The 72,089-nt window shown below is 36.0% G+C and overlaps 3 protein-coding genes and 2 pseudogenes across 3 annotated transcripts in view; 1 reads left to right on the top strand and 4 right to left on the bottom strand.

Annotated features, from left to right (window-relative positions):
- Positions 1-20,982: 20,982 nt before the first annotated feature.
- LOC133880400 (receptor-like protein 2) lies at positions 20,983-23,202 on the bottom strand (annotated as a pseudogene).
- Positions 23,203-35,195: 11,993 nt separating this feature from the next.
- On the bottom strand, positions 35,196-37,405 carry LOC133879196 (receptor-like protein 2). The gene has a single exon (XM_062317732.1). The coding sequence runs from the start codon at positions 37,374-37,376 to the stop codon at positions 35,196-35,198; it is 2,181 nt and encodes a 726-aa protein (XP_062173716.1). The 5' UTR covers positions 37,377-37,405.
- Positions 37,406-58,509: 21,104 nt separating this feature from the next.
- LOC133880115 (serine/threonine-protein kinase D6PKL2-like) lies at positions 58,510-60,187 on the top strand (annotated as a pseudogene).
- A 7,056-nt stretch (positions 60,188-67,243) lies between these two features.
- On the bottom strand, positions 67,244-69,452 carry LOC133879195 (receptor-like protein 2). Its single transcript, XM_062317730.1, has one exon. The coding sequence runs from the start codon at positions 69,419-69,421 to the stop codon at positions 67,244-67,246; it is 2,178 nt and encodes a 725-aa protein (XP_062173714.1). The 5' UTR covers positions 69,422-69,452.
- Positions 69,453-71,510: 2,058 nt separating this feature from the next.
- Positions 71,511-72,089, bottom strand: part of LOC133879194 (uncharacterized) — an 882-nt gene continuing 303 nt past the window's right edge. The window contains exon 1 of the mRNA XM_062317729.1: positions 71,511-72,089. This exon is cut by the window's right edge and continues 303 nt beyond it. Within this exon, the coding sequence (XP_062173713.1) occupies positions 71,511-72,089 (579 nt within the window).

The raw sequence follows: 72,089 nt of genomic DNA, 5'->3' as shown, positions 1-72,089 counted from the left end.
AATACATTTTACCAAAAATCAAATGTATCATGAGAGAACCAAGCACATTGATGTCAGATATCATTTTCTTCGAGAGGTTGTGACACAAGGTGACATCATAGTGAAGAAAATTGGTACAACAGAAAATCCAGCAAACATGTTGACTAAGCCAGTTCTAGTTCTCAAGTTCAAGCATTGTTTGGACTTGATTGGTGTTTGTAACTAGTAATTGCCCTTCGGGGTATTGGAGGAGACGTCATGAGGAGATTTGTGTTGAGGACTTGATGAAATTCAAGTCAAGGTGGAGATTTGTAGTGTATTTCACAAGCCTTACTGTGGGACCCACACATTTGACTTATTTTTTGTACACGCACATGTGCATGTCTCTAGAAGGATCAACCTTCTTCCAGAAGCTTGATATAGCTTCCTTACGAAGCTTTGTGAAAAGAAGAAGAAGAAGAAGAAGAAGAAGAAGAAGAAATGAGGCTTCATTAGGTTCCTGTGGGTGTGAGGTGCGAAAAAGAAAAAAGAAAAAAAAGAAGAAGAAGAAAGGCTCCTACAGAGAAGGCATTTCTGGTAGTGCACTTGGAGAGAGATAAGTCCACTTTTGTCTCATTTGTATTCTCATTTAATCTATTTTATATGAGCATGAGATAAGGGTGTATTGGGATTTTTTGGGTTTGAATGGTTGCTCCTTGTATTGCACTTTGTACTCCATTTTTATAGTGGATTTCTCCTGGATCGTCTCCGTCAGTGGATGTAGGCTTGTTAAGCCGAACCACTTAAATCTTGGTGTCTCTTGTGTGATTGTGTTGTTATTTGCTATTCTATAATTTTTGTGCTTCTTTTGGTGATCCTGGAATATTAATTTTGTCACAACACTACCAATCACCTCACTAATGATCTGGCGAAACTGAATGTCTGATCTGATGAGTACATCGGCAATGAGGTGATTTGTGTAAGAAATGGCCAAGGTTTGAAAATATTACACACGGGTTTGGCAAATTTACCTACTCCTTCTCGCAATTTTCAATTATCCTCATTGTTACATGTTCCTGAAATTCAAAAAAATCTTATTTCTGTTTATCAATTTACACATGATAACAATGTGTTTATTGAATTTTATCCTTCCTGTTTTCGTGTCAAGGATATCCGAACAAGGAGATTGCTCCTTCATGGCCCGAGTAGAGGTGGCCTATATCCGTGGCCAATAAATAATCCCATGTCCTCCAATCTTACTGCTCTTGTTGGTGAGCGAGTTTTGGTGGATCAATGGCATCATCGTCTTGGTCATCCTACACTTAGAATCGTTCGTCGTGTTATCTCCAATCATCATCTTCCAGTCTTCCAATAAGCCGTCAGCAGTGTGTTCCTCGTGTCAACAAGGCAAATCTCATCGCCTTCACTCTGGTCCTTCACCATATGTGTCTCATGGTCCTTTGGAACTTCTATTTCTTGATGTATGGGGCCCCACCCCCTTGTTATCTAATGCCAATAAACGATTCTATTTATGTGTGGTTGATGATTTTAGTCGTTACTCTTGGTTGTTTCACTTAACAAATAAATATGATGTTGCCTCTGTATTTTCTCGTTTTAAACTTCTTGTTGAAAATTACTTCACTTGTAGAATCAAAAGTGTCCAAACTGATGGCGGTGAAGAGTTTATTCCTCTCCAACGTATCCTTGCTACATATGGCATTTCCTACCGTCAAAATGGGAGTGTTGAACGGAAGCACCGTCACATTGTTGACACCAATTTGTCTCTTCTTTCTCATTCTCATGTGCCCTTTCAATTTTGGGATGATGCTTTTGACACCGCATGTTATTTAATTAATAGGCTTCCATCTTCCAACAATCCCTCTAAATCTCCTTTTGAAATTCTTTTCCAAAAGAGCCCCAACTACAACATTCTTAAGACTTTTGGTTGTGAGTGTTGGCCTCTCTTAAGGCCTTACAATTCTCACAAATTTTATTTTCGCTCTCAATCATGTGTTTTTCTTGGCTACAGCAAGCCACATTCAGAGTACAAATGTCTCAACATCTCGACTGGTCGTGTCTATATAGCCATACATGTTATTTTTAATGAATCTGTTTTTCCTTTTCAGCACCAAGTCACAAATTCTCCAGCCCTCCCGCACCACATAGCCAGCCTTCTACCTCATGAAATTCGGCTTACACAATCCACATCTACTCTGCATTCTCTTGAGGCCTCTCTAGCACACCCTTAACATTTAGTCAGCTCTCTGACACAGTCTCTCTGCCACTCCACCTGCTGATGCCACTCCTCCTGCTGGTTCCTCTACAACTCCTAATATTTTGAATCCCTCAGATTTGCCCCATCCATTACCATCCCCTGTCCTAGAGTCACCTGCTTCCACAACAGATCACTGACGTAATGATCTATCTTCAACAACTGCACTTGCACAACCCAACATCCCATCCCTACCACCTCGTACTCATACCATGCAAACCTGGTCTCAGCATCATATTTCCAAACCCAAAGTGTTCACCGATGGCACAGTTCGCTATCCATTACCCAGAACTCTTACCACTGAACTCTCTTGCTCAAAAAAAGAACCCACCTCCTTCACTTCAGTTGTCAAGGATGCTATTTGGCAACAAGCCATGTCAGAGGAATTTAATGCTCTCTTTAACAATGGTACATGGTCCTTGGTTCCCTATCATCCCTCAATGAATGTGGTTGGCTCTAAATGGATATTCAGAATTAAAAGAAAAGGCTGATAGCAGTGTGGAATGATATAAGGCTCATCTTGTTGCCAAGGGCTTCCATCAACAATCTGGCATTGATTTTGAAGAAACATTTAGTCCGGTAGTTAAACCCATCACTATTCAAACTGTGCTCTCTTTGGCGGTTTCATTCGGTTGGCCACTTCGCCAATTCGATGTAAGTAATGCCTTACTCCACGATCACTTATCTGAAACAGTTTACACGGCCCAACCACCAGGCTTCTCTCATCCCCAGCATCCTCATGCAGTCTGCAAGCTTCAAAAGGCCATCTATGGCCTAAAGCTCACCTCGCGCTTGGTTCTCTTGATTGAGTACAAGACTTCTTTAACTGGTTTTCATGGGTCCAAAATAGACAGTTCGTTATTCATTTTTAATTCTGCTAGCATTCGGATTTTTTCTGTCATTTATGTTGATGACATTATACTTACTGGCTCGAGCAATAATGTATTATCTCAGCTTATTGCCACATTGTCCCATGATTTTCCTATCAAAGATTTGGGAAACTTGAACTTCTTTCTTGGTGTTGAGGTCATTCGTACAGCTAAGGGTCTACTTCTCTCACAACCGAGATACATTTCTGATCTTTTGCACTGCACAAAAATGACTCACGCCAAACCTATCCACTCTTCAATGTCTTCATCCACTTCTCTTAGTAAATTCATGGGATCTTCATTTTATGATAAAACCTTGTACAGAAGCACAGTGGAAGCTCTTCAGTATCTCTCTTTCATAAGACCAGACATTGCCTTTGCTGTCAATAAAGTGGCTCAATTCATGCATGACCCTCGGAATGATCATTGGTCTGCGGTAAAATGAATTCTTCGATACTTAAAACACACAGTCACTCATGGGTTATTCATTTCCAAATGCTCCTCCATGCACCTTAGTGCTTTTTCTGATGCTAATTGGGCTGGTTGCCCTAATGACAGAAAGTCTACCTCTGGTTATTGCATCTATCTTGGCAGCAATTTAATCTCTTGGAGCTCAAAAAAACAACCAATGGTCTCTCGATCTAGTACTGAATTCGAGTACAAAGCCTTGACTAATGCCTCTGCTGAACCATTGTGGGTACAATATCTTCTTCATGACCTTGGAGTTTTTCTGCCTTCAACTCCCACTCTTTACTATGATAATATTGGTGCCACCTATTTGTCCTCTAACCCAGTTTATCATGCTTGTACAAAGCATATTGAAATTGATTACCATTTTTTTCGTGATCGTGTTGCCAAGAAAACTCTTCAAGTTAGATTTTTGTCCAGCAAAGACCAAATTGCCGATATACTAACCAAGCCTCTCCCAACAGTGCACTTCTACTTATTACAGAACAATCTCACCGTTGTACCTCCATCGTTGCGATTGCCAGGGGCTATTGAAGCATCAATGCAAGACATGTCTGTCGAAAATGAAAAGTTGAATGTGAACAGTCATCAGCCAAATGAAATGTACCCACCTCGCCAAATGAAAGTCATCAACCAGGTGCTATGCATCTGCCTCAACATCCAAAATAGCCAACCATCTTCAGTTCTTGGTTCTCTAAGTTTTCAATGTTTTCAATTTTTGTATTTAATTCTTTCTTCTTCCAATATTCTGTAATGTAATTATAAATAAGAGTAGCCAACACCCAAAAGATTATTGAGGTGATTTATCCCATTCAATCCATTGTCATTTTAATTAGATTTCTTGCAAAGCTTCCCTTCAACTTTTGAGAGATGAAATATAAAGTTTTTTATATTAAAATAATTCTTAGGAGAACCACTTTTACTTCTCTAGATGTAAGGTGGGGGTCCGAACCTAAATCTATATAGTCCCTCTATTTGTGCGTGGGTGTCATTACAAAAAAAATCGGGTTTTTGAGCCTTTTTTTTTTTTAGTCGCTTTAAGGCCTAAAAATGGCTCAAAAAGTTTTGAGCTGTTTATTTTTGTTTAGCCGTTTTCAAAACGGCTCAACCTATGGAGTATTAAAACCCAATTTGAGTCATTTTAACCAAAATGGCTCAAACGGGTTTGAGCAGTTTTGGTCCAAAATGACTCCAAATAATTGGAGTCGTTTTAACCAAAATGGCTCAAACATGTTTGAGCAGGCTAAAAAACACCTCGAAATGGCCTTTTGGGAAAAATTAATATATATATATATATATATATTGGAGATGTTTTAGGGTCCCTAAAACGGCTAAAAAAAAATCATTAATTTTTTTTTTTTGGTCTCATCCCTTTAAGCTATTTGCTGCCTTAGAATAAAGATAGATCCTAGTTTTCCAGTTAAATGCAGAACAGAAACAAAGTATACCTCTATGTGCATAATTTTAACATCTAATTATAAATTATACCTCTATAGTGTCATCTTCATACCTGCACCAACCGTATTCACCAAATGATTAAACCCCTACTACACAACAATGAATAATACAGAAAAACCTTTCCACCAAAGAATTATAAATCCTTCTACTCATATGAAAGATACTCGATCGGTGTATCTGTTATGCAATATACAACAAGAGTCAACTAACGGTTCCACCATCAGGAGTGGTTGAGCTGAACTATCACCAACTCTTTAATTTCCATTTCCATTGCCACATTTTCATCATCCTCAACTTTTTCAACCTTCAATTTCTGCTAGAAAAAACAAAAGAAAATGATAGTGAATGTTGTGAATAATCCACAAGACTACTTAGCGAATCACAGCTAGCCACAAGACTAACTTAAGGGATCACAGCCAGCATAGCCCAAGAAAAATGACAAATAAAGAAATTCGTTCATCAAAATGAAAAATTCAAAACCATTAGCCACTAAGAATAGTTGCAAAGTGGAGTTGCTTTAAATGTTTCCTAAACAGTGAACGTGGTAATGTGATTGTAGTTGTGGGGATAATGTATTAGTGATAGTTAAATAAAAAAGTTAAAACTTTATTAGCCACTAAGAATCATGCATAGCAATTCAGCAACTGGGAAAAATATTCAAGTTCCATCAGCAAACACATCTTTTATCTCACTTTAACTTTCTTAGCTAGCCTTCTTTTAGTACTCCCATGATGCAAGCCAAACATTGCACAATGATTAGAAAACTTTTGATCACCAATGCCTTATTTGAAGAAGACTATTGTCAACCTAATGATTCAAACATTTTGAATTGCCTGACTTCTGGGATCAAATTCATTGAATCGGATCTTAATGGCCACATTTTGTACAAACAACACCGGCAAAGACCAGCCCATGTTGCTTTAATTTGCTTATCAATTTTCATGTCATCCATAATCTCTTTTGTACATCTCCTTTAATTGTTAATTCTTCCACCAGTACATATGCTTAGTTCTCTCTATTAGATTGTCCTACCATTTAATGATAATTTTATGAAAAATTCAAAAAGATGGGAATCTCTCATTGTTAAATCTGTACAATTTGATTAAAATGAATGTTGCCTTCAAAAAGTCTAACACTTCAACCTCATAGACTACGTTTGGAGATGGTGGAATTACAACAAGATCTAGCCTTACTTAACTGATCAAAGTCCAAAATCAGGATTTATTGTCAATATCGCCCGCTCTCCCTTCTTCATTGTTGCCACTGCTCGGTCTAAACCAGCAATTACTTGTTCTAAAGATTGCAAGGCAAAATCTAGTCAAAGCTACTTTTTAACAATCTAACAAACAAAATGTATAGGATAAAGAATATCAATCTAGCCTAGCCACATAGCTAACTGCAAAGTGAGAATTGATACTTTAACCTCCACTCTAAAAAATAAGCATGATTTGACACATTAGAAACCCAAAAAGATTCATATATTAGAGAAATTCATAGAAACAAGGTTACTGATCACCCATGAGAAGCAACGATGGTAGATCCCTATCTGCGACCTACAATTAGATACCAAAATTCAATCAAGCCACAATGATGCCAATCATCAGTTAAATGAGTACAAGTAGTGACCCATCTAGCTTCCATGATAATATCAATATATGGACATTTACAAAGGCCTTGTTTGGTAAGGAAGTGTGAGTTGGGCGGGGATAGTTGCAGGGGCTGAGCCAGCTTTTAGGTTTTGGGGGGGCCAAATTGAAAAAAAATAATTTGGGGGGGGGGGGGGGGCAAAACTATAAATTTTTTAAAAAATAGGGGTAAAAATTAATTTTTTTTTTTTTCATTTTTTTTTTTTGGGGAGAGACCTTTGGCTTGGGGGGGCTTAGAAAAGTGTGGCTCCACCCCTTAGTAGTTGTAAGAAGTGATAGATGTGATATAAAGTAAAAGGAATTTATATGGAAAAGTAAAAAAGTTTTGTATTATAGTGAATTTTTTTTTTAAATAGTTATAAAAAATTATTGATGTGATATAAAGTTTGAATGTTTTGAAGTTGATTGTTTTTTAAAAAAGTGAAGAGGGGGAGGGAGAATTTTCTCTCCCTTGAAGGTGGCCCCGCCCTTGCATGTAGGGAATTGAAGAAAATGAGATTTAGAAAAACTGTTGCTAATGCTTTTATTGTTTGTAATACGGTTTAATTAATATGTTGATCAACCGCTTATGCTCTCTCTCTTCTCTTTCATATTATTTTATTTTATATTATATGTATTTTTCGGACCATTTTACTACCTCTAAATACATTAACCGGATAAATGAAATGGAGAGGATCTTCTCCTACCCTCTGCCTTTCCTGTAATATGACCCATGTTTGGTCAAAATTGTATAAAACAATATATCGACTACACATTCACAAATTTATTTTATTTTATTATTATTATTTTTTTCTGAATTGATCTAATAAGAATATGTAAGAATTGAATTGAATACAAAAGCAAATAAATTAAACTACAATTTGCATGTCCGAATGGAACTTAACATTAAGGCTCAACTCGGATGGAAATGGGAATTCTTTGTGTATATATAACTAATTTAACTATTTATTAAATATTAATTTCTTTTGAAATGTTTTTAGTTGATCAAATTTCATGTGATCCTTAAAAAAAAAAAAAAAAAAACATTCATGTGGTTGATTGTAGTATCCATGAGCACGTACAGTGCTGAGGAGCTTTAATTACAACTTCTTTGCTGCAATGTAATTAACAATTGCTTCCCCTTGCCTGATCATGGGAGGTTCTCTTCATCGATCCTCCCAAGTCCCACCCAACCACCTGTAATGGAGTGAATATGTAATGGGTTTATTAGGTTAGTGACTCCTTTAAATTGTATGGTACTGTTGCGTTTTATTTGTAATTATTATGTGTTTTGATTGTGATGCGGGCAAGTTTTTGTATTTGTCTAACGTTTGCTAGGCAAAAGTTGTCGTTTTGTATTATTTGTACAACAAGTGTTTTTATTTCATTTTTTAGGGTTTAGAATTTAGGCTCTAACTATATATATAAAGCCTATTAAGAGTATTCATAGTGGGTTATGTAAAACCCGTTGTGAATCTATAATAGGTAACAAAACAACAAAAAGCCAACTCCAACGGATTATGTATCCCAATGCTAGAATAGAGGGATGCTACATTTGTGAACAGCATCACGCCACATGTGGCGTGATACTGTTGTGGCGTGATACTGTTCACAAACCTATAATTTTTTTTTCTCACTTTCTCTCTCTCTCTCTCTCTCTCTCTCTCTCTCTCTCTCTCTCTCTCTCTCTCTCTCTCTCTCTCTACCCCTCTATCCCTCCGAGTCTCTCGAAACTTCTACCTTCCTTTTCAACTCTTCTCCTGCCTTTTTTCTCTCCCAATCAAACCTCAAACGATGCAGCTTCTCCCTACCTCGCCGTGATGGAGCCCCAGATCCTCAGGGTTCTGAGGCCAGCGATTTGGGGCGGGATGGGGCCGAAGAGAAAGTTGTGAGAGAGATCAAGAGAGAGGAGTCCAACAGCGTTGAAGAGACAGGAAGGCACGCGCTTCAAATTTCCAGGCCGAAAATCGCCGCGTGGCTCGCCGGTGCATGTAGTTCTGGCAGTCTTGTGGAGCTTGACCTCTCGTCCAATGCGCTCTCCAATACGGTCCTGAGCTGTTTGAGAGCTTGTGCGTTTGGTGCCTATGCGCTCGCCACAGGTTCGCCTTTAACATCGTGAACCTGGGCTCGTGCTCCTCCTGCGAGCTGTATGACTTGCCATAGAATTCCAGAGGCTATCGGCATACTTTGGTCCAATTATGAAGGTGTTGAACGGAGTGATGTGTTTTTGGTGGAGATGTATTTTTAATTAAAATTGTTAGTTTGTAATTGGCCACATTCTGTTGGACAAAATCACTTCGTTGTAAAGATGCTTTTTAACAGTGATTCCACTATTCAGAGTACTTCAAGAAGATTCTGCGTAGATTACAAGTCAGAATCGATTCCCTCAGCCGTCCGGACAACGTGTCATCCCGTCTGGACGCCCAGCTGTCCAAAGCTTCAGCACTTCGGACGACGTGTCATACCATCCAGACGCTCATCAGACTAAAGCATCATCCGTCTGGACGACGTGGATTCCCGTCCGGACCTTCCTCTATGTCGAGAAGCTTTGAACTGCTCCAGCCTGCATCCGTCCGGACGTTTCAGCAGCCCGTCTGGACGACTCTCAGTATTCAACCAAGCTTCAAATTTTCTTTCCAAAATCAAATATGGGAAGATTGCTGCAACCATCCGGACGACGTGGATTCCCGTCCGGATGCGCTACTCCTTAAGGCAAGTTTGCAATTCAAACTCAACCATCCGGACACCAGCCTACCGTGGTCTGGACGCGTGTATGACAGATATGGAAATTGCGTGCAGCAGATCACCCGTCCGGACGTCCATCCTCCTGGTCCGAACGCGCGAAGCCTTTATAAGGAAATTACTTGCAGCAGACGTGCGACCGTCAGGACGACAATGCCTCACCGTTCGGACACGGGTCTTAAACAGGAAAGATCTTCAGCAAAATTTTCAAAATTTCAGTCGCACAGTTGTCCGTCCGGACGGCCTATGACCACTGTCTGGACGGCGCCCAGCTTTATCAAGCCAGACGCTCATTTGAGCCCTTAGCCTATAAATAGAGACCCCTATTCTTGAGAATTGCAAGAATTCGGTATTGAATTCCACTATTGCTTAGAGAGTTATTTTGTAAGGTTATTGAGCTGATTTGTTCTCTTTGAAGCCGTTGTTGTGTGTGTTGTTGCTGCGCTTAAACTGAAGTCTATCTTAGGGGTCGGCCCTAAGGTAAAGGATTCCATTGAAGACCCCTTCAGGTAGGAGACCTGGTTGGGAGGCGTTCGTGTTAGGCTATACGTTAGAGTACAAGGTACGACCACTGCATCAGGGGTATGTGAGTGCTACTATCTTGTAACTAGTCTTGTCTTCTGAATAGTGGATATCTTGGGTTTGGCTGCCTTGGAGTGGTTTTTCTCATCTTGAGTTTCCACTTCGTTAACAAAAATTCTTGTGTTATTTATTTTTCCGCATTGTTAATTTTTGTTAACACTTTGTGCACACACTTGCCTTTATTTTAGAAGTCAATTTCATTTTTCAATTGGTATCAGAGCTTGGTACACTCTGAGAAGATTTATTTCTTGAGTGTTATTTTTGACTTCTAAATTTTGATATGTCTCAAACTCTTAATTATGTTCCTGCCTTTGATAGCTCGAACTATGGCTATTAGAAAGCTCGCATGCGGTTTTTTTAAAATCGATTAACTACTGGAGTATTGTTGAAACTGGTTGGACTAAACCAAAGGATACAACACTTGAACTAGTCCCTCAAAAAAACGCACGACTTTCTAATGACAAAGCCCTCCATGCTCTGTGTCAAGCACTTTCATCGTCTGAATTTGCAAAAATTTCAAACTGTGAATCTGCTCAAGAAGCGTAGCAAATTTTGGAAACAACATATGAAGGCACTAAGCTTGTAAAATCTGCCAAACTTCAAATGTTGATTTCCAAATTTGAAGAAATTAAGATGTTGGAAGAAGAGACATTTGAAGAGTTTTACTCCAAGATGAGTGACCTAAGAAACTCCATGGTGAGTCTTGAGAAGCCTGTCTCGGATGTAAAACTCATCTGAAAGATTCTAAGATCTTTGCCTGAGCATTTCAGGATCAAGGTGACCACCATTGAAGAGAACAAAGATCTTGAAGAAATGAAGATTGAAGAGTTAGTGGGATCTCTTCAAACTTATGAGCTGTCTCTGCCCCCGGTGAAGAAGTTGAAGACCATTGCCCTGAAGGCTTCCAAGAAAAAGGTAGAAGCTTCATCTGAAGATGACTCTAAGGAGGAAGAAAAGGCTGTGGCTATGTTAGCAAAGAATTTCAGAAGACTAATGAGAGATGACTGATTCAAAAAGAAGTTTTCTAAAATTGTGAAGAAAGCTCCCAGAGAAGCTGAACCTGAGGAAAAAGAAACGAAGGATCCTAGAGGGCCCAAATGTTATGAATGTTCAGGTTTTGGGCATATCTGAGCCGATTGCGGGAATCTTAAGAAGGGCAAGGGGAAAGCTTACAATGTGACTCTTAGCGATGAGTCAGAAGAAGAAGCTCCAGAGTCCGAGAAATTTCTGCCCTTTGTTACTCCACTTGTTGAGGAGGAAGACTCTTATTACTCGGAGCATAGTGATAATGGGGAAGAGCTTAAGGAGGCTTACAAGACATTCTACATAGAGTATGAGAAGCTAAGGGAAGGTCGTAAGCAGCACCTTTATGATCTGAACAGTCTACAGATTGAGAAGAGTTCATTGCTGCTCAGAATACAAGAGCTCGAGGAAAAGCTACTAGAGACGCAGCTCCAGTTAGAAAGAGTCGCTGATGAGAAGCTGACTCGTATGATGTCTATCAAGAAGAGCCCAACTGACAAGACCGGTCTCGGGTATGTAGCTCCCTCTTCTGATGCTCCCTCTACTTCAAAGACTGTTTTTGTGAAACCTGCAGTCCCAGAGCCTCCTCCCACTGCTGAAGATAAAGGGAAGAACAAGATCAATGATGATGGTCCAGGCACTCAGAAGCCTCATTCCATTAGAAGATCTCCTATATGCCATCACTGCGGTCTAAGTGAGAATGTTCGTCCTCAGTGCTCCCTCCTGAAAGCTCAGAAAGCTAAGGCCAAGAAAGAAGTGCCCCGACAAGCTAATCATGGCACCAAACCTACGGCCTAGTATCAGACTCCATGGTATCAGACTCCTTTTCATCAAGCACCAAGATATCAAGCTCCTTGGTCTTATGCACCACGATACCATGCATCTCAGCATCAACGACTTCAACAGCGATTTGTACTAGCCAATCATAGTGGAACCTCAAAGATCAAATCTAAGTGATTTAGAAGGCCTCAGAAGGTGGAAGAGGATCTACACCACAATGAACCACCTAGCTGGATACATAGCATGATGGAGTGGATGATGAAGTCCTACCAGCAACCACCCACAGGAAGGCAGGCTTGGGTCAAGAAGGACAGTCACCCCATAAGAGGGAATAGACGCACCTAGCTGGTTCAGGTGTTCATGCCTAGGATTTGGTTCCTAATCCTACGGCATCAGGTTTGATTGCTCATCTTACTTGCTATATTTTGTATGCAATCTAGGAACCAGTTGTGTTTTGCCCCCTATTTCTCTTAAGAGAACTTTGTAGGTACTTATTGGGGAAGACAGAAAAAGCAGGTCGAGCAACTGTTTTTCTGTATTGGCATCATCGAGCTTACACAGGTTTGATCTTGCTTTGCATATGATGTCATATCCATATTGCATTTTTTAAAAAAAAAGAAAAGGAAAAAAAAATTTGGGGAGAATTTGCAGGATTTCTCTTTTTCTTGGCATATCAGATATTGCATGTGTTTTCACCTGATATCTCAATTCTTTGTGTATTAATTTTCCTTGCTTAGATATAATTGAGAGTTTATGACTATAATCTGCCAAGTGTTTTCCTGTATATGCAATAATAGGATAGCTTCTTTCCTCATACGATGAAAATGTGCACTATCCACGACTCCCCTAAAGGTACATCTTTCCTTCTCTGACTTTGTGTTTCTAGAATTTTTGGATAAGAGAAGAGGTATTTGATAAGATGGCCAAATTGACCACTTGCTAGTTGAACCTAGAACCTAAAAACTCTGGCATTCTCTCTAGGTTGCAGCACCATAAGAATCAAGCAGTAAATCTTATGAATTCTGCGCTGTAAATTATATATTCACTACTTATGTGCTAAATTTGCAATATGCCTTGCCCTCTACGTGCAAGTAAAAAAATTTACCTTGTCCTTCATGGTACAAGTAAAACAATTGTGTGCTGCATCTTAGGGGGAGTATATCAGATGAGGGTGACTAGGCCCTAGTAAGTTATAAGGTTTGTGGTAGCGGGCTAACCGGCTACGTGGGTTTTAAATTTATAAGTTTACCACTCACAATAGTACGTATCGATTGTACTATAGTAAGGGTGATCGAACCACAAAGATTATTGGTTGTTTTGCGTAATAGGATATTTAAAGGAACGTATCTAACTTAACTTAAGAGTAAAAATAAAAGTAAATATTGTAGAATTGAAGCTACAACAATAAGGTGGAGAAATGAAAGCGGAAATTGAAAACAACTTAAAGAAAACTTAGGGTATTGATCTTGTCCACTCCTCAACCGATAAAATGGTTAAAGTCTATATGGATCTTCCTTACATGCATGATATGAGCGCGTAATGGGCGTCAACCATTATGACAACCTCGACATGAAAACACTTTAGTTAAGACGTAATCATAAAGCACCTAGTTTTACATTAAACAACTCCACGTAAAGATTTAAACTACAATTGAAAAACATTTACTCTACCAAAGGTGTGGAGTGATTAATGCTCCCTAGCTTACTACTCTATAACACATCCTAATAAGCATACACAATATATGAAAACCCTAGTTAGGCCACAATGATAAGGTATCTAGTTTCACACCGAACACATCACGTAAAAGTTACACTATAATTGAAAAATGGTTTAAACTACAAAAGGTGTGAAACGACCGGTATTCCCTAGTATACCCTATAAGGTGACTCTAATAGGTAAACATAAATAATGTCAAATTAGAACCATTGCAAAAGACATCGTCCTTGTTTCCAAGAACATTGGTTTTACTCAAGAAATCTAAGAAAACTTATAGACAAGTTTAACTCTTTTTCATGAATAATTAAATTAGAATCTTGAAAACAAAACCTTTTAGCATGGGTTTTGAGATCCTCTAGCCCTTCACAATCATCAAACACATCTAGAAAATCTTAAGAACCTCAAGAACACTTCATGGTTTTTGGATAGGATTTTGATCAAACCCTAAGAACTAAATTAGCTAGACATAATTGAATTTAATCTAAGAATGAAAATTAATGAAAACAGTAAAGGAAATGAACAATAACATCTATATTTAACTTCTAAAATTTGGATACAAGAAAAGGAAGAAAAAGAAAAGCAAACTAAGCTAGCAAATTTAAGAACAAGGAAGAAAATACTCTGGATTTAGGTTTAGAGAGTTGCATCAAAGAAACTTAAAAGCAAGAAAATTAATTTGATACACCTGAGCAAATCTGAAATCCCCAAAAGATGCATGTCTAAACCTAAATCCCTAATCTCATATATATAGAGAATTGGATTTACAAAAGACCATCAACAATTAATTCTAGCCGCACAAACAGAGCTGGTCGGCGTCCATTTCTTTCCACAAAATCCAACTTATGATTTGAATTACATAAAGAATTCAAAAGATCTAGAAATATCTAATTTTCTGGAAGACGGAAAAATCGATCGATCGATTATAAAGTCGATCGATCTCATTTCGCTCGATCACAGTCGAGCTTGTCCTGGTTCAATCGATCGACTTTTCTTCGACTGATGAACTTCGATCGATCGATTATAAAGTCGATTGATCGAATTGCCTTAGCCAATTCTTAACTCGCAAGAACAATCTCGAACTCTGAAAATGACTAAAATACCCTTGATGTATTTTCAGGTCTAATTCAAGTGTTTTAAATTAGATTTCAATTAAGACCTGAAAATAAGACATAAAACAAAACTACAACAAAACGTTATATATACAATACGAACTAGGTCTAACAAATGTAAATTAAGGGGTCTTGAATCGAACAATTCAAGATTTATCAGTTTGACTTTTGACTAATCTTTCACTGATTTTCTCTCTTGTCTAGAAAATATGGTTGCCATTTGTCATATCATTAAAAGTCATTCTTGTGGGTTAAGTCTTCACACACACACGCATTGCATGAGTTGAGTCGTCTATTTAAATTTTCTATGTCTAGGAAAATATTTGTGCTGATTGAAATCTCAACTCTCTTTTATATCTCTGCTTAGTTTTTGAGATGCTCTCTGATTGTGTTATCAGTGGATTATACATGCGTGTTCTGAAACTGACTTAAGAAAAATTAAATTTTGCAAATTTTTCTTCAGTTTTTTGTTTTTCAGTGTGAAGCGTCTGGGCGGTCTCTCTTGGTGTCTGGACGGGGGTAGTTCAGTCAGCCGGACGATTCTGATCAAGTCCGGAAGCGCGTAGTACCAAACGGCCGGACGGTAAGGTTACTCGTCCTGACTCGCGCGACCTGACCGCATATTTCTGAGGCAGTGCGCGTCCGGATGGCATTAATACATCGTCCGAACAGGGACCCCACAGGCTCTATATATACCCTGGTCGCCGCATTTCCACCCTACCCCACCAAAAAGTCATCTTTTGGCCTCTTGTGAGTAATTTCTTGCGAGCTTTTGGGATTATCTTGCTCTTTCTTGTCTTTTTGTGCATTACTCTCACATTCCAGGTATTCTTCTAGTCTTTTTCTCTTCAGTTTATTTTTAACTGTTAGAATATTGATTCTTTTGGAATGTTGTTGAGAATATGAGATGCATGTGTGTGATATCTGCTGTGTTGAGACTATTTATGGTAGTATTTTTAGGGACTACAGTGTGACATTTTATGTCTGTACTTTTAGAAAAGTCTTGTTTACTGCCGTTATAATGCTCAAATTTTTGTGACCTAACAAGAATATTTTTGGATTATTTGTCTTGGCAAATCTTGTTGGTCTCTTTTGCATAATCATGTCTGCTGGCAATCCACAACGCAGATTTCGCCAGAGGACAGAGGGAGACAGGGCAGCTATCAGAATCAAAATCATGGACCGCCCAGTCATTGCCGAGCGGAATGTGGTCCGCTCTGACATTATGGTGGCACCTCTAGATAGTATCCATGACACTATCCAGACATATCATTGGGGATATCTGCACAGCTGCGCCTGTGTTGTGTACACTAGGCTTGTGAGACTTTTCTATGCCAACCTAGAGGTGGTGCAGGATGATGACAGCGGGTTGGTGCTTCAGTCCACTGTTCTTGGGCATATTATCATTGTTGATCCCCAGATCATCAACCAGGTCATAGGAGTACTTGTTCTCGAGATGCCTGGCAGCCCTTACAATGAGGTAGTGCTTCCTCTTTCTATGGAAGATCTCCGAGAATTCTTCCACGCAGCTCCACATGGAGAGGAGTGCGCCACTACCATCAGGATTGGTGCACTTTCAGCTCCTCATCGCATGTTGGCCAAGATCGTTCAGCACAACCTATGGCCAGTCGTCAGGCGCAATGACCTGATTTTGAAGAGGGCCCAGTTCGTCTATGCCATTCATCTTCGCTTGCCCTTCTGCCTGTGCAAGCATATTTTGGGCGTCATTTTGGAGGCTCGTGATGAGAGCAATATCGGTCTTCGTTTCGGTTGCTTGCTCACCTAGATCATACTACAGTCAGGCATCAGTATTGCTAGAGAGCCAAAGATGAAGATCCAGGATCCACTCAGCAAGCACACGCTGATGAAGTCCAATGCTCAGCTGCGGAGAGATGATCCAAATGACGATATGCCCCAGCCTCCTCCTATTCCTGTCAGCATCCCGAGTGTGGCTTCCTCTTCCCAAACTACACCACCACCTCAGTCGGAAGTAAGCTATTCTCAAATTATGGAGGCTTTGTTAGCTATCAAGGGAGGCATGAGTTCCATGCAGCTATCCATGTCATCCATGTAGCAGTCCATCTCTACCATGCAGCAGGAGGTTCACTCCATCAACCTCCGGGTAGAGTAAAATCAGCTGGACCTCCAGGAGTGCCTCAAGTTCCACCACCCATTCAGCAGTGATGACGAGGACGATGCGCCAATGGCCGAGGATGCTTGAGTTTTTCTTTTTTTTTTTTTTTTTTTTTTTCCAGTTTTTGAGACATTTATGTTAGATTTTGCTACGCTTGTTAACCTCCAGGATTATATTACTCTGTTTACCATGGTCCTTCTGAGACCGTTAGGGGGAGTAATTTTCGTTGTGGTTAATTTTTTTACTCTTTTTTACCCTTTGTCCTTTGTGACAAAAAAGGGGAGTAATTTTTATTTTTGGACCGGGATTGTATTATTAACCGGTCAAGTATTTTTGTCCCAAAATGACGTGGATTCCCGTCTGGGCCTTCCTCTGTGTCGAGAAGCTTCGAACTGCTCCAGCCTGCATCCGTCCGGACGTTTCAACAGCCCGTCTGGACGACTCTCAGTGTTCGACCAAGCTTCAAATTTTCTTTCCAAAATCAAATATGGGAAGATTGCTGCATCCATTCGGGTGACGTGGATTCCCGTTCGGACTTGCTACTCCTTAAGGCAAGTTCGCAATTCAAACTCAATTGTCCGGACGCCAGCCTACCATGGTCCGGACGCGCGTATGACAGATATGGAAATTACGTGCAGCAGATCACTCGTCCGGACGTCCATCCTCCTGGTCCGAACGTGCGAAGCCTTTATAAGTGTTAGTTTTTGTGTTGGCTGCATTTTGTTGACAAAATCACTTCTATGTAATATTGTTGTTTTCATCAGGGAAGCTGCCTTATCCAGAGTCTACTCTTCAGCCATGTCCTTCAAGAAGATTCTGTGAAATTTGGAAGCAAGTTTATTTCGGTTCCCTGCTAGCCATCCGAACGACGTGGTATTCCGTTCGGACACTCATCAATCAGCAACATCCATCCGGACGACAAGATATTTTCTGTCCGAACATCCATCAGTGTCTAGAAGCTCATCAGAGTTCGAGAAGATCCAGTATTCCAGTGCATCTGTCCGGATGACGTGGTTATACCATTCGGACGCCATTCAGGGTTTGACAAGCATTAGGGTTTCTACCTCAAGACACAGTTATGGGAAGACGGCTGCTACCGTCTGGACGATGTATGATCCCGTTCGGACGATGTTTTCTATAAGGCAAGATGTGCACCAGTTCAACCGTCCGGACATTAGTCTTTAGGGTCCAGACGCTCCAAGCCTTATTATGGTAATTACGTGCAGCCAAGATGCTGTAAACAGGGATTCCACTTTCAGAGTGATGTCAAGATTAGAAGAAAATTCAAGTTCCCTGTCAGCCGTCCGGACGATGTGTCATCCCGTCCGGACGCCCATCTGTCTACTGCTCCATCCGTCCGGACGATGTGTCATCCCGTTCGGACGCCCATCTGTCTACTGCTCCATTCGTCCGGAAGATGTGTCATCCCGTTCAGACGCCAGACAGTCCAGCATCATCCGTCCGAATGACGTGCTTCTTCCGTCCGGACACTTCACTGTATCGAGAAGTTCTCTGTTCCAGCTTGATCCGTCCGGACGTCTCAGCAGAAAGTCCGGACGCCTATCAGTTCTCGAACGGTTCACTGATTCTTTCCAAATTCAAGAAAGGGAAGATCAATCAACCGTCCGGACGATGTGGTATCCCGTCCGGACGCGTGTGTCCATAAGGCAAGAATCGCAGTTTGAATTTGACCGTCCGAACGCCTGACAGCTGTGGTCCAGACGCTGGTGCATCGTATATGGTAACTGACGATTCGACTTCAATCGTCCGGATGTCTCCCCCTTATGGTCCGAACGCACGTGTATCAGATATGGAAATTGCGTGTTGAAGTTTAGCAGTCCGGACGCTCCTGCCCCTTGGTTCGGACGCACGAAGCCTGTTATGGAAATTACTTGCAGCGGACATGCGTCTATCCGGACGATCGAGCCATCCCGTCCGGACGATGTTCTAATACATGAAAGATTTCTCCGCGAAAATTTCCGAAAATCCTGTCGCACAGTTGTCCGTCCGAACGGTCATGGTCCACCGTCCGGACGGCTCACAAGCTTATTTTGCCTGACACCCATTCTGACCCCCAGCCTATAAATAGGGGTCTCTAGGCACTAAGAGCCGCAAGAATTCGAAGTGAATTCCTCTAGAGCTCAGAGAAGTTAGAAATTCCTCTGAAGCCATTCAACAGAATTCGGTGGTGAATTCTCTACTGCTTAGAGACGTGATATTTCCTCTGAAGCCTTTGCTAAGTGTGCTGTTGCTGTGCTAAAACCGAAGTCTATCTTAGGGGTTGGCCCTAAGGTAAAGGATTCCATTGAAGACCCCTTCAGGTAGGTGAACCTGGTTGGGAAGCGTTCGTGTTGGGTTACACGTTATAGAGCAAGGTACGACCACTGCATTGGTATATGTGAGTGTTACTGCTTTGTATCTAGCTTTGTCTTCTGAATAGTGGATATCCTGGGTTTGGCTGCCCCGGAGTAGTTTTTATCTTAATTGAGTTTCCACTTCGTCAACAAAAATCTCTGTGTCATTTACTTTCCGCTGTGCTTTAATTTTTGTTGACACTTGTTGCACACACTTTACTTTTAGAAGTCATTTCAATTTTTCAATAAGGAAATTACTTGCAGTGGACGTACGACCGTCCGGACGACAGTGCCTCACCGTTTGGACGCGGGTCTCAAATCGGAAAGATCTTCTACGAAATTTTCAGAATTTCGGTCGCATAGTTGTCCGTCCGGACGGCCTATGACCACTGTCCGGACGGCGCCCAAATTTATCAAGCTAGACGCTCATTTGAGCCCTTAGCCTATAAATAGAGGCCCCTGTGCTTGAGAATTGCAAGAATTCGGTATTGAATTCCATTATTGCTTATAGAGTTATTTTGTGAGGTTATTGAGCTGATTTGTTCTCTCTGAAACCGTTCTCTCTGCGCTTAAACTGAAGTCTATCTTAGGGGTCGGCCCTAAGGTAAAGGATTCCATTGAGGACCCCTTCAGGTAGGAGACTTGGTTGGGAGGCGTTCGTGTTAGGCTACATGTTAGAGTGCAAGGTACGACCACTGCATCAGGGGTATGTGAGTGCTACTATCTTGTAACTAGTCTTGTCTTCTGAATAGTGAATATCTTGGGTTTGGCTGCCCCGGAGTGGTTTTTCTCATCTTGAGTTTACACTTCGTTAACAAAAATTCTGGTGTTATTTATTTTTTTGCATTGTTAATTTTTGTTAACACTTTGTGTGCACACTTGCCTTTATTTTAGAAGTCAATTTCATTTTTCAAAAATGAATAAAAATATTAAAATTGATTATTTTATAAAATAGAGAAGAAGTTTAGATAAGCTGATGGAAGAAGGGATTGAAAAGTTATTAGCTAAACTAGATAAAGTGGGTTTTGATTAAATATTCTAGATAAATTTTTAGACAAGCCATTGTGAATGCTCTAAGAATACTTTAGCATTCAGTACTATATGTATTTCAATCATTTTATCAATATGAAATACTTTACAAGTCATTTTCTATATCTTTTGCCTTAATTCCTTAATAGAACCTTGGTTTGAAAAGATCTTTTGTAGAATCTAATACAATTGGTTTTTAATAATATGGTGTGGAAATGTTGGATAATGTAGGAGTTTAATGGTAAGTTTGACAGGTAATTATATATATTGATACCTAAAAATATATTTTTCAAAAAATATAGATTTTTTTGAATTTTTAACAGTATTAGCGGCGACGGCGACATAAGTCGCCACTAATACATAACCAATAGCGGCGACCTCTCTGTCGCCACTATTTGTGTATCAATAGCGGTGACCCAACTGTAGCCGCTATTGGTCACTCAATAGCGGCAACATATGGCTTTGGTTAAAAAGCACTTAGCAGCGACAAAAAAATAGTTTTAGCGGCGACGTGTTGGGTGGCCGCTATTGATCATTAGAGGTGGAGTATCTGCTGCGACCGCATTAGCGGCGAAAAAAAGTCGCCGCTAATGACCTTTTATTTTTTGTAGTGAGATTTCATTGTATTGTGGAGAGAGTAGCTATCAAAGACTCATATATATATATGCTCTTCAACAGACTTCGTGGTCACTAATCATGATCACTCACTTGGCTATCACAACAACAAATTTGAAAATCTTCTCTATCTTTTCTAATTGTAATGTACATTAATTGACTCTCACATCACGTTGAACGCAAATTGAAAATATATATGAAAACTAACAAAACATTAAATTATTCAAATCGAAACTTGAGAAGCCAAATTGATGACACACTCTAGAGCGACCAATATACAATTTTAAAGAATAAGATTATACACTTATCTTTTACGTGGCCCATGAATCGAAAATATGCAACTCTCCACTTATAACTAATAACCAATGGACCACAAACCCCCCAAAAGCCTGTAATGAAGCCAAGAACCACAGTAATTGGAAACCATGGGATTCTATGCCCATTGTCCTCATCTCAAATGTCTTCATTGTTGTTAACAATATGGGCACACTCATGTGGAAGTGGGAGGCCACAAAGTCTAGGGTTGCCCTCGTATGCAGAGGCATAAAAGCTCTGGAGCTGAGTACCTGATGGTATTGGTCCATGCAAATTGTTGTTTGCAACACTAAAGTCACGCAAGAAATGTAGACTACTTAGTGATGCTGGTATTTCATCGGACAATCGATTTTCAAAGAGGTTTAATGTTTCCAAGTTTGTGAGCTCAAATAGTTGGTTTGGAATGTTGCCTAAGAAGTTGTTATGACTGAGATCCAGACCATTAAGCAGCTTCAATTCGCCAATCTCAACGGGGATGTTACCACTAAGATTGTTGTTTGCAACATAAATTATTGATCCCAGGTTTGAGAGAAAATTGTATTGGATAATAATTTCTGTGAAAAGAGCAAAAAGTGGTAAATCCAATTTATTGTTGTCTACTAGAGCCTTTGGTGACATAAATGCTGGCAATGCACAAAGTTCCTTTGGAAATTCACAAAGTTCCTTTGGAAATTCACCTGGAATGAGGTTATCAGATAGGCGTAAATGAAAGAGCCTTGGAAGAGTCGACAACCACCCCGGAATTGAACCTGTAATACGATTGGAATAAAGATGTAGGACTTCTAGCTTCTTAAGCTTAGTTAGCCATATAGGTATTTGACCACTCAGTTGGCAATTACTAAGACTCAAAAGTCGAACATTTTTGAATACCTAAGAACCAACTATATCGTCATCACCAGGCATTGCCTCGTGTAGAAAATTTCCTCCAATGAGGACTATGGTGAGTGGCTTGCAACACATCAAAATCTTAATTGCATCTGTGATATTGATTAGCCTATTGTCAGCAAGTGCAAAGAAGGATAAGAATTTCAATTGAACCACCTCAAGTGGGATTTGTCCCTCTAGTCGGTTTTTGCTGAGTCGAATTGCTTTTAAGGACTTGCATGAGGAAAGGCTAACTGGAAAGTTTCCGGAAAAGTTATTCATCCCCAAATCAATTACGGTAAGTTGATGAAGAGTTGAGAAATTGAAGGTAGAGATGTCTCTTTCAAGAAAATTGTACAGTAAAATCAATTGGACGAGATTTGTGCAATTCATCAAAGATGGGGGCAGAGAACTTGTTAAGGAGTTCGTATCAAGGAGCAGGTGCTTCAATTTGGAGAGCTTCCCGATATCCACGGGGAGTTTGCCACTAAATTTATTGCCATATAACTCAAGGTTGGTGAGTTTGACAAGGGTCACAATATCACTGTTAATGGGTCCTGAAAGATTATTGGAAGGTAGGGAGATTTCTTCTAATCCTGTCGCATTGTATATATCATCAGGAACGGCTCCTAAGAGAGAGTTAAAACCTGCCCGAAAAACTTTTAGTTTGGAACATGCCCCAAGTCCACTAGGAATATGGCCACTGTGATGATTATGTGAGAAATCGAGGAGCTTGACCAAGGAAGAATTGATGCAAGGAAATGAAGGAATAGGGCCCAGGAAACTATTGCTATTGACATTGAGCTCGGTCAACCGCCATGCTTTTTGAAAGAATGAAGATTGGAGTGTCTCGCTGAACTGATTCCTAGATATGTCAATAATTTGAATGGAGGCAGGCCAGCCAAATGGATCTCCAAATAGATGGTTGTAGCTCAAATCAAGGACCTTGAGTTGATTCAAGGACAAAAACAATCCTTTAGGGAGAGGACCAAAAAGTGAATTGTGGGAGAGATTGAGGTGTGAGAGCTGTGTGAGGTTTCCAAGAGAGGGAGATATACTCCCAATGAGGCCTTTAGAAGGTAACCAAATATGAATGACTTGACGATTATGATCACAAGAAATGCCTTCCCACAGGCAACAGTCAACAGAAGACCAATTTAGTTGAGGAGAAGACATTGTTGAAGGGTAAGGACGAGAGAGAGTGGCAGTCTATTTGGTTGCAGGCATGATTTGCAGAGAAAATGCCAAAGAGAAACAAGGTGAAGAGGAGATGATATGGCATGGTTCTTCTTTGACATGCCAAACCAGAAGAAAAAAGGTTATGAAATAGTCCTTAACGTACACCTTGTATATATAGCACTGTACACGTCAAGTCTGCCCAAATTGCAAGTCTAGTGGTGAAATAATTTCATGGAAAAGTACTTCTGAACGAATCAATGAAAATTATGTTTGGTTTCACTTTCCCGTGTGGAGTATTGGTTGTCTTGAACCCTCCCCCATTTGCGCTAATATGCTAATATGTTTGGAAGTGACTAAACAGCTTTAAGTTAATGCTCTACTGTATATAAAACCAAACCTTTTGCCCTCCTTTTTAGTTTTTATTTATCATCTTATTTGCATTGTCACTCCTATTATTTTAAATTATTCAATATTTCTCCTAATTTACTATTAAAGTTATTCTCTTCCTTCCCGCGCCAAAAATAACACAACACCTTTTTTTAAGCTTTTGCTTTTTTCATTTTTTTAAAAAAATCTTGTCCTTTTCTTTTTTTGTTTTCTAATTTTTTTTTAATTTTTTTTATATAAAATATTTTTGTAGAAATTTTAGTTGAAAAGAATGTCTATTTCAACTGTATCCTTGCATGTGTTAATTTTCTATAAAATAAAATTAATAAAATCCTTGTGTTAATTTTGTGTTTGTGATGTTTGCATGTTTTATGGTTCAATAATTTTTTTTAAAGTACAAAAATTTGACTGTTTAGCGTCCTTTGAAAATGACATGAACAGTAGAATAAGCAACGACTTTGAAATTTTTTTTGCAAGTACAAAGAAGTAGATACTTTTAGCTAGATGGCATAGCAAATGACTAATGCACGCTTCTTTTTCTTTTCCCAGCTCGAAGGAGGTTAGATGTTTGACTTGAGCAGATTTTATTGTGTTATGGAGAGAGTAGCTGTCAAAGACTCAAACGCCTTCCTTCAGTCGAATACTTTGAGGGAGCCATGGTTACAAGATGTATGATCGATGACGAGGGCAATCAGGGGCAAAGCCAGCTTTTGAAATTGGGAGAGCCAAATTGAAAACAAAAAAAAATTGGAGGCCATAAAAAAAATTTAAGGGGTAAAATTTTATTTTATTTTATTTTTTTTAAGAACACCTTGAGCTCTGAGGGCTCAGGTGGGTCCGCCCCTTAGGGCAATGCATGGCAAACGAGTTGATTGTTATGTTCATGGCATGCAGACGTGAGGAATTTTATTTTGTCCATTGAATAGAATACTGCATGTTGAGCTTTTTCAAAGACAATTGTGTTCTTTCTTTGGCCATTCTAACTAACGTAAACATCGACATTCAATTATGTTAAAGACATTTTGGAAATCGCATGCACAATTTCACTAACTAGCGAACTTGCTGCGAAGTACAAAAATCATTTTAGCTAGTCGTCCACTGACTTCTTTCGTAGTCCTGATCTGCGCTTTGAATGTTTATCATCCTTTCCATTCTCACTTCATGACAGCAAGTAGAAATCGCTGACAAGAGAAAAGAGTGAGGCGGCTCTGACCAAGGACCCAACTGTTAGAATATTGCCAACCATAGGCAAAGCCAAGGCCAAAGCATGCCACTGGGACTTTCTTGCATGTGTTGGAAAATTTATCCTAATTTTCAAGACACGTGAGATTGATGCGAGAAATAAGAAAACATTAAAATTAAGATAATCTCTTGTTTAAGATGATGCACCATTCCTTGCCCGAATCACCCATCCACATTTCAACGGCCCAGATCGCTCTCCGACCCGCCAAACCTGCTTGACACTTAACACAAGGGAAAATAGCAAAAAAAAAAAAAAAGAATCGTGAAAAACTTGGAAGTGGAAAAGGACAAAATAGGTAGGTAGCAGTGAAGTACGGTGGTAAACTTTCGTTTTCCGGAACAGAATTAGTTTCACTTCCTGCAAAAAGGAAAAGAAGTGGAAGAGAGTTTTTACTTATAAAGGGGCCTGTGAAGTTTCCCTGTAATGTATGTTTCGAAATTCGAAACCCTATTTGTTCAATTTCTTTTCTTTTTTTTTTTTTTCCTTGCTCCCAAGTATGTTTGGTGGCTCAGAAATTAAAACAATAATTGAGTGCTTCTTTTTTTTTTTTTTTTTTTTTTTTTTTTTTATATATATATATAACTTTTTTAACTTTGTGACTGCTGACTTCTTAGGCCTCAGCACAGTCATCAAGTGGGTATTACCTATTTCTTTCCTTTCATATTTCCTTATATATATTTGGTACTCAAATGTATTCTAATACTTTAACTCCTATAGAAAAATAAATCATTTATATCATATTCAATTCTTTTTGGGTTTTGAATTTTTTTTTTTCGTGCATCTCTGTTGGACTTTAATTTGATTCTTTATGTCATACTTTAATTTGAAGCGATCTAATTATCGATCGGCATTATTATAAAATGTAGATGCATTACTGGCGTTGTTGTTAAATGCTGATCATTGTACGTTAGACTTATCATTCCATAATTTTTTTTTTTTTGAAAGGTATCATATATTCCATAATTATCGGCATTTTAATACTCATGCAAATAATTATTTTTCATTTATTGGCATATCTAAATTAACTTCGAGAAATTATCGGCGTACGTGTGATTTTATATGCCATTAATGAACATTTTATCAGCGTTTACAATTAACATCGAGAACAGAAATTCCGGTAAGCACTGATTTTTTTAGTAATTAGAAAATTATGCGTCGATCGTATGGGCCAAGTGTGATAATGTAATAAATTTTCTAATAAATTAAAGTGTGGCCTATATGTTACAAGTAAATTACAAGCCGTTTGGTTGGAAGTAATCTTTTAGAATTCTTGAAAATCCTAAAATACTATCCCAATTTTTAGTAATTTTGTTGTCTACGTTGCTTGTGATTTTATTGGCATTAAAACCAGGATACAAATCTCCAGCAACTCTGCTTTTTAAATTGCTAGCAATTTCACCATAATCAAAATTGGGATACAAATACCTAACAATTTTTGTGAGAGTTACTGTAAGGCTAACTTGTTCAAACAAATTTTGAGCTGCTTGCTTACATACTTGAGCAGATGAGTTCCATTAAAACTCTCTTAATAGCAATTCCGACAGCAAATTACTAAGGATCGAATTTTTGAAACCATAAGATTAAAATAAGTGCTTGCAATAGTGCTTAACCGTCAGCAGCTACCACTAGCATAAGTCCATAATGAAAATCTCGTCGCCCAGGAAAATGAGCTTAAATAAGTCAAGGTGAAAACATGCATCAAGTAACAGTAATTTTCCTTTCAACTTGAGAACATAGCCGAGCTGAGACATATCGATGAATAAAAACAAAGTCTCGTCTGATCAAGGATCGATGTGCAAAAGTTTATCAGAAAGGAACTTTTTTGGTTGTGATTGTTTGATGCGGCGGGGGGTTCTTTTATAAGCTTGGTAATTCATGCATGTCCGAATAGAACTAGATAGAATTTGCGTCTCCGAATTGAACAACGTTAAGGCTGGCTCAAGTCGGTTGGAAAATGGGAATTCTTTTTGTGTATTCAGATTATGTTTATCTTTTAGTCTATATCGTCTCATAGTCTGTTTACAACTCGTACTTCTACTCTGTTTTGAATTATTACTTTTTGTTGGTCAAATTTCATGTGCTCGATCGAAGAGGAGCTTTTACAACTGTTTAGATCAAAATTGCTTCCGGCAGCTCCTTTTCTTCATCGATCCTCCCACCCAAACACCAAAACCGACATCACTATATATAACAGTCAACACACGCACCGACACAAGCAAATTTGCGTCAACCCGTAGCATGCATGCATGCAGCACAAGAAATCGCATCCGATCCTCAAGAACACTGATAACGGCTCCGACGAGTTCTTTGAGCGGCCTTTTTATCCCATGGCCACGCTCGTCTACTTCCAGTTCACTTTTGCTGCCATTACCATCACTTTACTAGCTGGCTCTGTTCTAACGCACGATTATGGACTACGGAGAGAGATCCTGAAATCTAACGATTTATTTTTCAGAGAAAAGTTTAGATAGCAGTTATGTCGAACGACCCTCCTCAATCTTATTGCTGGAAGGGATCATTTGTAACTAGATTGTCAACTGTTTTCTCAAAGTTGTAATTAGATCTCTTGCACAGCTTCCCTTCAACTTTTGAGGGATGAAATATAAAGTTTTTTATATTAAAATAATTGTTAGGAGAATCACTTTTACTTCTCTATATGTAAGGTGGGGGTTTGAACCTAAATCTATATAGTCCCTCAATTTGTGCGTGGGTGTCACTACAAAAAAAAAACCGAGTTTTTTAGCCGCTTTAAGGCTTAAAAATGGCTTAAAACATTTGGAGCTGTTTATTTTTTTTTAGCCGTTTTCAAAACGGCTCAACCTATGGAGTATTAAAACCCGGTTTGAGTCATTTTAACCAAAATGGCTCAAACAAGTTTGAGCCGTTTTGGTCCAAAATGACTCCAAATAATTGGAGTTGTTTTAACCAAAATGGCTCAAACATGTTTGAGCCGGCTCTAAAACGCCTCGAAATGGCCTCTTGAGAAAAATTAATATATATATATATATATATATATATATATATATATAGATCATCTAAACAACCTAAGGATAAGACTCCAGCTAGGCATTCGTTTGCTGGTTCTACCTCGACGGAAGAACTAAAGCGACGAGATCTAGAATTGGAAAAAGAACTAAAATATATATATATATATATATATTTTGGAGATGTTTTAAGGTTCTTAAAACGGCTAAAAAAAAAAAAAAAAATCATTAATTTTTTGTTTTTGGTTTCATCCCTTTAAGCTATTTGCTGCCTTAGAATAATTAAAGATAGATCCTAGTTTTCCAGTTAAATGCAGAACAGAAACAAAGTACACCTTTATGTGCATAATTTTAAGTTTTAACATCTAATTATAAATGATACCTCTATAGTGTCATCTTCATACCTGAACCAACCATATTCACCAAATGATTAAACCCCTACTACACAACAATGAGTAATATAGAAAAACCTTTCCACCAAAGAATTATAAATCCTTCTACTCATATGAAAGATATAGCTTAATTGTCAATCACACTCTAATTCCTCCAATTAATTGTCTAGCTGGCTTCTCCTTTCCTTTCCGTTCATGAAGTTAAGTTGTTTAACGTACGTACATGAGGGGGGCTCTCCACTCCACACAGTGAGTTTTTTGTTTGTTGCCGTTTGTCCACTGAGGATGCATGACAAGATCACAATTTTTTAGAATTTTAGGGTATAAATAGATGATGATGAATACATGAATATTGATATGATAAAATCTACATCATTTAATTTAAAAACAATGTTTGATATTTGAGGAAATTTACTCTTTACAATATCTTAGATCTTCAAGCTACCGGAGTTTTGCATTGCAAAGAAGATCAAATAGAAGATTTCTGTAGCTACGTAACTTAGGTAGAAAACAAATGGTTTGCTTGTTGGGTACTTTTACTGCAAAGGTTTTGTAAGTATAAAAAAATTGGTTTCATAAGTTTGGTTGCTTCCAACTAATTTTACCTTTTAAAGGGTTTCCACTTCCCCACTCAAATATTTGTATTTGATCTTTTTATTGCTTTGATTAATTTTAGCGATTGGTTGCGTGGTTGCAATATTTTAATTTGTCAAGTTAATTTGCTAAAAGAAAATAAAAATAAAAATCTATTCATCTTCCTTAAGATGTTTATTTGAAGTTGTCGGGAGAATTCCAATATTAATTGTTGTTACCATGCACAACAATGATGAATTAATAATATGAAATCAAAAGAGAAAGTAAGAAAGAAGAAAGATATAAATTTAATATGCTTCGACAATTTACCTACGTCAGAGGCGGACCCACGCCCATGGTTGGGGGGACGAATGTCTCCCCAAAAATTTTAAAATTCAACTTAAAATATATAAGTTTATAAATTTATCCACCCAAAATAATTTTTTTATCACCCCTAAAAAATTTTCTTTACATTTTGACCTCCCAAAATAATTGTTTTGTCCCTCCTAAAAAATTTTCTTTATATTTTGACCCCTCAAAATAATATTTTTGTCCCCCTCAAAATTTTTCTTTATATTTTGCCCCACTTTTATTTTAAAAGACCAAATATTTCTATTGTTCCTTTCTCAGTTGTGTCTATTCTTTTCTCCCTAGACTCTGGCTTGTTGGAAGATATTATTCATGGGTTTTTTCCAAAACCCTCGTCCAAGAGATGCGACCCTTCAAAACCAAAGACCAATCTTCCTCAGATTTCTAAAGAACGAGCATTTCGGTTTGTCTTTTGATTACCAAGGGGCTCCGCAGTATTAGAGGATACATATCTGCAGCAAGTTATCTACAGCCATGGCAGCAAGACATCAATTTTAGTGGATTTGTGGTTAGGTATACCTTATCTGTTGTTGTTGTTGTTTGTTTTTTTTTTTCTTCAGAATTTGAGTGGAAGAGAAGGGGATTTGTGGTTGGGTATAAGGAGAGGGCAGAGAAGATGAAAGAGAGGTCAACGAAGATAAGGTGTTTGATAAAAGGTCTGAATGAGAGTAAAGGATTTTTTGTTTTTTGTTTTGTTTTTCTTTTTGTTCTGTTTCAAGAGAGGGAGGGATTGTGGGAAGGACTGGAACTCGGAAGACTAGAGGAAGACACTAAAAACAGACGAGGAGATAGTAGACATGGTGTTTGAAGGAATGCTTAAAAGAGAGGCTCGACTGTTGGAAAAAAATGGGAACGACTTAGAGGATCTGAAGTGGCGTTGGACTTGAAAATATGAAAAATTTGGGGGATGCCTTTGAAAAAATCGGTTTCTTATGAAGGTCTTATGGGGGATGCCTTTGGAAAATATGAAAATATGAAAAAAAAAATAAAATAAAAATAAAAATAAAAATTCTGCAGTTAAGTGTCATAATTAACATTCCTGTTTGGTTGAATTGTTGCTTATTTGAAGATATTTCAAAATGAGTTTTTGTTGACGGGACTGATAATAGTAACTCCAAGCTGATCTGGACTCTCATTATTGTTGGGATTTTGGGGATTTTTCTTAAGAGAAATGGTCTACGCCCAAAGGTATCCTTTTTTTTAGACCCTATAAATTGTGTTCGGTTTATTTTACTATGCTCAAACACCATAGAGAAAAATTACATAACACACACAGAGAAAAATTACATAATGTTCATAGGAGTGCGACTATATTCAATAATAATCAACTAAGGTTACAACATAATATATTTATAGTAAAACCCAATTGTACGAACAGATATGAAAAACCCCAAAATATCCTTATACCGCACAAACTAATTGTCTCCAAACGACATAAACTTAATTACACCCAACTGACCCACTTTACTGGTACTCTCGTATTACTCTTTATACCCAAAAGAATATGAGCTACTTGTTCCAACATTAATCAACCTAGGTCTTAAATTAAAAATAAAATAAAATAAAGAACTTAGATATTAAAATGAAGCCGAGACAAAGCATGACGTACAACTTGTCATTTGCACAGCTTGTCATTTATCCAACTGGGTTCAGCAAAACAACAATTTTGCTTTTCAAGTTCAATTATTGATCACATGCATGCCCCATTTGAGTTGGACATATACTTGTCAATCACACTCTTCTTAGTTCTTCCTACAATATATAAAGTTTTCCAACTTTTAATCTAAGATCCCATGAGAGCATCTCCAACAACAGTAATTATTTTAGTTACTTAAAATACATATTTTTCTATTTTAATTATTAATTTTTCAATACAAACTCCAACAGATCGATTATCTCACTTTTTACTTTCTTTAAATATTATTTTTCAATATATTTTTTATTGTAAAAATTGGGGGAGAGGGAGAGAGAGAGGAGAGAGGCAATAATAAAAAACGAAAAACTATATGAAAGTTTACTGTAACAAATTGGATGAAAACACTCTATTTTGAAGTGTCTGCTGAAGGAATAAAATAGATCATAATAGTTAAATATAACTATTATGAACTATATGAAAGGTCTGCTGGAGATGCTCTAAGGAAACAACTTAGAACCCATAAGAAGCTCCTAAAAAAAAAAAAAGCATAGCCGATGTTGGGAACAATAAGAAGAACTATATCGAAAGAACATAAAAACCTTACCATCCATTTGAGTTGGGGATATTGTAATACTCCAATCTTACATTGAAAATATAAGTAGTCCACATAGAGTGGATGATTTATAGAGATAGTAGTCCACCAGTACATATGCTTAGTTCTCTCTATCAGATTGCCCTACCACGTAATGATAATTTTATGAAAAATTTCAGAAAGATTGGAATCTCTCGTTGTTAAATATGTACAATTTGATCAAAATGATTGTTGCCTTCAAAAAATCTAACACTTCAACTCCATAGACTACATTTGAAGATGGTGGAATTACAGCAAGATCCAGCCTTACTTCACTGATCAAAATCCAAAATCAGGATTTATTGTCAATATCGTCTTCATTGTTGCCATTGCTCAGTCTAGACCAACAATTACGTGTTCTAAAGATAGCAAGGCAAAATCTAGTCAAAACTGCTTTTTAACAATCTAACAAACAAAATGTATAAGATAAAGAGGATATCAATAAAGTTTAGGAATAAAACTGACATTCATCAGTTATAAACTCCAAAGGCTACTGATCTCCATCAATTCCTTTTTTCTCAAACACAGTGCCATCTTCCAGACTAGCCACATAGCTATCTGCAAAGTGAGAATCGATACTTCAACCTCCACGTACTCTAACAAATAAGCATGATTTGACATATTAGAAACCCAAAAAAGATTCATATATTAGAAAAATTCATAGAAACAGGGTTACTGATCACCCATGAGAAAGCAACGATGGGTAGCTCTCCATCTGCGACCTACAATTAGATATCAGCTCAAGTTAATTTTCAGCAACCAGAATTCAATCAGGCCACAATCATACCAATCATCAGTTAAATGAGTACAAATAGTGACCCATCTAGCTTACATGATAATATCAATATATGGACATTTACAAAGGCCTTGTTTGGTAAGGGAGTGTGAGTTGAGGGTAGTAGTAAGAAATAATAGATGCGATATAAAGTAAAAAGAATTTGTATAAAAAAGTGAAAAAGTTTTGTATTGTAATGAATTTTTTTATTTAAATAGTAATAAAAAATTATTGATGTGATATAAAGTTAGAATGTTTTGAAGTTGATTGTTTTTGAAAAAAGTGAAGAAGGGGTGGGAGAATTTTCTCTCCCTTGCCAAACAAGTCCAAAGTGTGGGGATCAATAATAAAGTATCAATATGATCTATTTCTAATTCAAGCAATTATACCAACAAGTAAAAGTAACAAAGTTCACGCAATTACAACAATATCTTATCAAAAGAGAAAAAACTACGTAACTTGCAATACCTGGGGTATAATCATTGAAAGGTTTTTCTTCATCATATATATATCCATAGCCATATTTGGATCAGAGAACATTTGCGCCTGGGCTGGCTGGGCATTTTCAGCGTGGCCCTTAGGAGCAAACAATAGCCCATTTTCTATATGCCATCCACGACATATACATAACTTCAATATCTGTGTCTTAGACACAACCTAAATGAATTAAGATGACAAGCTTGTCTAGGCAAATGCACTCCTTTAGAAACAACATAAAAAATAAAGAACCAAATTAGCTTGCTCGTTACAACTTCATCATATCCATAGTGATATTTGTTAAAATGGCTCAAAAACCTTGATTTTTTGTAGTGTGTAAAATAAAAGCAGACAAGTCTTAAATATAACTTCATACTAAGTTATAAGTCTTAATTACAATATACAAAAGTTACATATCTATAAAATTATCTTTAAAAATAAACTTTCTTCGGAATACAAAAGTGTACGTTCTAGTTTGCTATAGAAATGTACCAAAAAAAAAAAAAAATCCAAAAAAGAACTTCGTATCTTCTTTGAATTGTGCTTAACGACGGTCTTTCATGAAATAAAATTCATCCATTATCATTTCTGTAGTGGAATACTTTGCAATTTATTTCTCAATATAAATTAGCAAATGGTCTGTTAGACACAAATGGTCCATTATACTACATAATCTAGTTTTTACTAGCTAGTAGAATAAAATTTTTAGGAGGATTGAATTTCATTTTTGTCGAGACCATCATATGATTAACCCTTAAAAAATAATTTTTTTTTCAAGGATTTTGAAATTTTTTGGGGGGGGGCCATGGATCCCCACCCTTGAAGTTGGCCCCGCCCCTGCATGTAGGGAAGGAAATGGGATTTAGAACAACTGTTGCTAATGCTTTTATTGTTTGTAATACGGTTTAATTAATATGTTGATCAACCGCTTATGCTCTCTCTCCTCTTTCATATTCTTTAATTTTATATTATATGTATATTTTGAACCATTTTACTACCTCTAAATACTTTAACCGGATAAATGAAATGGAGAGGATCCTTCTCCTACCCTTTGCCTTTCCTGTAAGATGACCCATGTTTGATCAAAATTGTATAAAACGATATATCGATTACACATTCACAATTTTATTTTATTTTTTTTCCTGAATTGAATTGAGTACAGAAGCAAAATAAATTTAACGACAATTTAAACTACAATTTGCATATCCGAATGGAACTTAACGTTAAGGCTCAACTCGGATGGAAATGGGAATTCTTTGTGTATATATTCAGATTATATATGTTTATCTTTTAGCCTAGTCTCATAGTCTGTTTTGAATTATAACTAATTAAACTATTTACTAAATAATTAATATTAATTTCTTTTGAAATGTTTTTAGTTGATCAAATTTCATGTGGTCCTTAAAACTAAAAAAAAAAAATAACATTCATGTGGTCGATCGTAGTATCCATGAGCACGTACAGTACTGAGGAGCTTTAATTATAACTTCTTCGATGCAATGTAATTAACAATTGCTTCCCCTGGATCATGGGAGGTTCTCTTCATCGATCCTCCCAAGTCCCACCCAACCACCTGTAATGGAGTGAATCTGCAATGGGTTTATTAGGTTAGTGACTCCTTTAAATTGTACGGTACTGTTGGATTTTATTGTATAGTATTGTTGCATTTTATTTGTGATTATTATGTGTTTTGATTGTGATGCGGGCAAGTTTTTGTATTTGTTTTACGTTTGCTAGGCAAAAGTTGCCGTTTTGTATTATTTGTTTTTATTTCATTTTTAGGGTTTGGAATTTATGCTCTAGCTATATATATAAAGCCTATTAAGATGGCTTTAGCATTCACTACTCTATGTATTTCAATCAGTTTACCAATATGAAATACTCTACAAGTGATTTTCTGTATCTTTTGCCTTATAGAACCTTAGTTTGAGAAGATCTTTTATAAAATCTAATACAGTTGGTTTTTAATGATATGGTGTGGAAATATTGGATAATGTAGCAGTTTAATGGTAAGTTTGACAGGTAATTATATATATATTGATACCTAAAAATATTTTTTTTCAAAATTTTTTTTTTTTTGAATTTTTAACAGTATTAGCGGCGACGGCGACATAAGTCACCACGAATACATGACCAATAGCGGCGACTTCTCTATCACCGCTATTTGTGTATCAATTGATGTCACCACTATTGAGAGACCAAAAGCGGCAACTAAAAAAATAGTTTTAGCGGCGACGTGTTGGGTGGCCGCTATTGATCATTAGAGGCGGAGTATTTGCGGCGACATGTTGCCGCTCTTGATCAATAGCGACGACAAAAAGACTTTTAGCGGCAACTTTCTGTCGCCGCAAATGACCTTTTTTCTGTAGTGAGATTTCATTGTATTGTGGAGAGTGTAGCTATCAAAGACTTGTATATATATATATATATATATGCTCTTCAGCAGACTTTGTGGTCACTAATCATGATCACTCACTTGAATCTCGCAGCAACAAATTTGAAAATCTTCTCTATCTTTTCTAATCGTAATGTACATTGACTCTCACATCACATTGAATGCAAATTGTAAATATAAAAACTAACAAAACATTAAATTATTCAAATCTAAACTTGACAAGCCAAATTGATGATACATTCTAGAGCGACCAATATGCAATTTTAAAGAAAACAATTGTACACTTATCTTTTACGTGGTCCATGAATCGAAAATATGCAACTCTCCACTTATAACTAATAACCAATGGACCACAAACCCCCCAAAAGCCTGTAATGAAGCCAAGAACCACAGTAATTGGAAACCATGGGATTCTATGCCCATTGTCCTCATCCCGAATATCTATGTTGTTGTTAACAATATGGGCACACTCATGTGGAAGTGGGAGGCCACAAAGTCCAGGGTTGCCCTTGTATGCAGAGGCATCAAAGCTCTGGAGCTGAGTGCCTAATGGTATTGGTCCATGCAAATTGTTGTTTGCAACACTAAAGACATGCAAGAAATGTAGATTACTTAGTGATGATGGTATTTCACCGGACAACCGATTTCCAGAGAGTTTTAATAATTCCAAGTTTGTGAGCTCAGATAGTTGGTCTGGAATATTGCCTGAGAAGTTGTTATGACTGAGATACAGACCACGAAGCAGCTTCAATCCGCCAATCTCAACGGGGATGTTACCACTAAGACTGTTGTTTGCAACAGAAATTAATGATCCAATGTTTAAGAGAAAATTGTACTGGATAACATTAGTTGGTGTGATACGAAAAAGTGGTAAATCCAATTTATTTTTGTCTGCTAGAGCCTTTGGTGACATTAATGCTGGCAATGCACAAAGTTCCTTTGGGAATTCACCTGAAATGAGGTTATTAGATAAGTCTAAATAAAAGAGCCTTTGAAGAGTCGACAACCACCCAGGAATTGAACCTGTAATACGATTGTCATTAAGATATAGGACTTCTAGCTTCTTAAGCTTAGTTAGCCATATAGGTAGTTGACCACTCAGTTGGCACATATCAAGACTTAAAACTCGAACATTTTCGAATACGTAAGAACCAACTATATTGTCATCACCAGGCATTGCCTCGTGTAGAAAATTTCCTCCTATGATCACTATGGTGAGTGGCTTGCAACGCATCAAAATCTTAATTGCATCTGTGATATTGGTTAGCCTATTGTAAGAAAGTGCAAGGAAGGATAAGAATTTCAATTGAACCACCTCAAGCGGGATTTGTCCCTCTAGTTGGTTTCCGCTGAGTCGAATTGATGTTAAGGTCTTGCATGAGGAAAGGCTAACTGGAAAGTTACCGGAAAAGTAATTCTCCCCCAAATCAATTACGGTAAGTTGATGAAGAGTTGAGAAATTGAAGGTAGAGATGTCTCCTTCAAGAAAATTGAGCCGTAAAATCAATTGTACGAGATTTGTGCAATTCATCAAAGATGGGGGTAGGGAACTTGTTAAGGAGTTCGCATCAAGGAGCAGGTGCTTCAATTTGGAGAGCTTCCCAATATCCACAGGGAGCTTGCCACTAAATTTATTACGATATAACTCAAGGTTGGTAAGTTTGACAAGGTTAACAATATCACTGTTAATGGGTCCTGAAAGATCATTGGAAGGTAGGGAAATTTCTTCTAATCCTGTCGCATTGTATATATCATCAGGAACAGGTCCTAAGAGAGAGTTAAAACCTGCCCGGAAAACTTTTAGTTTGGAACATGCCCCAAGTCCACTAGGAATATGGCCACTGTGATGATTATGGGAGAAATCGAGGAGCTTGACCAAGGAAGAATTGATGCAAGGAAATGAAGGAATAGGGCCCATGAAACTATTGTTGCTGACATTGAGCTCGGACAACCGCCATGCTTTTTGAAAGAAAGAAGATTGGATTGTCTCGCTGAACTGATTGCTAGATATGTCAACAATTTGAATGGAGGCAGGCCAGCCAGATGGATCTCCAAATAGATGGTTGTAGCTCAAATCAAGGACCTTGAGTTGATTCAAGGACGAAAACAATCCTTTGGGGAGAGGACCCAAAAGTGAATTGTGGGAGAGATTGAGGTGTGAGAGCTGTGTGAGGTTTCCAAGAGAGGGAGATATACTCCCAATGAGGCCTTTAGAAGGTAACCAAATATGAGTGACTTGACGATCATGATCACAAGATATGCCTTCCCACTGGCAACAATCAATGGAAGACCAGTTTAGTGGAAGAGAAGACATATTGTTGAAGGCTAAGGATGAGAGAGAGTGGCGGTCTATTTGGTTGCAGGCCTGATTTGCATAGAAAATGCCAAAGAGAAACAAGGTGAAGAGGAGATGATATGGCATGGTTCTTGTTTGATATGCCAAACCAGAAGAAAAAAGGTTATGAAGTATAGTCCTTAATGCACACCTTGTATATATAGCAGTGTACACGTCAAGTTTGCCCAAATTGCGAGTCCAGTGGTAAAATAATTTCATGGAAAAGTACTACTGAACGAATCAATGAAAAGTATGTTTGGTTTCACTTTTCCGTGTGGACTATTGGTTGTCTTGAACCCTCCCCCATTTGCGCTAATATGCTAATATGTTTGGAAGTGACTAAACAGCTTTAATTTAATGCTCTACTGTATATAAAACCAAACTTTCTGCCCTCCTGGCCTTTTTAGTTTTTATTTATCATCTTATTTGCATTATCTCTCCTATTATTTTAAATTTTTCAATATTTCTCCTAATTTACTATTAAAGTTATTCTCTTCCTTCCGCACCAAAAATAACACAATACCTTTTTTTAAGCTTTTGCTTTTTTCATTTTTTTAAAAAAATCTTGTCCTTTTCTTTTTTTTGTTTTCTAATTTTTTTTTTCATTTTTATTTTATACAAAATATTTTTGTAGAAATTTTAGTTAAAAAGAATGTCTCTTTCAACTGTATGCTTGTGTTAATTTTCTATAAAATAAAAATTAATAAAATCCTTGTGTTAATTTTGTGTTTGTGATGTTTGTGTGTTTTATGGTTCAATAATTTTATTTTAACTACAAAAATTTGGCTGTTTAGCGTCGTCTGAAAACGACATGAACAGTAAAATAATCCTTTTGCTTTAATTTGGTTAATTTAACAATACGTCAGGCACCACTCCTTTTATATATAAAAAGCAAAACTAACCCCTAATCCAACTTGGACTTGGAGGAGGCAAAGTTCAAGTTGTTATACCACTCTTATAAAGAAAATAATTCTAAAAGCAACTAAGATTACCATTTCCTTCTTGTTTAATTATTTATGTTGGTATATCACCAAACTGTTTGGTGCGGACAATGTGTATTATTGGCAGGGAACCACAACAAGAAAATGAGTATTGATAATTGGAAAAAAAGCAATCATTAATTAACAAATAATACACGTAGTTTAATAGGAAAGATAGAGGGGGCATGCAGACGTGTGGAATATTGCATGTCGAGCTTTTTCAAGGCACGCAGAAAGACAGTTGTGTTCTTTCTTTGACCATTCTAACTAACGTAAACATCGACAATCAATTATGTTAAAGACATTTTGGAAATCGCTTGCACAATTTCTCTAACTAGCGAACTTGTTGCGAAGTACAAATATCATTTTAGCTAGTCGTCCACTGACTTCTTCCGTGGTCCTGATCTGCGCTTTGAATGTTTATCATCCTTTAATTCCATTCTCACTTCATGAAAGCAAGTCAAAAGAGTGAGGCGGCTCTGACCAAGGACCCAACTGTTAGAATATGCCAATTAACCATAGGCAAAGCCAAGGCCAAACCATGCCACTGGGACTTTCTTGCATGCATGTGTTGGATAATTTATCCTATTTTTCAAGACACGGGAAATGCGAGAAATAAGAAGACACCAAAATTAAATTAATTATAACAGATATTAAGATTTAAGTAGTTTTATTAATGTGAGGTACGTTTAGTGGCAGAAGCAATCACAAATAAATTCCCTATGAAAATGGTTTCAAGGAGAAGATCATTCAAAAGCCAAAATCCAAATCTCACTCTCATACAAAGGAGAATAATAAAAGAAAACTCTAATTTTATTTTTTTTTTAAGTGCTTTAGCACAATAAGCTATAAGAGAACAAAAAAAATCTTTTTGCCTTAATTTGGTTAATTTAACAATACGTCAGGCACCACTCCTTTTATATATAAAAAGCAAAACTAACCCCTAATCCAACTTGGACTTGGAGGAGGCAAAGTTCAAGTTGTTATACCACTCTTATAAAGAAAATAATTCTAAAAGCAACTAAGATTACATCTTATGAGTTATCAATAGAAAATGTCTTGATTTTCTAATGTTGATGGGTCCCACCGAGGGGGAAGTGAGAACCCTTTTTTTTTTTTTTGAAGAAAAATTATTGATCTCATTAAAATGTGAAATCAACCGGAGCATAAAAGCTCTATAACATCAGAGATGGAAACTCTGAAACAATAATCTGAAAAATAAAGACAGGCGTACATACAATCCAAGAGCGACTCAACGCCTAAGAATGCTACAAATAAAAAACCTAGCCAAACAGAATGATGCCTCTATGTTGAGATAAACCTTATCTTTAGAGGGAGTCAGTCACACATTTTGTGCAAAAAACAATAACTAGGTTGATCAGCACAGAGCACACTACCAAAAGAACAACACCAACAACCAACCCCTCCGGATCAACACCAAGGGAACAACAACTCCACCATTAGCTCAATAGACTAAGGGGAAAAACAAAAAGACAAACAAAAATAAAAACAACTACAAATGCAAAAGCCAGACCATTTCTCCTGCTTCCCCTTTTTGCACAAACGGTTGGTAGCACCTGTTGAATCTCTAGAAAAATTTGGAAAAGGTCCTTGAATCACGCTCCTAAACTGTACCCAACAAAAAATGCCCTCAATCAAGCACTGTCGGTCCGGATTAAGCGCCGCACGTCGCCCCAATGGTGAGATAACCGGTGAAAAACAAAACCGCCCATAAACCGCCGATCCCCAATCCTGTAAACCGCCTTCCAGAGGAAAGCCCTAGACCTCCACTGCTGCAAAACTACCACGAAAACACAACAGAGCTATTTCGTCTTCGGCATGGCTAACCAAACCAGCAGTGGCAGATCAAAACCTCCCATACGAAATCAACACTGTCCGGCCGAAAAACCCATGGAAGAAACCCAAACCTAGTGCGATACTTCTCGCAATTGCATCTTCGGCAAAACCAGCGGCAAATCACGAACTCCTATTTAGAAATCAGACAACGGGCGCCACGAATCAGGAGAAAAACATCCGCCATTACACCCTACCAAGCGAAAAAACCACGTCTCCATCTCGAAAAAGGACGAGATAAAACACATCCACTTCACCTCAGTAGTTGCCAACGACACCTAAAGAGAGAAAATGAAACTTATTTAAAAACAAGACCGAAAACAACCTACTAGGGAGGAGGGAAGCGGAAGGCTCCCCTTCTCCATTACCACGCTCAAAAAGTTCTTACTCACAGAGGAAAAATCGCCAAAGAGGGTAAGAAGGCAAGTAACTACCCAGTGAGAACCTGAACTAGTGGTAAAGTTTGCCACTAGAATTTATTTTTTTCAATTTGTACACTCGCATAAACTGAACTACAGTAACGACAACGGTCAGCGGTTACCACTTCACAGCCCATCTACTCACACCGAGGGCCCCACACAACTCGTGGTCTAGATTTAGCGCTCCCGCTCACCGGTCAGCACCATTCCTTGCCCGAATCACCCGTCCGCATTTCAACGGCCCAGATCGTGTTGGAAATAATGTTGGATGGTGCACAAAGTTCTATTGAAATAAAATAATATCAATCTGAAAAGTAACAATTAAATAAATAATTGTTAAACAAATAATTGGTTGAAAAATTATTGTTGATAATAGACCATATTGATCCGAAATAATAATAATAATAAAATAAATACTGTACAAGAGATTAAAATTAAATTAAGGAAATATCTCACAATGCTATAGAATCACGCAAGAAGAGCGTTGTCCTTAAAGGTTGATTCGTGCCTCCCAGAGTGTATAACTCGGTGTGATTGGATCTCTTGACACACAACCTCCCAGGCTTAGACTATAGCGTCTATCTTCGTTAATGACACACTTCCAAGAACGAAGATCAAATAGTACAACCCTTTAATCAAAGTGGATGAGGAACTTCAAAATATTTTTCTTTTGTAGAAAAATTAATAATATAATATATGGCCTCATGCCTTGAAGGAAGCTAAGTATTTTGCAACATATTGTATGGTATTCTCAAAACCTTTTGTAAGCTATATTATATATATATATATATATATATATATATATATATATATATATATATATATATATATATATATATATATATATATATATATATATATATATGTATGTATGTATATACACACGTTGGAAGCACAGATTATATATACATGTTTGGAAATGATTAGTTGTAAAAATCATAAATGAAAAAGTTGACCAAACGGTCATGACCTTTTGAAGAATAAAAACCACGAACGTTATCATCATAACGTTTGAAGAACAAGAGCAACAAAAACAAATTTTAATAACTAACGGCCAAAACAATTGAAGAAGAGAAAAAATAAATAAATAAAACTTGTTAATGACCAAAGGTCATAACCGAAATCATTTTATTTATTTATTTATTCCTTTGCCATAAAAGCTCATGAATATATTTTAATAAATCAGTTTTTTTTTCTCCTTTGCCATAAAAACTCATGAATATATTTTAATACCAAATGGTAAAACATTTAAAGATAGCTAAAAAGGAAATCATGTTTGTAACACACATATTACAACAATCCCCCACATGTTACAAACACAAGAATATAAGGAGATTGAAAGCATGCATCAATGTAGTACCCGAAGGTTTTTAACTACACCTAGGATAAATAAGTAGGTTGGCGCCTTATACAGGCCATGCGCCCCTGGGTTTCGTGAGCGCTCTAGAGACCTTCCTTAGTCTCATAGGAGGCGGCACCACCTCCACACTCACATAAGTGACATCCATCAAGAGTGTGTGCAGAGAACACCACATCCCAACATGTAGAGACTATGGATCCATTAAGAGTTTTAAACTCATCCTTAATCACTCTGCATCATGTACTGTTGTAAACCATAGGGATGGACTCATCACTATCTTCTCAACAAGATAATGGATAAACATAGAATGACAGTACCTCAACATGATCACTTGTGACTTTGTTTCCCATTAAACCTCATTCATGGGATCTCCAATCACAGTGTCATAATTTGGGTATCAGTCCTACCCCCCTTGATGTTTTACTCACCAGCCTTCTCGTTAGTGGCTTGGTCAAAGAATTTGTAAAATTCCTTTTTGACCTCACACATTCCATGGAACTTATACCGGTCTCAATAAACTGCCTCACAATATTGTGCACTTTTCTCATTATAAATCTTGCTCATTGCTCGAGCTATGACAGCCTGTCAATCACAATCAAAACACAAATGGAACTGAATTAGTATATAAAGACAAATCAATTGATTAATAAGCTCCTTAGCCATTCCTCTTCAGTTCTTGCCTTCTCTAAGGCAATTGACTCTGACTCCATAGTAAACCTTGCTATGCAAGTCTATTTTGAGGATCTCCAAAAGATAGCCCATCCAGCCAGAGTAAACACATAAAGTCACACATAGTCTTTAGCTCATCTGAATCAGAAATTCAGTTAACATCACAATATCCTTTCAATAAAAGAGAATAATCACAATATGACAAACCAAAATTAATTGTGCTCTTTAAGTAATTCAACAATTTAGAGATAGCATCCCAATACTCAACACCAGGATTATGAGTATATCTACTCAACATGCCAACAACATATGCAATATCAAGCATATACAGTTTGTCAAAATATCAAGCTACTAATGAATTGTGCATATTTTTCTTGCAATACACCATCACCATGATTCTTTACCAAATGTAATTTTTGAATCATATCGTGTAGATATAGACAGATAATCAAAGTGTTGAAATCTTTTAAACATCTTTTCAATATAATATGTCTAAGATAAAATAATGCAATCATTATCTCTAAGAACTTTAATGTTCAATATGACATTAGTTTTACCATTTATTTTATATCAAAATTATATGCAAGAGATCTTTTAACTCCATGCACAATATCAATGCTAATTCAAAAATAAGCAAATAACCAATATATATAAACAAATAATGACACATTCATTATTATAAAACTTGCTATGCATTTACTTGCATTATTAATCAAATATGCATTAGACACATTACCTTGTTAAACTTTCATGCCATTGTTTAGGAGCTTGCTTTAATCCTATAAGGATTTCATCAATTTGAACACTTGTGTGTTCTTGAACAAGGATTATAAGTCCCTTGGGCTGCTTCATATAAATCTCTTCACCATTTAGAAAAACAACTTTGACATCCATTTGATGTACAACAAATTTATAAATAGAAGCAATGGCAAATAACATTTTATAGATGCAATAACATTTTATAGATGCAATTATAGTAATCAGAGAATAAGTACTAAATAATCATCATTTGGTCTTTGCTTACAGCTTTTAGCTATCAAGCTTGCCTTGTACTTATCTATCTTATCATCCAGTTTAAGCTTCTTCTTAAGCATCTTGTTACAACCAAGTGATTTGGTTGAAGGAGGTAACTCAATGAGTTTCAAATATGGTTAGACATAATTTATTCAAATTCTTAATTTATATCCTCTAACCAAAACAAATGCATCAAATAGATTTAATTGCTTCTCAATAACATGTTGGATCATCATCAACAATATAAGCAATAAAATTAATACCGAAATTCCTTTCTTTTCTAGCTCGCTTGCTTCTTCTTAATTCTTGCACATCATTAACAAATTTATTAGAAGCAACAGAAGATTCATGCAATAATTTTTTCTTATTTTTCAAAGGAAACACATTCTCAAAGAAAATAACATTTTTCAAATATTGTAATCTAAAACATAAATCTTGATAACAAGAAATCTATAGCATGAACTATTACAAGCAAAACCAATAAAATCACAATAACCAATTATAGAACCAAGTTTCCTTATTTTAGGCTCAGGCAACATAATATTTGCCAAACACCCCCACACTTTGAGGTATTTCAAGGTATTTCAATATCTTTCTAAAAAGTTCATAAGAATTTTTACTAATTTTCTTATGAATCACTTTATTATGAATGTAACAAGTCGAAAAATTGGCCTCCCCCACACATTGGTGGATAGCCCAAAACTAACAATTGTAGCATTCATAATTAATTTTCATTCGTTTGATGTAGCCAAGATTTTCATGCATAAATCTATCATATCAAATATTAATGAATAACTCAAGTAAGAACAAGAAATCAAATATTCATTAACAGCACACAAGTGCTTTAAGAAATGTGACTTACATGAGCTCATCTTTCTCTAAGTATGATCTGTTATTTTTTCTTCTTTATTTTCTCTCAATTGAGAATTTTCTGAAGCATTGATTTTTTTTTTTCCTTTATATAAATCACCACTTGTGATTTTCTAAGGAATTTCACTAAATAATTATTACTGATTGTAACAATTTTTCTAAGTTCTACCAAGATAGAAAAAAAAATCTTTCCAACTTAAGCCACAGTAAATATGCAAAGTATTAGGCTCAATCATGTAATAATCAACTATTATTGGCTCGTTGTTATAAATACGTCATTATTATGATCAATTTTACGATATGATAAATTATTTTTCCGATTATAAATGAGCTCTAATAGGAACATCAATCATCATAAATATTTTATTCCTAATCTGCATGTTAGGAAAATTGAAAGCTAAATGATATAGATAAAAAATTAATTAGCAAATACTTTTAAAGTATTCATTCTACTTTAGCATATCATAGCTAGTATAAGTGCTAGATGCTATTTTTTTTTTCCTCAAATAGATCAATAAAAAATGCCGCTTATCAGATACAATATTCATATAATTATCAGCTTTAATTCATTCAAAGACCACATTCATCACTTGATTTTATTTTATTTTTTCATGAAATTGTATATCATGTCTTAAAAAAAAAAAAAAAAAATATGAAACATAATTTAAGAACTCACAGAGGAGCCAACGGTTTTACTCCAAGATTCTCCAAATTAGGATAAGTCACCACACACCAATTGGGTGTCATGAAAACCGATCAATTGAATATGCACACCACATCTCTTCCTCTTACATGTGCTTACCTACAAGAATATTCAGCAAAATGGTATTTTTTGCACACAATTAGCAATGTTTATTTTCTCTTTTACAACATAAGTAATCATTCACATTTGTTATTATTAATCGATGTGAATATTCTCCAACAAACTCAACACAACAAAATAAAAATTGCTAAGTTCTAAAAATCTATAAAAGTTTCAACCTTTATTACAAGATTTGTGACCTAACACGAAAAAATTATTTGACAAGCAAATTAAATAATACAAATTTGAGTTCAAATAATTTAAAAATTCTTTTTGTTAACAATATTTTCACTTCCAATATCTACAAATGAAATCAAGCTTTTCTTCTGACAAACAAATCAGATAAATTTTTTTTTCTAACAACAGAGTCTTCATCTTTTCAATCACTAATTGATTTCTTGTATGCAAATTGCATACCGCAAACTCTAATAGTATTTGACTTCTCATAAGTTCAAATACCATTGTTATCACCCTAATCAAAATATTTGTGCAACCATCAACACAATTCAACCTTTTAAGATTGTTGGATGGTGCACAAAGTTCTATTGAAATAAAATAATATTAACCTGAAAATTAACAATTAAATAAATAATTGTTAAACAAATAATTGGTTGAAAAATTATTGTTGATAATAGACCATATTGATCCGAAATAATAATAATAATAAAATAAATATTGTACAAGAGATTAAAATTAAATTAAGGAAAGATCTCACAATGCTATAGAATCACGCAAGAAGAGCGTTGTCCTTAAAGGTTGATTCGTGCCTCCTGGAGTGTATAACTCGGTGTGATCGGATCTCTTGACACGCAACCTCCCAGGATTAGACTATAGCGTCTATCTTTGTTAAGGACACACTTCCAAAAACGAAGATCAAATAGAACAACCCTTTAATAAAGTGGATGAGAAACTTCAAAATATTTTTCTTTTATAGAAAAACTAATAATATAATATATGGCCTCATGCCTTGAAGGAAGTATTTTGCAACATACTGTATGGTATTCTCAAAACCTTTTGTAAGCTATATTATATATATACACGTTGGAAGCACAGATTATATATACACGTTTGGAAATGATTAGTTGTAAAAATCATAAATGAAAAAGTTGACCAAACGGTCATGACCTTTTGAAGAATAAAAACCACGAACGTTATCATCATAACGTTTGAAGAACAAGAGCAACAAAAACAAATTTTAATAACAAACGGCCAAAACAATTGAAGAAGAGAAAAAAATAAAATAAAATAAAACTTGTTAATGACCAAAGGTCATAACTGAAATCATTTTATTTATTTATTTATTCATTTGTCATAAAAGCTCATGAATATATTTTAATAAATCAGTTTTTTTTTTCCTTTACCATAAAAACTCATGAATATATTTAAATACCAAATGGTAAAACATTTAAAGATGGCTGAAAAGGAAATCATATTTGTAACACACATATTACAACAGATTGCTCTCCGACCCGCCAAACCTGCTCAACACTTAACACAAAGGAAAAAAGCAAAAAAAGAAAAGAAATAAATAATAATAAAAAAAAAAAGAATCGTGAAAAACTTGGAAGCGGAAAATTAAGGGCAAAATAGGTAGGTAGCAGTGAAGTACGGTGGTAAACTTTCAATTCCGGAACAGAATTAGTTTCACTTCCTGCAAAAAGGAAAAGAAGTAGAAGAGAATTTCTACTTATAAAGGGGCCTGTGAAGTTTCCCTGTAAGGTAGGTTTTGAAATTCGAAACCCTAGTTTGTTCAATTTTTATTTTTTTATTTTTTTTCGTTGCTCCCAAGTATGTTTGGTGGCTCAGAAATTAAAACAATAATTGAGTGATTTTTTTATTTTTTAAATTTTTTTAACTGACTTTGCTGACTTCTTAGGCTTCAGCACAGTCATCAAGTGGGTATTACCCATTTCTTATGATAAAATTATGATCTTGTACAACTATTTCAAAACCTCAATACATATAGGAATGGGATCGACACGTGAAACTCACATGCAAGAATCTCATCCTATGTGTCTTAGTTGGGAGATAGTCTTATCCTATGTATCTTAATTGTGAGATAGTTGAAAGTATGAATCGTGCATAAATCACTTCCCTTTCTTTTCAAGGCTGGCTCTTCCCTAAGGCGACTTAGACAGTCCTCTAAGGCCCAAAAATAGTATTGCTCTAGAGATATGAAAAAATTAAGACAGATTTGTTTTAAAAAAGAAAAAAAAAAGAAAAAAAAAAAAAAGAAAAAAGAAAAGCTCAATTATAGTGCACAACGATTTTGCTAAAGAAAAGGGGGGGGGGGGGGGGGGGGGGGGGGAATGCATCAACTCTAAATCCCATGGATAAGTCAACCGTAAGCACAGGAACACAAGATTTTGCCAAAGAAAAATAAATACAGTGATTTATCTGTTCCTTTGATAGATTAAAGAATCCTCACATAGAAAAACCAACCGTAAGATGCTTAGGAACACAAAAAGTTTGTAAAAAAAAAAAAGAAAGAGCAATCTCTCCATTTGAGACTCTATAACTCCCACACAGAAAAATTAATAGAAGAAGCAAATAACACTTTTTCTTTGTTTTGAAAAAAAAAAAATACAAAACAATCTCTCTCAGCAAATTACCAAAATCACTCTCTAAAATGTGCTGCAATTTCCTCCGGCAGCCAAGAAGTAGGAGCCTAGGAGGCGCAGGACACTGCTACAAGCTCGCCCGCTTGACCACCAGCCAGCTCTAACCTCCGGCCTCTCTCCTACGCTCCATTCGTCAATCTCTCGCACATAGTCGGCAATCTCTTCTCCACTCCACTGTGGCTCTAAAGAGTAAAGCCTTCCCTTAGTTTTCCTGTACAGAGATGGCTCTTTTTTTTGATACATTAAATGGGTATTATCGTATATCAAACGTCAGAGATAAGATGAAAACTGAAACAGCCACACAGTCCACATCTTTGACAAGAGATGAAGGTGAAAAGATGTGGCTGTTTCTTTGTTTTTACTTTTTCTTTTTCGGTCATTTTCCCATGCGAAAAAGTAACCTCTTTTTTTTTTTAATTTTTTTTTATTTATAACAATAAGGGAAAGGAGTTACTTTAATTATAAAATAGTATTATTATTTTTTTCAACAAAAACTTATATTAATAAACTAATATTAGGCATATGAAATTATGAATGGATGCCAGTTTATTATTTTGTCTGTATAAATTAGTTACTAATTATTAAAAAAAAAAAAACATGTCTTATGCAGGTTAAAATTGTTTCATGATTTTATTATAGAGTGAAGTGCGTTTGATAAATCAGGTTTTATTTTATTATTCTTTTATGCCACCTTTTTATTTATAATATTTTTTAATTATAAATGTATGTTAGATATATGATTTGTTATGACTTATGAAAAGCTTTAAACATAGAAGAATAAAAAAAATATAATTGAATCTAAAAAAAATCTGTAGACAAATTTATTACTAGCAATAAAATGTTAAATCTTAAAAGCAAGAAAATAATTATTAAATTATATATATATATATATATATATATAGGTTCAGAGTTTGCAATAATATTCTGAGTTCTAGGTAGTCAGTCCGAACTGCTAGCGTTGGTTTAGTGTGAGTTCGTTGGTCAGCCCGTGTTGCTAAGAGAGCATTTAGGGTGGTCCCGGCAGTGGTCCAGTTAGAGTTTGGAACTGATTATTGAAAACTTAGAGTTTTAAAACATACTATGAATTCGTTCTTTAGGAACTCTTCATCTAGATCTCATATACCTTCTTCTTCTGATAATAGTGATAATGTCATAAATAATAAAGAAATTTGTATCATGGATCAAGAACTAAATCTTCAAGAATGGAAGTTACCTTCTGTCCCTACAAAAAATATTTATAAACATTCAACTTTTTCAAATCTATCTTTTTTATCAGATTATACAATCAAAACTGTGGAAAGAACAGTTTCTTTGAATAAGGAATATGAAACTATTAAATTATTTTCAAAAGATAATTTTGAAAAGCATAAGCAAAAATACTCTTTTATACATATAGGATTAGTCCAAATAGCTATTAAACCATTAACAAGGCAAGGATTGAATAATATAATAGTGTATTATTATGTTTACGAGATGGTAGACATTTAAGATTTAAGGACTCTTTATTAGGATCAATAGAATCATCTTTATATGAAGGCCTTGTATATTTTAATTGTTACCCGAATTTTTCATTATCTTTATTCGACCCTACTCTTTTACATGCCTTAGAATTGAATGTTAAAACCGATGGTTACAGTATGATGAAAAATGATTTACCTTTAAATATTATATATAGAATTTATTGTAAGCTTATGAAGACAACTTTAGAACCTCAAGCATTATTAGAAAGTTCAAAAAGTCAAACTTTATTATTACAAAGTAATACACAAAATTCTACAATTTGTATACCAAAAAAAATTTGTTGGCATGATATAGTCTTACCGAATAAGTGGACTTTAGAAAATTTAGTTCCATTACCAAAAGTAGAGAATAATGTAACAGATTTGAATTATATTACTCAGATAAAAGATTGTACTATAGGATTAAATTTCCAGCCTTATAAAAAATCATGTTCAAGAGCTTCTGGCTCAAGAGCCCCAACTTCGTATAATGAAATAATAAATAAACCCGTTTCCCCTCCTAGATATAATTTAAGTCAATTAGAAACAAATCTACAAGGCATTAACGAAGGAAAATTTGTAGATACTCATTTTTATTCTGTAGCCTCAGCAGCCAGTATTAGTGAAACAAATAATCCTCTTAGAAATTATAATGAAATAAATAATCCAAACTCTCCAACTCAATCTCAAATGGAAGATCCACAAATTATGATGATAACTTGAGAATATGAGATAAATAAAAAAAAATTACGAAAAGACTTTATGTCTCCTGGATATGATCATAAGAGAACATGGTTTTTCAATACATTTTCACAAATAGAACAAAACCATATAAGAACTAAATGGTATAATCAAATGAATGAATTAAAAACAGACATATATTTCTTCCATTGGTTTGAACATAATTATGTCAAAATTAACATTAGCGAAGTTAATACAATCAGTAGAGCTAAAAATAGTTGGATGAAATTACAAACCAATGAAATTGTTCATGAAGAATACCCCCTTATGAATCAATTACCCTTTCACACAGAAGATCACAAATAATTGTTTCTCCTCTTAAAAAAGCAAGTCTTAGTGATGATAATAAAAATATGAATAATATTATACAACAGAATAATTGTACTGACACATATATAAAAGCTCTTGGTGAAAAATTAGAAAGAATTGAAAATCAGATAAATCCATTAACAATAAAAAATCTAGAGAAAGAAATTGAAAGACCTTTATTTGTACCATATGAAACCCCTCCAAATTTACAATTTTCTTTAAAGAAGGACAATACGGAATTATTAGAAGAAATTTTTAAAAAATTAGATACTTTAAAAATAAAGAATCATGCGTCAACCTCAAATCATAATAAAGAAATTTTAACCATAAAAAAATCACATAAAGAAACAAAAAATACTGATACTGAATCTTACATTGATGAATTACAATCTCAATTAAAAAATTTAGATATAAATAGAATGACTTCAGGATATTGTAATGGTCCAGGAAGAATGCCTAGGAATAATTACAAAGGAAAATATGTGACGCATACTTCTATAACTCGTAATTGGTATTCTAAAACCACACATCCAGATGTACAAATTAAAGAAAGAGAATTAGGAATAAGAGCTGTTTATAGAGCTTATGCTTTGTATGAGTGGAATATAGATGGTTTATCAGAATATGAAATTTTGAATGTCTTACATGAAATGATGATGGTATCAAATGTTTATAAAGGTGTTAATAAATCAGATCATCAAGTAGCAAGTAGTTTAATAACAGGATTTACAGGTCAATTAAAAGGATGGTGGGATAATACTTTAACAGAAGAACAAATATCATATTTAAAAACAGCTTATAAAACTGATGTTGCTGGAAATATTATAACAAATGAGCATAATCAACCTGTAGAAGATGTTGTTAATACTTTAATATTTGCAATCACAAAACATTTCGTAGGAGATCCATCAGTATATAGAGAAAATATTTATGATAGTTTAGAACATTTAAAATGCCATACTTTAACAGATTTTAGGTGATATAAAAATGTATTTCTTTCAAGAGTATTAATCTAAACAGATAGTAGAACCCCCTACTGGAAAGAAAAATTTATAGGAGGATTATCTAAATATTTCGCTCATAAGGTTAGAAAAAAATTAAATAATGATGGTCACAATGATTATACAAATCTTACGTATGGAGAAATTATTAATGCCATAAAACATATAGGATTAAATTTGTGTAATGATTTAAGACTAACAAATCAATTAAAAAATGATATGAAATATGCTAAACAAGAATTAGGATCTTTTTGTGAACAATATGGTTTTTCCCCTTTGATAGCTCCATCCACTAAACATAAGCATAAAAAATATAGTAACAAGAAAATGAAATCATATAAACCTTATAAGAAATATTATGAATCAAAAAACTCTAAAAGTTTTAGGCCAAATAAATTTAAGCATAATAAAAAACAACTTGTTTGTTATAAATGTGGACAAACTGGTCATTATAAAAATAATTGCAAAGTAAAAGATAAAATTAAAGAACTTAATATTAATGATAAATTAAAATCTCAACTCTTAAATATATTATCTAAATCTGATACAGAATCTGAAGAATTATTACAAATTGATGATAACAATACTACATCCCAAGATAAATATTCTGATACAAGTGAAGAAAATGAAATAGAATTTTGTTTCTGCAAAGATAGGAATATGTGTACCTGTAAAAATGAAATAAATACTTTAACAAGAGAAGAAAGAATAATATTAGAACTAATAGATCAAATTGAAGATCCAGAAACAAAAATAAAATATTTATTACAAATTAGTCAAAAGGAAAAAATTATTACTAATAGCATAAATTATAATTTTACTGATGTTTCTAATAGATTTAAAAAAGAAAAACGTCCTACTACAATACAAGATTTACAATTAGAAATAAATAATATAAAACAAAAAATAAAAGAATTAAAACTTAATTTTAATATTTCTAATGAACAATTAGTACAAGAAATTATAACACTAAAAACAGAAACACAACAAGCAAATAAAATCTTGCAGAATGATAGTGAAATTAAATCGAAGAAATTCAAGATAATAATAAAGTTAAACAAAATTGTGAAGATAATAATTTATTCATTAATCTTATAGATAGGATAATCTTTAAAAAATGGTATGTTGAAATAATACTAATAATTAATGACAAATTCCAAATTACAACTGTAGATTTGATAGATTCAGGCACAGATATGAATTGTATCCAAGAAGGAAACATACCTTCAAAATATTATGAAAAGATGACTAAAAAATTGCATCAAGTTAGTGGAGCAAGATTAAATATAGAGTATAAAATATCTAATGCACATATTCGTAATAATGAAATATGTTTTAAAACTACATTTATTTTAGTAAAAAAATTATCTCTAAGATAGTATTAGGAACTCCATTTTTAGCATTACTTGACTTTTTTATAAAAACAGAATAAGAAATTAGCACTGAAATTATGGGACAGAAAATTTTATTATAACTAAAGATATTAACATGTTAAAAAATATTTCAATATTCCAATAAATTAATATTATTTCCAAACAAATAAAAAATAGAGAAAATCATGAATCAAATTCTATCCCTTTTACCAGTTTCTCTTTAAATGATGTTTTAATCTTCTCAAAATATATTCGACTAATAGTCTCATTTATTGGAATAACTTTATTCTACAAATATTTAGAAAGTCTGAATTTTATAACTAACACTTTAAATGGCAAGTACTTAATTTTGCAGATAATTGATATGTTCTTTATATCAGGAATAATGACATCCAGAAGAGAAAGGAAAAGCTAAGGTGAATGAGTATGAAGAATTCTCAGCAGAAATTCAACAGAAAATTCCTCAACGGATTGAGTTTCTTAATTCAGATCACACTAATAGTATCATCTTGGAAGAAGTTCTTCAAACTTCTGCCAAATTTTTAGGGGATAATTCCACTAATTACCCTATTCATATTCAGATACTATTGGATAATCTAACTCGAGCTTTCATTGAAAAACACATAAATTTTCATGAAAAATCCATGAAAGCCCTTGAGTATCATTTAATCTGCAATGAGATTTTGTTACAATCCATTGTTTCTTATAATAATCCACCAGTGGTGAAGATTATTAATCGGGCTAGATCTCCTATTGAGATCTACCAGATCCAAAGAATTAGTCCTAAGGAAATGGAAAAAGTCCGACAAAAGGTTCTTGACCTTCCTGGCGAGATCTAAAACCTTATTTTCCATAATCCTTCATATACTGAATATTTTGATAGATGGATTCAGAGAATGATGATAATTATCAATGGAGAAGATATAGAATATAAGAAAATCTGGTGAAAAGACTCTTAGGGTCTTTGAACCTCATTGTAGCTTTCTTAGATTAATTTATATTCATGAAAAAGATTATGGTATATCCAAGCAAAGTATGAATGGAGATTGGGAACATTATGAAATAGCAAATCCTGAATTAAGAGCACAGCTTTTTGAAGAAGGATTTTTACCATATTATCCTGTCAGGCATAATGAAGAATTACGTGACTTTCCTCTCATAGTCCGTAATATTGTAAAAAATATACGACAGAATTTACAGAAACAGTATCCAGGCATGAATGTTAATCAATCTACTGTCTTGCGAATTTGGAGTACTGTTCTAAAATTTGATCCAGACAATTATATGGAAGTCAAACCACCTCAACATTGCATCTTAATAATCCCTTCTAGTAGTGATCAAGTTGCTGAATTAAGAATGGGAAGGATTCCTCTTAAATTGCATGATCCATTATGAATTATGAACTTATGGCGAATTTTTAAGAAAAAAGCTATGATAAATGCTGTCCAAGAATTATCTCCAGTAAGAAAAGTCTTAGCTAAGAATGATAGAATTATTATTTTTGGAGAAGATATTTCTGATTTAGGAATCTGGGAAAAACTTCTTCGTCAAAGCAAATATATTTACCAGAATGAGAAATGGGGGAATCAGACAGACATGAGTCCTACAGATATTATAGATAAAAGCATTGCATTAGACTCAGACGGTACAGAACGGTTAGAATATCGTACATACTGTAATGAATAGGGGTATGATACATTTATATGTGATTATCCAGAAGATGAATGGCGACCTACTTTCATTGATCATGATTATGATGGTTATTATAGTGACGATTAACAAAAAGAATATGACAAAGTGCATTAAAGGGCATTATGGCATGAAGACTTTATGAGGGAACATTATGACAGACTTTATGACATGAAGACTTTTTGAAGAAGAAATTTATGGAATCTTTATCAGTTTCGCATCCGCCGACGCAAAAGACAAAATAATCAATGTTCAAGAATTATTGCAACTCAGAAGACTCAAGAATTATTGCTGCTTTTACTGTTAAAAAGACATGCGGAATATTGAATTATTGCTACCTTTACTGTTCAAAAAGATATGCGGAATATTTACTACTGTTCATATTTGTAGTTTTCCTTTTCTTGTTAGCCTATAAAAGGCCTGTAAAATATGTTAGAAGGCAGAGGTGATTTGAGACACAACTCAGAGAAAAACTTGAGTGCCTATCATCCCTAGCCTTTCAATCTTATATCCAGTACTATCTTTCCTTTCCTTTTCTTTTCCTTTCCTGGTATCTTCCGGCCTCTGCATCAAGGCTTTGAAGCTTGTATCTATTTTCTCTTTGAATCAATAATATCAAGTAAGAATGTTTATTACTTCGTCTCTATCTTCACTAAATGATTCTCCTTTATATTATGTTCATATTTTTGAATTATTTTGTTAAATCATTATCTTAAATCATCTTCATCATCTTCATTATTTATCTATCATACTCATTACTATCACCTCGGTTAGGTCCATCTAAAATTGTCGTCTTAGGCCCCACAATATATCGAGCCAGCCCTGCTTCTTTCCTTTCATATTTCCTTATATATATTTGGTACTCAAATGTATTCCCTTTTTTTTTTTTTTTTTTTTGAATATACTCAAATGTATTCTAATACTTTAACTCCTATAGAAAAATAAATCATTTATAACATACTCAATTCTTTTTGGGTTTTGAATTTTTTTTTTTTTTTCGTGCATCTCTGTTGGACTTTAATTTGATTCTTTATGTTATACTCATAGAGTTTTTCAGGTACATATATCTAAAGGATTTGAAGTGGTCTAATTATCGATCGGCGTTATTATAAAATGTAGATACATTACTGACGTTGTTGTTAAATGCTGATTATTGTACGTTAGACTTATCATTCCATAATTTCTTCTTTTTTTTTTTTTTTTTTTGAAAGGTATCATTCCATAATTATCGGCGTTTTATACTCATGCTAATAATTATTTTTTATTTATTGGCATATCTAAATTAACTTCGAGAAATTATCTGCGTATGTGTAATTTTATACGCTGTTAATGAAAATTTTATCAACGTTTACAATTAACAATGAGAACAGAAATTCCGGTAAGCACTGATTTTTTTAGTCATGAGAAAATAATGCGTCGATCATATGGGGCAAGTGTGATAATGTAATAAATTTTTTCTAATAAATTAAAGTGTGGCCTATATGTCACATGTAAATTACAAGTCGTTTGGTTGGGAGTAGTCTTTTAGAATTCTTGAAAATCCTTAAATATTATCCCAATTTTCAGTAATTTTGTTGTCTACGTTGCTTGCAATTTTATTGGCATTAAAACCAGGATACAAATCTCCAGCAACTCTGCTACCCAAATGACGCCGGACAGAATAGCGATTATTCTGCAAGCTAATCAACAAGCAGTTTGCAAGGAAGAAAACAGGAAAATTACCCCAAAAACAGAGACAAACTCTAAAATTTGATAAAATTATCAATAATCAACAACTGCTGGAAAACGCCCACAAGCCGGGCTAATATAGTTGAAAATTCATAATTTTACCAAAAACAGCAAAATCCCGAAAACCCTAATAAAACGAAATACAGAATAAAATAAACCGTCTGCCAAAAATCTGGCCCAAATCGGACTCAGAATCACCTCCTAATCGATAAACGAAAAGGTTTTGAAAATGAAAACAGCATATTTTGGGCTCGAAACGAGTCACACCAAGCGTAGCTGGGTGGCCATGACGTGCGCGCCGAAGAGAGCTTTCCGAATTGGGGTCATATGCGCCAATCAGATACTCGTAGCCAAAGTTATAGCCAAAATACTGTAGCACACTCGGAAATTGCCCCATTTAGGCTAGATCACGATTTCTTTCCAATCTTGCGCTGATCTGCCTGCTCCAGGTAATTTAGCGCCATCAATGTACAATCTGACAACTCAGCATTATCTGATTCGGATCCCCCTGCATCACCAAATTGCTAGCAATTTCACCATCATCAAAATTGGGATACAAATACCCAATAATTTTTCTGAGAGTTACTGTAAGGCCAACTTGTTCAAACAAATTTTAAACTGCTTGCTTACACACTTGAGCAGATGAGCTCCATTAAAACTCTCTTAATAGCAATTCCGACAGCAAAATTACTAAGGATCGAATTTTTGAAACCATAAGATTAAAATAAGTGCTTGCAATAGTGCTTAACCGTCAGCAGCTACCACTAGCATAATCCATAATGAAAATCTCAGCGCCCAGGAAAATGAGCTTAAATAAGTCAAGGTGAAAACATGCATCAAGTAGCAGTAATTTTCCTTTCAACTTGAGAACATGGCCGAGCTGAGACATATCGATGAATAAAAACGAAGTGTCGTCTGATCAAGGATCGATGTGCAATAGTTTATCAGAAAGGAACTTTTTTGGTTGTGATTGTTTGATGCGGCGGGGGGTTCTTTTATAAGCTTGGTAATTCATGCATGTCCGAATAGAACTAGATAGAATTTGCGTCTCCGAATTGAACAACGTTAAGGCTGGCTCAAGTCGGTTGGAAAATGGGAATTCTTTTTGTGTATTCAGATTATGTTTATCTTTTAGTCTATATCGTCTCATAGTCTGTTTACAACTCGTACTTCTACTCTGTTTTGAATTATAACTTTTTGTTGGTCAAATTTCATGTGGTCGATCGAAGAGGAGCTTTTACAACTGTTTAGATCAAAATTGCTTCCTGCAGCTCCTTTTCTTCATCGATGCTCCCACCCAAACACCAAAACCGACATCACTATATATAACAGTCAACACACGCACCGACACAAGCAAATTTGCGTCAACCCGTAGCATGCATGCATGCAGCACAAGAAACCGCATCCGATCCTCAAGAACACTGATAACGGCTCCGACGAGTTCATTGAGCGGCCTTTTTATCCCATGGCCACGCTCGTCGATCTACTTCCAGTTCACTTTTGCTGCCATTACCATCACTTTACTAGCTGGCTCTGTTCTAACGCACAATTATGGACTACGGAGAGAGATCCTGAAATCTAACGTTTATTTTTCAGAGAAAAGTTTAGATAGCAGTTATGTTGACGACCCTCCTCAATCTTATTGCTGGATGGGATCATTTGTAACTAGATTGTAAACTGTTTTCTCAAAGTTGTAATTAGATCTCTTGCACAGCTTCCCATCAACTTTTGTGAGGATGAAATATAAAGTTTTTTATATTAAAATAGTTGTTAGGAGAACCGCTTTTACTTCTCTAGACGAAGGTGGGGTCTGAACCTAAATATATATAATCCCTCTATTTGTGCGTGAGTGTCACTAAAAAAAAAAAAAAAAAAAAAAAAAAAAAACCAAGTTTTTTAGCCGCTTTAAGGCTTAAAAATAGCTTAAAACGTTTTGAGCTGTTTATTTATTTTTAGCCGTTTTAACCTATGGAGTATTAAAACCCGGTTTTAGCCGTTTTGGTCCAAAATGACTCCAAATAATTGGAGTTGTTTTAACCAAAATGGCTCAAACATGTTTGAGCCGGCTCAAAAACGCCTCGAAATGGCCTCTTGAGAAAAATTAATATATATATATATATATATATATATATATATATATATATATATATATATTGGATCATTCGCATTTGCAGAGTTATTTGACTAAAAGATTTTTCTAGATTTATACTGTTTATTGGAGTACTCAGTAAAATCTAAGTAAAGAATTTAAGCACGCACTGAATTAAATCTCATTTGTATTTGCAGAGTTATTTGACTAAAAGATTTTCTATGTGACAATATACGGTTGGAGGACATGGCTAGGGTCCCAGAATCAAAGGCATTTACTGGGAAAGTGCCAATTGCCATTGAGATCTCAAATGCACATATGACCTCAGTAAGAGAATTCGGTCAGCTATCAAATGCACGTGAGGTAGGTCAGCTATCAAATATCCGAGAGGTATCAGATGTGCGTACAGTCTCAGTATGAGAGTTGGGTCAGTTATCGAATGCATGCATGGCTTCGGTTATAGAAGTGGGGTCAGACATCAAAGATGCATATGGTTTTGGTAAGAGAAGATTTGGGTAGGTCTGACACAAGGGGCTCTCAAGATGCAGACTCACCTGTGCCTGTAAGAACGTGGAAAGGAACAGCCTCTTTGCCTGAAGATGAAGAACTTATGCCTGGTGTTGTTACATTAAGGGCAGTGTGAATCCATTTGAGGAAGGTGGTCCTAGTTGTTTTTCTGGGGCTAGTCATCCTCGTGAACCTGTTGATACAGATCTAATGACAAAAAAAATCCGAGGCTGGATGCTTAATGAGAAGCATGTCTATGAAGAGTCCTTTTCTAGAAGATCTTTCAATCCGGGTTCTGCCTAAGAAACCAAGCTCAGCTGTTCTTTCACCTGCTGAAAGTTTGGTTGAAGAACCAAATGACGTGGGTAGGTTGTCTTCACCATTTGCAGTTCCTCGTGCATCACAAAATACAGAAAACTCTCTCCTCCCCCCTGATTCTGATGAGAAGGAATGTGTTTGGGATGCTTCTTTGCCTCCAAGCCATGATGTAAGTCCACATAGTAGCATTGATAGTACTGGCGTGACGGCTATGAGTGTTGTCAATAGCTGTGCCAGTACATATAGGAGTGATGCAATCACTAGTGATGGAATGCTTAGTATGGAGAGGAACTGTGAGAGTACAAAAGGGAGTGTTAGAGGGGATTCACTTGAGAGTGCAAAAACTAGCGTTAGTCGAGCAAGTGATGGTAGTGGCCTTAGTGATGATAGTAATTGGAGCAACATTACTGGAGTGCTAATAAGCCTCATAAAGGAAATGATCCTCGGTGGAAGGCTATTCTTGCCATCCAAGCAAGGGACGGATTTTTGGGCATGAGTCATTTTAAATTGCTCAAGAGGCTTGGTTCTGGTGACATTGGCAGTGTGTATCTCTCAGAGCTGAGTGGGACTCGTTGTTATTTTGCAATGAAAGTGATGGACAAGGAATCCCTTGCCAGCAGGAAGAAATTGACTAGGGCTCAGACAGAAAGGGAGATTTTGCAGCAGTTGGATCGTCCATTTCTTCCAACTTTATATACTCATTTTGAGACTGACAGATTCTCCTGTTTGGTCATGGAATATTGTCCAGGGGGTGATTTGCACACTTTGAGTCAACGGCAACCTGGGAAACATTTCTCCAAGTATGCTGCACGGTATGTTTTATAATGCAGAGACTTCTGTCAGCTGTCTAGGGCATTTATTTGTTTTTTTCACTGAAGCCTTCCATCACATATTGAATTTGGCTTTGTTTCTATGGGCAGTGTCATCTTATGTCCATTTTGGTTAAGTTTCCTTTCTTTTCCCTGAAAAGAAAGGTTCAAGTTTTCATAATTTCTGCCTTGCTTTATTTGAAGTTTGCATTTGAGGAGGTTATCTGTCATTTTGTGTCCATGATCTTGCCATCTTGAGAGTTTTCAAATAAAATAAAATGCTAGGAATCATAGAGAGATGCTTTATTTGCCATGCCTTTGTGGTTATTTTCTATTTCAAGTGTTTCTTTGTGTATAGAAGCTTACACTTATTCAAGATGCTCTCTTATGTTTATGCTTCTATACAAAAGACAATTACAGTGAATGTTGTGTGAATAATCCACAAGACTACTTAACGGATCACAGCTAGCCGCAAGACTAACTTAAGGAATCACAGCCAGCATAGCCCAAGAAAAATGACAAATAAAGAAATTCATTCATCAAAATGAAAAATTCAAAACCATTAGCCACTAAGAATCAGTTGCAATGTGGAGTTGCTTTAAATGTTGCCTAAACAGTGAACGTGGTAATGTGATTGTAGTTGTGGGGATAATGTATTAGTGACAGTTAAATAAAGAAGTTAAAACTTTATTAACCACTAAGAATCATGCATAGCAATTCAGTAGCGGGGAAAAACGTTCAAGTTCCATCAGCAAACACATCGATCTTTTTTCTCACTTTTAACTTTCTAGCCTTCTTTAAGCACTCCCATGATGCAAGCCAAACATTGCACGATGATTAGAAAACTTTTGATCACCAATGCCTTTATTTACCGAAGACTATTGTCAACTTAATGATTCAAATATTTTGAATTGCCTAACTTCAGGGATCTCATTCATTGCATCTTAATGGCCACATTTTGTACAAACAACACCAGCAAAGACCAGCCCATGTTGCTTTAATTTGCTTATCAATTTTCATGTCATCCATAATCTCTTTTATACATCTCCTTTAATTGTTAATTCTTCCACCAGTACATATGCTTAGTTCTCTCTATCAGATTGTCCTACCATGTAATGATAATTTTATGAAAAATTCAGAAAGATAGGAATATCTCATTGTTAAATCTGTACAATTTGATCAAAATGATTGTTGCCTTCAAAAAATCTAACACTTCAACTTCATAGACTACATTTGAAGATGGTGGAATTACAGCAAGATTCAGCCTTACTTCACTGATCAAAATCCAAAATCAGGATTTATTGTCAGTATCGCCCGCTCTCCCTTCTTCATTGTTGCCACTTCTCGGTCTAGACCAGCAATTACTTGTTCTAAAGATAGCAAGGTAAAATCTAATCAAAGCTGCTTTTTAACAATCTAACAAACAATATGTATAAGATAAAGAGGATATCAATAAAGTTTAGGAATAAAACTGACCTTCATCGATCAGTTATAAACCCCAAAGGCTGCTGATCTCCATCAATTCCTTTTTTCTCAAACATAGTGCCATCTTCCAGCCTAGCCACTGTTGGGAACTCAACAAATCCAAAACGTAAGAAAGATATTTAATAAAGAAGCTAGTTAAGAGTTCTTTTAATAAAGGCATTTAGTTTATTGATGTCTTAAGTTCTCTTCAACTGAAGTCTTAAATTAGAAGAATTATTAGTGTTAATTTATTGTAATAACGAAGAAGTAGAAAAAGTTTTGGTTGCTTGTTTTTTGTATGCCTATATATATAGGTTTTGTAAGATGTTTTTATATAAGAAAAGTGAAGAAGAATTCCTCTACTCTTCTCTATTTTCTCTACTCTTCTCTAAGTCATACTTTTAGTAATAAAAGTAAGAGAGAGTGAAAGAGAGATAGAAAGGTAACTAGTTAGTAAACTAGTTTGTCTTTCAAATTGGTATCAGAGCCCTGTGCGTTCCGCCAATTCCCACTTTTCTTCCATTCTAGAAATGGGTTCCAACGTGGTCTAGCAACAAATCCCTAGATTATCAAAAGATAACTATGGGTCATGGTCTATTCAAATGAGAGTCTTGTTTGGGTTTCAAGATCTGTGGGAAGTCATAACCGATGGATTTACGGAACCCACCAAGGAGGAAGAAGCTGAATACACAGCTGATGAGAAGAAGGCTCTTAAGGAGCAGAGGAAGAAGGATAAAAAGGCATTGTTTCTACTCTATCAAGGGTTGGACGAGCCTACCTTCGAGAAAGTTGCTGAAGCAACGACAAGTAAACAAGCATGGGAGATTCTAGCTTCCATCTTTAAAGGAGATGAACGGGTGAGACGAGTCCGTCTCCAAACATTACGAGGCGAGTTCAAGGCTCTTCACATGAAAGATGGAGAGTCAATGTCCGATTATTTTTCACGATTGTTGGTAATCGTGAATGGTTTGAAAAGAAACAATGAGAAGCTCGATGACATCCAAGTCATAGAAAAAGGTACTTCGATCCATTTCCTCTAAATTTGAGCATGTAGTTGTAGCTATCGAAGAGTCTAAGGACTTGGAGAATCTTACAATTGAAGAGTTGTTGGGTTCATTACAAGTACATGAGCAAATGATGCAGAAGAATGCTAATTCTGGTGTATTAGAACAAGCACTAGAGTCAAAATTGACTCTAAATGATCAAGGCAAATTCAGCTCCAACCGTGGTCGTCGTAGAGGCCGGGGACATGGTATTTCTCAACAACCACGTCAAAGTCAGCAGGAGACTCAAAGCTTCAAAGGTCGGGGACGAGGAGGCTACCGAGGAAGAGGAAGATCCACATATGAACGTGGAAACTCGAAGAATATCCAATGCTACAACTGCAAGAAGTTTGGACACTATGCATCGGATTGTTGGCACAAAGATGATGAACGAGCCAATGTTGCAGAAGCAATAAATGAGGTTCGTAGTGATTCTATTTTCCTTCTCGCTCATGATGATTCAAATTCAATAGATGAGGTTTGTACCTCAATTCTAGTGCAAATAATCACATGTGTGGGAAGAAAGATTTGTTCGTAGAACTCACAAAAGGAGTTCACGAAAATGTGAACTTGGGGGACTCCTCCAAATTATCAGTTGAAGGCAAAGGGAAGATAAAAATTTGTCAAAATGATGGTAAGAAATGGTACATTTCTGATGTTTATTATGTGCTTAATATGAAAAGCAATATTCTTAGCATTGGGCAGCTGCTCGAGAAGAGGTACACCATACATATGGAGAACTCTTTCATTTTGAGAGATACACTTGGAGGAATTGTGGCTCATGTTCCAATGGCTAATAATTGCATGTTCCCATTACATCTTAACATAAAATCCAAGAAGTGCTTTTATGGACTCAAAGAAAGTGAGTCATGGAAGTGGCATCTTCGGTTTGGTCATCTACATTTCAGCGGCATAAAGCTACTATCTTCATCTGGCATGTTGCATGGGTTACCAGTGATCAAGCCACCGTGCAATGTTTGTGAAGAATGCATACTTGGCAAACAAGCACTACTTTCTTTTCCCAACAGCAAATCTTGGAGAGCATCGTCACCATTGCAGCTGGTTCATACTGACATATGTGGACCAATAGAGCCCATGTCATTAGGAGGTAATAGATACTTTATTACATTTATTGATGACTTTAGCAAAAAACTTTGGGTTTATTTTCTTAAAGAAAAGTCAGTTGTCTTTACTGTATTCAAGAACTTTAAAGCTCTTGTTGAAAATCAAAGTGGTCACAAGCTTGTAACTTTTCGCTCAGATCGAGGTGGTGAATACACCTTAAAAGAATTTGACAATTATTACGGGGAACAAGGATTAAAGCATTAGTTTACTGTTGCTTACACACCACAGGAAAACGGGATTGCAGAGAGGAAGAATCGTACCATTCTCAATATGACTAGAACCATGCTCAAGGAGAAAGGACTGCCAAAACAATTCTGGGCAGAAGTTGTGGCATGCTCAACTTATCTACTCAATCGATGTCCTACCAAAAGTGTCGAGAATATGACATCTCAAGAGGCGTGGAGCAATTACAAGCCAAGTGTTGCACACCTTAGAATCTTTGGGTGTCTTCCATATTCTCAAGTTCCCAAATCCAAAAGGAAGAAGCTTGATGATCGTGGTGAGAAATGTATCTTCCTCGGATATAGTGAAAAGTCGAACTCATACAAGTTCTACAACCCACTAACCAAAAAAATTAGTGGTTAGTAGAGATGTTATATTTGAGGAAGAAAGTGTGTGGAGCTGAAGCGATGAATACAAGGCCAAAGAACAACAAGTGTTGGAGGAGCCTGATGTGCTCTCAACAGAACCTCCACCAAGCATCCCACCATCTTCTTAGCCTACCACACCGTCTCCAACACATAGAGACTCTACACCTTCTATGGGAGATAGCGGCAGCAGATCCTCCACAAATCAAAGTGCAATTAAGATGAGAAGTCTAAGGAAAATCTATGAGCAGACAGAAGATGGAGAGACTAATCTTTTCTGCCTATATACTGATCATGAGCCTCCCACATTCCAAGAAGCCGTAGAAGAAGATTGTTGGCGATCGGCAATGGAAGAGGAGATACATGCTATTCACAAGAATAACACTTGGGAGTTGACAACACTCCGGTCGAACCAAAAGGCTATTGGTGTCAAGTGAGTGTACAAGATCAAACGCACTGCAGAAGGTGAAGTTTCTTGATACAAGGCAAGACTAGTAGCTAAAGGCTACAAACAAAAGTACGGCATCGACTATGAAGAGGTCTTTGCACCAGTTGTGAGACTTGACACAGTGAGACTGTTGATCGCACTTGCCGCTCATCACAATTGGAAGATATACCAACTTGATGTTAAGTCAGCTTTTCTTAATGGCATCCTTGAAGAAGAAGTGTACATACAGCAACCGGAAGGCTTCATAATGGAAGGAAAAGAAAGTAAGGTGTACCACCTTAAAAAGGCGATATATGGCTTAAAGCAGGCACCAAGAGCTTCGAATGCACTTATCGATAATTACCTTCATCAGAACGGCTTCACCAAATGTCCATATATGCATGTTGTTTATATGAAGAAAAGCCATTGAGGTGAATTTCTAATTATTTGCCTATATGTTGACGATCTGTTATACACAGGAAATAGTAGTGAAATGTTCAAGGAATTCAAGCAATCAATGTTTAGGGAGTTTGAGATAACAGACAACGGGTTGATGTCCTATTTCCTTGGCATTGAAGTGAAGCAACAACATGATGGAATTTTCATATCTCAAAAGAAGTACATGAAGGAAATTTTAGAGAAATTCAAGATGGAAAGATGCAACGCTGTGAGTACCCCAGTTGAAACAAGCATAAAGTTGTCAAAAGAATGAGATGGTCGAGTTATTGAGCCAACTCTTTACAAGAGTTTGGTTGGAAGTCTGAGATACTTGATTATCACATGGCCAAATATTGTCTATGGAGTTGGACTTGTGAGTCGATACATGGAGAGACCAATGCAGACTCATTGGTTAGCTGCAAAAAGGATTTTAAAGTGCATCAAAAGTACTATGAATCTTGGTTTATTCTATGCGTATGGTGATGAAGCAAAATTAGTTGGTTACTCGGACAGTGATTGGGGATGTGACCAAGATGAGAGGAAAAGTACTACTGGCTATGTGTTCTATTTGAGTTCTACAGCATTTTCTTATACATCCAAAAAATAAGCAATTGTAGCCTTGTCTACCTATGAGGCGGAGTATATGGCAGCTTCGTCTACGGTTTGTGAAGCTCTATGGCAAAGGAATCTTTTGAAGGAACTAGTACATACATAAGAAGAGCCAACTGTGAATTATGTGGATAACCAAAATGCAATAAAGCTAACGAAGAATCCAGTACAACATGGGAGGAGCAAACACATTGACACTAGGTTCCACTTTCTTAGAGACCATGTGAAGGGGAAGACAATCGAACTCCAATATTGCCACACCACTGAACAAGTAGCAGATATATTTACTAAGCCATTAGCAGGTGCAATTTTCATGAGGCTAAGAGACATGCTTGGCGCGCATGAGGACAGCTTTGGTTTGAGGGGGCATGTTGGAAACTCAACAAATCCAAAACGTAAGAAGGATATATTCAATAAAGAAGTTAGTTAAGAGTTCTTTTAATAAAGGCATTTAGTTTATTGATGACTTAAGTTCTCTTCATTTGAAGTCTTAAATTAGAAGAGTTATTGGTATTAATTGATTGTAATAAAGAAGTAGAAAAAGCTTTGGTCGCTTGTTTTTTGTACGCCTATATATATGGGTTTTGTAAGATGTTTTTATATAAGAAAAGTGAAGAATTCCTCTACTCTTCTCTAAGTCATATTTTTAGTAATAAAAGTAAGAGAGATAGAAAGGTAACTAGTTTGTCTTTCAGCCACATAGCTAACTGCAAAGTGAGAATTGATACTTCAACCTCCACTCTAACAAATAAGCATGATTTGACACATTAGAAACCCAAAAAGATTCAAATATTAGAGAAATTCATAGAAAGAAGGTTACTGATCGCCCATGAGATATATATATATATATCTGAATTTTCGTCCAAATCAGGGTACTATGCTTTCACGGGTGTTTTCACACCCTAAATGGAGTTCAAAAATTATGAAATTTTGAGGGTAGCTAGAGGACTTTGAGACGAGCGCTTTGGTTTTTGAATCAATCAAAACAGAGTTCGTTTGACCTTGTTTCCATTATTTCAAAGTTTAAGGTTCGTTTGAACTGAAATTATAAAGGGTCCTTAATAAAGGAATATTTATTTTCATAAATATTCATATTTATTTTTTTACCTTATTATTAAATTTTAAATCATATTTTAAGATATTTTATTTAACATCTTAAAATACGGGGTGTTACAACCCTGCTATTGGTCACTCAATAGCGGCGACATATGGCTTTGGTTAAAAAAACGCTTAACGGTGACAAAAAAAAAGAAATAGTTTTAGCAGCGACAAAAGTCACCGCACTCAATAGCGGCAACATGTTGGGTGGCCGCTATTGATCGTTAGAGGCGGAGTATCTGCGGCAACCGCATTAGCGGCGACAAAAATGACCTTTTTTTTTTTTGTAGTGAGATTTCATTATATTGTGGATGGAATAGCTATCAAAGTATATATATCATGATCACTCACTTGACTCTCACAGCAACAAATTTGAAAATCTTCTCCATTTTTTCTAATTGTAATGTACATTGACTCTCACCTCACATTGAACGTAAATTGAAAATATGAAAACTAACAAAACATTAGATTATTCAAATCTAAACTTGAGAAGCCAAATTGATGATACACTCTAGAGCGAGCAATATGCAATTTTAAAGAATAAGATTATACACTTATCTTTTACGTGGTCCATAAATTGAAAATATGCAACTCTCCACTTATAACTAAAAACCAATGGACCACAAACCCCCCAAAAGCCTGTAATGAAGCCAAGAACCACAGTAATTGAAAACCATGGGATTCTATGCCCATTGTCCTCATCCCGAATATCTTCATTGTTGTTAACACTATAGACACACTCATGTGGAAGTGGGAGGCCACAAAGTTCAAGGTTGCCCTCGTATGCAGACGCATCAAAGCTCTGGAGCTGAGTACCTGATGGTATTGGTCCATGCAAATTGTTGTTTGCAACACTAAAGCTACTCAAGAAATGTAGACTACTTAGTGATGCTGGAATTTCACCGGACAACTGATTTTCAGAGAGGTATAATGGTTCCAAGTTTGTGAGCTCAGATAATTGATCTGGAATGTTGCCTGAGAAGTTGTTATGACTGAGAACCAAACTACGAAGCATCTTCAATCTGCCAATCTCAACGGGGATGTTACCACTAAGACTGTTGTTTGCAACAGAAATTGTTGGTCTCACGTTCGAGAGAAAATTGTACTGGAGAGTAATTGCTGTGAAAGAAAAAAATGGTAAATCCAATTTATTGTTGTCTACTAGAGCCTTTGGTGACATTAATCCTGGCAATGCACAAAGTTTCTTTGGGAATTCACCTGAAATGAGGTTATTAGATAAGTCTAAAAAAAAGAGCCTTGGAAGAGTCGACAACCATCCAGGAATTGAACCTGTAATAAGATTGTCATTAACACTTAGGACTTCTAGCTTCTTAAGCTTAGTTAGCCATATAGGTAGTTGACCACTCAGTTGGCACATACTAAGACTCAAAACTCGAACATTTTCGAATACGGAAGAACCAGCTATATCATCGTCACCAGGCATTGCCTCATGTAGAAAACTTCCTCCAATGAGGACTATGGTGAGTGCCTTGCAACGCATCAAAATCTTAATTGCATTTGTGATATTGATTAGCCTATTGCCAGCAAGTGCAAGGAAGGATAAGAATTTCAATTGAACCACCTCAAGCGGGATTTGTCCCTTTAGTCGGTTGCTGGTAAGTCGAATTGCTATTAAGGACTTGCATGAGGAAAGGCTAACTGGAAAGTTACCGGAAAAGTAATTCCACCCCAAATCAATTTTAGTAAGTTGATGAAGAGTTGAGAAATTGAAGGTAGAGATGTCTCCTTCAAGAAAATTGAACCGTAAAATCAATTGTACGAGATTTGTGCAATTCATCAAAGATGGGGGCAGAGAACCTGTTAAGGAGTTCGCATCAAGGAGCAGGTGCTTCAATTGGGAGAGCTTCCCGATATCCACGGGGAGCTTGCCACTAAATTTATTGCGATATAACTCAAGGTTGGTGAGTTTGACAAGGTTCACGATATCACTATTAATAGGTCCTGAGAGATCATTGAAAGGTAGGGAGATTTCTTCTAATCCTGTCGCATTGTATATATCATCAGGAACGGGTCCTAAAAGAGAGTTAAAACCTGCCCGGAAAACTTTTAGCTTGGAACATGCCCCAAGTCCACTAGGAATATGGCCACTGTGATTATTATGAGAGAAATCGAGGAGCTTGACCAAAGAAGAATTGATGCAAGGAAATGAAGGAATAGGGCCAATGAAACTATTGTTGCTGACATTGAGCTCGGTCAACCGCCATGCTTTTTGAAAGAAAGAAGATTGGATTGTCTCGCTGAACTGATTGCTAGATATGTCAAGAATTTGAATGGAGGCAGGCCAGCCAGATGGATCTCCAAATAGATGGTTGTAGCTCAAATCAAGGACCCTGAGTTGATTCAAGGACGAAAACAATCCTTTGGGGAGAGGACCCAAAAGTGAATTGTGAGAGAGATTGAGATGTGAGAGCTGTGTGAGGTTTCCAAGAAAAGGAGATATACTCCCAATGAGGCCTTTAGAAGGTAACCAAATATGAGTGACTTGATGATCATGATCACAAGAAATGCCTTCCCACTGGCAACAGTCAATGGAAGACCAATTTAGTGGAGGAGAAGACATATTGTTGAAGGCTAAGGACGAGAGAGAGTGGCGGTCTATTTGGTTGCAGGCATGATTTGCAGCGAAAATGCCAAAGAGAAACAAGGTGAAGAGGAGATGATATGGCATGGTTCTTGTTTGATATGCCAAACCAGAAGAAAAAAAGTTGTGAACTAGTCCTTAACGCACACCTTTTATAAATAGCACTGTACACGTCAAGTTTGCCCAAATTGCAAGTCCAGTGGTGAAATAATTTCATTGACTAGAATACTGCATGTTGAGCTTTTTCAAGGCACACGGAAAGACAGTTGTGTTCTTTCTTTGACCATTCTAACTAACGTAAAGATCGACATTCAATTATGTTAAAGACATTTTGGAAATCGCTTGCACAATTTCTCTAACTAGCGAACTTAATTGCTGATTAGCTAGTCGTCCACTGACTTCTTTCGTGGCCCTGATCTGCGCTTTGAATGTTTATCATCCTTTCCATTCTCACTTAATGACAGCATATAGAAGCCGCCGACAAGGAAAATTAAGCGTGAGGCGGCTCTGATCGACCAAGGACTTTCTTGCATGTGTTTGAAAATTTGATTTTGATGTAGCACGAGATTAATTCCTAGAAGAAAATTAAGCGTGAGGCGGCTCGGACCAAGGACTTTCTTGCATATATGTGTTCGAAAATTTGATGCAGCACGAGAATTCCTAGTAGTTCCTAAAAGGTCCCTTTGATGTGCAGTCCCTAGAAGACTTTATTTCTTTTCTTTTAGGATTAGGACTTTATTTTCTTTACCTACTAGGATCTTATTTATTTCTTTCATTTTAGGATTAAGACTTTGTTTATTTCCTTTTACCTACTAGGATTAGATTTGCTAGTTGCTTTATTTATTTTTTTCTTTTAGGATTAAGACTTTATTTATTTCCTTACTAGGGATAGATTTGTTTTATTTTCCTTACTAGAGTTACTTTCTCTACAAGTATTTTCTTGTATAAATAGGCTTGCCTACTACGTAATCGGACACAACTGAATATTATCAAATCAGAGAATTTCTCTCAAAACTCTGCGGAGTTTTATTTTTCTTTTAGCCTACTGGCTTGTTTATTTTTTGGGGTAGAAGACGAAAACGCTTCTCCTTGCAAAATCAAAGACGCTGCTATTTGATTGGTTACCTTAGTCTTCCGCTACATCAAAATTTATCCTATTTTTCAAGAAACGTGAAATGTGAAAAAATAAAAAGACACCAAGTTAAATTAAATCAATTATAACAGATATCAAGATTTAAGTGGTTCTATCAATGTGAGGTAAGTTCACTGGCGGAAACAACCATAAAAAAATTCACTATGAAGATGGTTACAATGAAAAAATCACTTGAAACCTAAAATTCAAATTTCACTCTCATACAAAGGAGAATAACAAAAGAAAACTCTATTTTTTCTTTTAAGTGCTTTAGCACAATAAGCTATAAGAGAACAAAGAAATCATTTTGCCTTAATTTGGTTTATCTAACAATATGTTGAGCATCACTCCATTTATATATATATATATATAAGGAGCAAAACCACTCCTAATCCAACTTGGACTTGGAGAAGGAGTCAAAGTTCAAATCCTAATACCACTCTTACAAAGAAAATGATTCCAAAAGCAACTAGGACTACATCACATGACTCATCAATAGAAAATGTCATGATCTTCTAATGTTAATGGGTCCCATGCCACCATATGACTTGAGAAATACAAGTCATACTATAACATAAGTTGTGATTTTATTGTTGTTTGTTATTGTGAACCCACTATATCATTCTGCATCAGATTGTTAGAAAACAACGGTTATTTTGTTAGGAACTTAGGATCAAGGTTGCAACAGATTAGGTCTATAAGAATAGACCAAGTGGGTAGCTAGAAAGAGGAGAGAATATATAGTCCATTAATGTTAGTTTGTAATATTCTAATGACTGAACATCTCAAAACAGCTCTCTATTATTTTAATATAATTTTGTTTACCATTTTCATTCTTTATTTGGAGCGAGATTGATTACTCACCCATAATATGATCACTAATTTCATTCACACATTTACACAAACACAATTTACCATCAAAATACCATCCGAAAAATATACTAATTAAACCAAGAAAACCCTTCACAATATTGAATTTTGTTGGACACGTACACGTTTTATTATGTCACATATGATATATATATACGATTTCTTGAAAATACATCATAGATTATAGAGGTAATTGGAGTTCTTGATCAGTTCTTTGGTCACATTGAAAAATTCAAGTACATGAAGCCATTGATCCCACCTCTTCAATCGATGAACCGCCACAGTTTCTGGTATAAGCTCATGGGAGCATCTCCCATTTGTTCCCGGGTAGTCATACATGGCTGGCTTGTTGGAGAATCGATTCTTCGCCTTATTCCCCATCTTCAGCCATTTCCCAACCAATTTATCCTCAGGGCCATACGTCTCATTTCCAGGAATATCAGACTTTCCAATCCATTCAACGAGATCCCAAGACAGCAAAAACCCCATCCCCGACATATAATCCACGTGGGGATTCATGCTCGTGCATGGAATTACAAATCCATAATACAAGTCTAACCTAGGCAATGTCTCAAGAGACAAGGCCAACGGTGAAAGCCTGACAAAAACATCATCGTCAGCCTTCATGACATAGCTGTAGCGCCTTGGAAGGATGCGTGGGAGAGAAGAGAAATATGTGTAGGTCTTGCCATTGTTCATGTTCTCGGTGCAGTTGAGTATGATAATGTCGTTGAAACGTAGGATTTCTAAGGC

This window comes from Alnus glutinosa, chromosome 10 (genome assembly GCF_958979055.1).
Source record: "Alnus glutinosa chromosome 10, dhAlnGlut1.1, whole genome shotgun sequence".
Classification (NCBI taxonomy): domain Eukaryota; kingdom Viridiplantae; phylum Streptophyta; class Magnoliopsida; order Fagales; family Betulaceae; genus Alnus; species Alnus glutinosa.
Note: the sequence above shows the minus strand (reverse complement) of the source record. Positions and strands in the feature narration are given on the sequence as shown.

What these genes read in the sequence shown, in the direction of transcription:
- LOC133879196 (XM_062317732.1), bottom strand. Translation starts at nt 37,376, where the DNA reads ATGCCATATCATCTCCTCTTCACCTTGTTTCTCTTTGGCATTTTCTAT.
- LOC133879195 (XM_062317730.1), bottom strand. Translation starts at nt 69,421, where the DNA reads ATGCCATATCATCTCCTCTTCACCTTGTTTCTCTTTGGCATTTTCGCT.